Here is a 72,089-nt window from a genome sequence, read left to right on the forward strand (position 1 = left end):
CATAGGTAAAAAAGGTAGTTGGATGTTAATATGGTAGCTAAAATTGAAAGCTTGTATTAAAAGTTGGCGTACGATTAAATTATAAATTCTGTAAAATTATCAATTAAAATAACTTGTAAATGTAAAGGATAAAATGAATATGTTTATATCCTATTTGTATATAAATTAAATTTTTTGATAGAATTTATTTAAGAATATTTTTAATTAATTTTAAACTCTTATAATCTTTTAGCTGAAGATAACTTATTTTCATTATAGTCATTTTACTTTCAATTGTCATATTTTTCATGTTTAATCTTATACTACGTCTTATAATATCTTTGTTCAAAATTAACACGAAAATGACATATGAACACAAGATATTTAAAATAAAGTAAACACAAAGTTAAAATACACAATGTAATATAAAAGTAATAAAATTCAATCATCTATCACTATTAATATATCGAAGTATAATCCTAAAAGAGTGAAATAATTACTGTATATAACATAATAGTTAAAATTAATTATATAACCTTTTTTAACCGTTATATTAGAACTATCACGCAAAAGAATGATTAATATTGCTAAAGACCTTGATTTGAAATATAGATTTTTTGATAAATGACACAATTAGCTACTGCTTATACCGATAATTGTTGGTAAATAAATTATATAACGATATAAAAGTATCTAAATAATAATAAAAATAATAATAAACTTGCTTTCTATTCATGTAAATATGTCTTATTTAATAAAATGTTAAAACTAATAAATGTTTATCTTACATAGGAAAAGGAAAAATAAAATAAAATAATTTTAGAAGTAGAAGGGAAAAAAATACGTCTTATCTAGAGATAGATATTGTACCGATTGGAGTCAAACGAGTCGCATCACTTGACATCAGTGATCGACTGGCCGGATTGATTGGTTACATTAAATATCAAATAAGTAGATATGCGAAAATTAAGTAACATCTTATAAATCCAAATAATACCCCCTATAAATCTGGTAACCATAGGATAAATCAGCTAATATTGTTTTGTTCTATTGAATATATACGCTAGATACGACCTAAAAGCGAGATAGTACACTATTAACACTATAAATAAGTATTGTTACACAAGAGTAAGAGACATTTTTATCAATTTATCGTCAGATAACCTTTTACAGATTTTCTCTTTACCAAGTATTAAAGAGCATACAAGAAGAGAAGGGACGAGCGAACAAACATCAAGGACTGAACACAAAAAGAAAAACAAAGAAGAAAGGACTGAGAATTTCAGAGACAATTATTTTCATCGGTACTATATACTATATAGACTCTATAAGTCTATACAAGTACAAGTACAAACGAAACTTAATATATATTTTTTAATAAAATCTAAATAAATATTTAAAATTATACCTATAGTTAAACCTATAGTAGAATTTCAAAATACATCACAAACTATTAAAACCCAAACTTGTTTACCAAACACAAACTTTTCGGGTAATTACAAAGTTACCTAAAATGGCATGATAAATACAGTATTTGAAGGAATTAAAATATTGTATAACACTGAAAGTATAATATATTGTAAATTTTAGGTTTATTTTATTTACTCAAGCATGTATAATTTTGAAGGTTAATCATATGTTTTTTTTTCAATGATCACAATTTTATAATTTTAAACACCATATATTTTAATGATATCGATTAAGTGTTTAGACGTTGAAAACGTGTAACTTTAAATACTCACATTCCAATGGCGTCAATTAATTTATAAATATTAGAAATGTGTAATCTTACAAGTTTCTTAACTACCATTGACTTATAAACATGTTTAAAGAGTAAAATCCCACAATATAAGGTATATGTTAAGTGTGTAGACTTTGTAAAGGGAATAATACACAAATACATTTATTTAATATATAGCTATGATTTTTTTTCTATTTCTTATTTTATAAAATTATATATCCAAAAAATTTATAAAAAAAATATTAATAAAGATGGTGGCCAAATATCTGAAATTTCACTGTAGAATCGTGTTCGTGTGGGAAACCACAGAGAACCTTCGTACGCCACCATATGTTCCTATCGTACATTTGTTTTTTTTTTATTTGGTCCACTTTTGTCATTCAATCTTCGTGGTGTTATTACAATCATTATAATTTTTTATTTTTTTTAATTAAGTCATTTTTGTAGAATATTTTTACTATTATTTTAAAAGTTTAAATTTTATTCAATTTATAGGAATCTGTCGTTTTTAATAACATTTCTTTCGACCACAAATTTTGTTTTATTTACATTTTTATGTCGTTGTTATTAGTACAATATTTGGGTTCAGAAATTGATTATAGGGAATGTGTTGTGATCACATAGAGTCATAGGATTGATTAATTAAATGAGTAGAAATAATATGATTTATAAAATGTATATTTTTTATAAAAAAATATAAAATAAAATGTACATATAAAATATAAAAAGAATATTCAAAAAAAAAAAATTGGATTGACAAAGATTCATTTTATTTCTACATATTTTCATCCATAATGAAAAATTATAATTTACATGTTATTTATAATAGAGATTTTTTTAGACAATATTTGTTTGAAGAAATGTTGTTTATCGTGTGCTCGTACAATGGTGACAAGAGTGATCATAATCACCACCTTCTTATCATGTAGCGATGGTATATTTGAGAAACAATTTTTCTCTCGTTGAACATATTCTTTTAAAGTTTTAACCTACTTCTTAATCATATTTTGCAACTGCAATCTGTTAGGAGGTATATCAACATTGTGCTTATATTATTTTAGAAATACACCTATTGGATGTCTTCGAGAGAAAATGCATGTAGGTTCAAGGTGCATGTACCAATTCAAAGCCATGTTGGTTGGCTATCTTGAAAGAATTACATCAACAACTTCTCATCATAAGCATGGTAAATCATTTTTCTGCAATACATAGTCAAATGGCTTTTTGGACAAGTGATCTCCTTGTACTTTTCAAATTACGACATCTTAAACTTTTGAGGTATCACCATATTCGGGACCAAGCATAATTATGCAACATCGCCAAAAGCATAAAAATGGGGCAAATGTTTAGTTTGAGATCCTTCTCCTGTAATAAAATGTAGAGCTTTCATTTGATCATTTATTTGATGGCCTATGAAGGTAGGCCTTGAACACATTCCCATTACAACAGAAGTAGAGGACATGTGGTTTGCAGACTTGTAAACGCATACTGACATCTGAAGTGGTTCATGAGTGCTTGCTTGAGGAATGGTAACTTTCACATGAGTTGTAGTAAACGAAGAAATCATGCTTAAGGTAGTCCTTACTTGCTGGAGTGTATCCACAAGGGAGACCATTTTGAGGGAAGGATTGTGTCTAGATTGGGTCCCTTGTTGTTGTAAGGGATGGGATATATATACAATGGGGACTACCATATTCCTTTGATTGTTAACATTTTATACTCTCGTTGGATTAGGGTAACAACTTGAAGGGTAGTGAGGAGATCCCTCTTCATTCATAGTAGCAGGTTTTCCATGTTTTTTTTTTATCATATTCAGAGCTTCCATAATCATAGTTATACGCTCTTTCATATAATTATATCAACTTTTAGAGCCTTGTGAGATTACTCTAAATTCTCCATCTTTCTCACTATGCCATAAGTCTTGTATGGGTGTTGTAAAACAAGTTTTTTTGTTTGTCTTTGAGTCATTATTATTTTATCACCAACTATTAAATGTAAATGACATGAGTATGCAAGAAAAATGAGAAAATATGATATTTTTATATTTAAATTGGAATCATATATGCGTAGCTTACGAGATTTCAATAATCTACTTTTATTTAAAACATGCATGAATGAGGTTAACAAATTCCAAAAGAAAGATGATACAAAACAAAACTACAATGATTATCAACACTATAGAAAATAGATGCATGTTAATGTATAAAAGTAACCATGATTTTTTTATGAAATGCTTGCTATATCATGCCATATGCATTTAGATATATAAAAGGTACGACAAACAAACAAACATGATTTCTTTGTGTCCTAAAAGGTGTAGAGAATCGTCGTGAATGGTTGTATGGATATTTATATGAAAACTTTCAAGGGTGTATCTAAATATCTCACATGTCCCTAGAGTTGAATTCTCCTTTTGAACATATTCTACAATGATAGGCAACCTAACATATGTGATATGTTATCAGGAAGCAAATTTCACATGAGATTTTTACAATAGCCAAGTAAGTCTAAGACTTAACATGACAATCATTAAACCTCCATTCTAAGGTACACACAAGTCTGAGTATAAGACCTTAATCTCAAATGCATGAAATATAATAACAAGTGTTCATGGAGGACTATCTGGACATATTCATATTGACGCTCTAACAAGTGTCATGGCTAGAAGATCGGGAAAAAAAAGAGCTTAAAAGACTTTCTTGTTGTGAAGAATTAATTATTGATTATTCTTTCAATTTCTCAAGTCTTGTGAAAATTGTACAAAATAATGTAGGCTTTATTTTGGGCCCATTTTTCTTGGGCCATGTTTTGGGCTTAGTATAATCGGGTGGGAATAAGAGTGGAAAGTCTAACTAGGGTTTCAATTAGGCCTCCTTGAGCCCAATGCAACCCTAGGTCGTTTAGGGTTTTGGAGAGCTTATGAAGAGGGATTGGACAACACCTACATACATGGCAAATGAATGTCCGAGTGCACTCACTCATGGAAGATGTGCCTATACATGTGGCAACACCTCAATGGAGAGTTTTTCTAGCCAATGCCAAGACGCCACTTGTAATAATGGGAATGAAGATTATTTTCTCTACTTAGAGGAGGACACTTGTCAAGCTATAACTAGAGAGTTTTTAGGTTAACTTTCTGAATTTGATTCCTTTTGACACTATAAATACAAATGTTAGTCCTCTTATAAATTAACTTATAATTTACTAAAGAAATGTTGTCTAAGTTTGTGCACACTTGTTTTATTTGTTCATTCTTTCACTACAAGAAAATCGTGAAATAAAAACCAATTTTAGAGACAAAAAATAATTAGTTGTTATAGTGACTAAATTAGAGACCATTTTAGGGACTAAATAAATGTTTGGTTTCTAAATTAGTTTCTATTATTGTTAAATGGTTTCTAAATTGGTATCTAATTAGTAACCAAGGTTTTTGCTACCAAATTTAGAAACTAAATAATTAGATATCAATTTAGAAACTAATAATATAAATTAATTTAGAAACCAATCTTTTTTTTTAGTTTCTAAAATTGTCTCTAATTTAATTATTATTGCAACTAATTATTTTGGTCTCTAAAAATTGATTTATATTTGATAATTTTCTTGTAGTGTTTGTTAGCATTAGTTTTGGGTCTAACTTATAATCATATTTAGGAGTTTGTCTCACCTCTTATAATTCTCTAACTCACCAACCAAAATTTGTACTCTTCATCAATTGAACCCACCAAATACCTCCACCAAACCACAACATACAACAAAATACAAAAAAAAAATTATGTGCATTCAATCTAGAACTACATCATAATGTGTGAAGATAACATAACTCAAGACTACTCAAACCCACAACCAGAAAATTTTCTAGACAAATATAGTAATAATTCTCTACTCTAGGTTTCAATAATTAAAAAATATAATCAATTATAATATTAAAACGAACAAATATAAAAATACATTATAAAAAGGAAAACATAAATACATAAAAAAAAATCACACATATTTTATATACTTAATTAATTATGTTTGAATCTCGATCTCAACGAGAAGATGGAATTTTGTTTAGAAAAAAAAAAATCATCACCATAATTTATTTTAAAAAATAAAAAACCAAAAAAATTGATGTCAACATCATATTTGGATTCCGAAATCAACTTTTTATCTTATCCTGTTGTTCTGATTTTCTGCATTTTTTAGTAATTTTGTGCCATCCACTTTTTTGTTGATTTTTGTACTTATTCTTTTTGCTCTTTTTTTTTTATCTTTCTTTTTAGTTATAACTTTCAGATTAAAAACCTTACTGGATTGGCCTTGAATCTTTTTTTCATTTTAATCTTTAATTTTTGTTCTAAAATATAAAAATTAAAAACAAAGTAAATGATAAAAAAAAAAGTCTAAAGTGTACGTTTTTAAACATTTGATTTTTTTATAAAAGGAAACTAGAATTTTATTTTTACAGTATTGTAATATTAAAAAAATAAATTTAAAGAATTACATTTTTTAATGATTTTTCAAAAAAAAATTATCATATTTTTTTCAAATTTGGTTAATCATATTTTTATTAATTAAGTAAAATCCCTTTTAAAAAAATACTTTTTTCAAACAAAATTGAGTGTTGACATAATAAATTTAAAAAAGATGAATGATTAAACAAAATTATATAAGCAGAATTTTTAAATTCAATTTTCCTTTTGAATTTCAAAGTTCAAATAATATCTAAAAGTAATCCTAAACTTCACACAAAGAAGTTATTTGATCCAATCAACTGTGTTGAGATATTTTATATGGTGGAAGGATAAAAGGGTGACGTGTGTTGTGATTTTTAATATTGAACCAACGTTGAAGATGAGGTTTGCTTGAACAACATCAGATAGGTATAATTAATTTAGTTTTCTGTATTTTTTCTTGGTATTAATATTAAATTATAAGGTAGCACTGAAAAAATAGAGAATTTATCTGGTTGGTATCTAATTTAAAATAGTTAAAATTTTTGTCACGTCATTATTTATTATTTAATAATAGTTTTTCATAAATTAAATTTTAAAGAATTAACAAGAGATGGAAAGTGACAGTATTCTTAATCTGTAAGGAATCTGGTAGTGTTGGCAAAACAAGGCATGTGATTACAACTTTTTTTTCAACTGATGAACCTAACACAACTGAAATAATAAACATGCAGAAGCTACAAGGCAAAGAATATCTCAAATACAAATAACTCAATTGTCTTAGTTAACGTTAGTTGATAACGTGGCGTCTTTATCGTCAATAGTTAACACCTAGAATAAGATGCAAGGTATAAATGTTTGCCCATTAAATGGAAACATCACATCCATTGTGTGAAATTAAATTATGAAGTCGTTATTCCCTAAGAACAAATTATAAATATCTTATTAAACTCATTCTCTTTAACTGTATTATTGTAATATTTTTTAACATTTATATATATATATATATAAAGAAAATATAAGTATAATTTTTTTTCTAAATCTATTATGTTGAGATTGTCTCTTTTTATAACATCATTTGTTCGATGATAATAACAAACAAACATCATATATAATAATATAATGAAAGATAAATAAATTTTAATATTTAGAAATATTTAAAAATAAGTTTTTTCAAAGTTTAAAAAATAATTTTTCGGTTAATATTCATCTAAAAAATTTAAGTACATGTTTCAATTCACTCAATCACATTATACTTGCTCAATTAAAGATACTAGATAAAACTTAACAATCAACAAGAATTAACTTGTTCAATAACAAAAATTCTCGAGTTTTCAATTAAATAAATTTTGTTCCGCCAGATTTGAGTTGTTTAACGACGAAATCATTAAGTTCTTATTTAAATACCACGTCCAATGAATACAACTCTCTTAACAACCAAGTTATAGGGTATTAATTAAATGAATTTCGTTTAACTGGTTCAAATCAAGTTTAAACTCTCAATTTCACTATTCTAATAAAAAATCTAATCCTATAATTAGAAAATTGTAATCAATGATCCGAACATACCTTTTATAATTATGGACTAACGATTCATCTTTATAATAAACGGATTACATGCAAACCTCATCCCCAACAAGCATATAAGATTTCTCAAAATTAACTTAATAAATAAGAAACACATGAAATTACTTTAAAATAATTTTTAATCAAACGTACTTACTCTGTTCAATTTTCCACCGATATTCTTAAGACGTGTTATCTACAAAAGGATAAACAAATATTTCAGAAATTTAAAAAGAAAAATAATAAAAATAAAATATTTTTGAAAGATGATGATTTTTTTAAAATAAATTTTAAATAATTAAATTTTTCTAGTTATAAATATTTAGTCTTATTATATCACTTTTACTTTCATACAATTACTTACATCCTTACAATTATAACTAAAAAAATTATTTTTCAACTTAAATATATCTTCAACAAATTTTTTACGCCTCTTTAATAGCTTTCGAAGGTGAAAGAGAACGGAAAATTATTTTTTTTTCAAACACTTTTTTGAACAATATTAATAGAAAAAAGGTAAATAAAAAACTTATAAACATGATTTTTTTAATATGTTTGTATAATATTTAACAAATAAAAGAGACTTTTTTTTGTGCAACTCTGTTGCGAGTTTTATTATTGAAAAAAAAAAAACATTTAACGAACCTTTTTATAATGTGGAATGCGTAAAATTCGTAACAAGGGACTTTTTTTTATAAAAGATATTTGTTATTAGGAAACGAAAGAAAAATTATTTTATGCAGCATTATTTAATTACTGTGTAAATAGAATTATTTGATTTGAATTATATTGTTTGAAGGTGTTTTTGATTAATCATTAAAAGTGACAATGCGACCCTGTTCTGTCTCACTCTACATTAGGCCACCCAAAAAGGTTAGAAGTCACACATGTACAAAAAAATTGCCAAATTTTTTCAACGATGTTATTAACAACTTTTTTTTTATCCCAAATTTAATTCTATAAAAAAACACAAAGATATATTACAACTAATGTTAAATATTTTAAATAAAAACTTAAAATTAATATTTTATTTATTTATTACAAGTAAACAAGAAAGTATATTATACAAGATATACGGATACAACATTACAAGAAAATCATGAAATATAAATCAATTTGAAACTAAAATAATTAGTTGCAATAGTAACTAAATTATAGACTATTATTGGAAATTAATCAAATTTTTGGTTTCTAAATTAATTTATATTATTTTTAAATAGTTTCTAAATTGGTATTTAATTATTAACCAATGTTTTTGCTACCAAATTTAGAAACTAAATAATTGGTAGTTTAAACTTTGGTTGCTAATTGGATAACAATTTAGAAAATATTTAATAATAATATAAATTAATTTAGAAACCAATTTTTTTTAAATGGTCTTTAATTTAGTTACTATTGCAACTAATTATTTTGGTCTCTAAAAATGGATTTTTATTTCATAATTTTCTTGTAGTGCGATATTATTAAAAAATGATAAATAAATATATTTAACATACAAATAATTGTACACTAAAAAAAATATAGCTTAAAATATTTCATAGTATATATATAAATACAAATTTTAATTTATAAAAATAAGTACATATCTCATATTACAAGATAATTTTATAAAATTAAATTAAAATTATTTTTTAAATATTAAGACTAATAAAATACCATATTTTTTAATAATGAGTAACTTTAATACTGAGACTGATGAATATCATATTAAAAAATATTTTTTATTGTATATTTTAAAATATTGACAAAGATTTCATCCTATTATATAAATACAATATGATAATTCTATTTAGAGTAGAACCATAAAACTAGTTATTTGGAAATAGTTATATTTAAATGTCACGATGAGTGCCAAATATCCAAATATTTTTTATGAGAAAGAGAACAAATTATTCAAGGCAAAAAGAATGATGAATTAAGAAATTTGAGTTGAGTATTTCCAAACTCAAAAGTCAAGTTGTTTGCTAAAATTAGAAAAAATTACCTACAAAAGATTTCTCAAATAAGTAAAAACTTTATAAATTTTTTTTAAAAAATATATTAAATATTAAATAATAAGTAAATACTTCGTGTAGCATTATTTTTTTTATTTGTAGTGTTTTATCTTTAACGATTAATTTAAAGATAAAATAAGATAAAAAAAACTAATATTTTTTATCATTTTATAAAATATTACTATATTATTAGTGATAAGTTATAAAAAGAGTTATATAGATAACTGATAAATTAATATTTGAAAAACATCTAAGAAGATAAATAAAACTTTAAATTTTAACTTTTTACTTCTTTTAAAATAATTTGTATTAAACATAAAAAAATGTTTTACGATAACAACTTATATAAATTAATAATATTTAAAATAATATTTTGTAATAAAAATTGAAAATTAAAAAACCTTTTTTAATCTATAAAACTATAAACTTTTTTGAAGATTGAAAGCAAAAAAGAATCTTTTTGTGGGTCCTGTTCTTATTACCACACAAAAGTTAGAAAGAAAATTGATTCTTGTTGATGATGCGTATGGAACAGTATCTTGTTTATAACGTTTTGCTTGCGATGCTGTAATTCCCCAAACACACAGAAATAAAAGCAATACTTTAAATAGCATATTATTTATTCACTCTATTTATGGTATTTTAAATAATACACACGAAAAACAAGTTAAATAAATTTTATAAAATAATTATAACATTTTCAACTTTAGTTTTTGTTAAGTTTGTGATTATTCTAGTTATTATGCGTGTATTTTGACTATTCTATTTTAACATTTTAAAAAAATAAATTATTTATAGAGAGGTTTTGACTGATTTTTTTTAACCAAAAAAATCATCCTCACGCAAGAAGCTTAATAAAATTCAGAATTTGAAAACGAAAGATGATTAAAAATATAAAAGTGTAAGATAAGTGCCAAAATTAAAAAGAGAAAAAAATTAGATGACGGATAAATTTATTTATTTTTAATTTCGGACGAAAATTCTTTGCAATTTAAAATTACTCCATTAAAAAATGGACTCTCAAATAATCCAAATTTATCATATCTTTTGTGAAATTAATTGATTTACTTTTACAGCATAATTTAAGTAGTTCTGGTTATATATTTACCATTCAATTGTCATTATTTTGCTATTTTTCTTTCAAAATTTCACTGCATATTTTGATATTATATTTTTAAATTTTTATACATTGATAATAAGACAACATTATTTTTCAAAATATATATTTAATATATTGATAAAATGTATACAAATTAAAATTTATAATGGTAAAGTATACGATAACTTTATATTATAAAATTTGTAAGACTGTGATAATTAAATTGTGAACTGTATAATTATAATATTTGAATTTTAATATAAATATCTTGAATTAATTAAATTGAGATGACAAAAGATAATGTTTTTAATTTGAACAACTTGTTTTGTAAGTAATGTGAGGTAGATATTTTGAGGTCAATGAAGAGGCACAAACATATTTAAAAACACGCGCCAGCGCATCGCGTGAATCGCGAGATGCAATATTATAGATTAATATAGTTCAAGTGTGAACTCACGAACTTGTGGAGTTATATGTACTTTTTGTTTTAGTCATAAACCTTTACCCTTCATAAATTTATTATATTTTTACTAAATTGTGTTAAAAAATGTTGAATAGTTGTTTTTTATTATAAGAATATATTAGCTTTTACTAATATTCTTATACACTAATTTTTATAAAATAATTTACAATTTTTTAAATAAAACTAAATACAAGTTAGTATATTTAATATTTTTTACTCTTGTTAAAATAATTATACTTTTATCTTTACATTTTAATAATTAACGGGGAGTTGGGTGGCAGAGTGACTAATAATGACTCACTTTCAAAATAAATATGTAAAATAATTAAAAAAAATATGGGGAATAGAGACATAAATTAAATTATTATTTTCTTGTAATTAAATTAAAATGCGTAAAGATGTCTATTAACATTACAAATAAAATATATTTTTTTTTCACGGAACTATAGGTTCAAAATATTTGATAAAGTATTTTTTTTCTATCACGTTCCATCCTTTGACATGATGATCATATTATACGTAAAATCCCACTTTAAGATATGATGATAAAAGCCTATTAAAAAATGGTAAAGATATTTTTTTACTTATCATGCTGTGGTCCACTCTATCGTAATGTCACATCAATATATATTTATCAGAAGCCTCAAGACAAGTGTGCGTTTTTTAATGTAAAAAATTAAATTTAATAATGTTTTAACTTTTAATAGTTATAAAATTATTTATATATAAAGAAAATATAGATATAATTCTACAAATTGTTATTGTTATCAGTATATAAAAGTAATTTTATTGACTCGTAAGAATGTACATATTGTATCAAGTACAAGAGTAATTAACACTAGTATGAAATTTCATTACATGACATCAAATTATATAGTTTTTCATCTTCTAGATTGAGATTCCATTCTTTTTATGTGACCAAACATATTCTTACTTGCAACATAATGCATTATAACAGGTCAAATAATTGGTAAATATGTGGTAAGTTAACAATGCAAAATTAACAACTATAAAAAATGTTATTATTATGCAATTATATATATTTACATCATTTTAATTTAATGTATATTTTCAAAATACATGTCATTATGCTGTACTTAAAGACTATCTTTACCAATTAACATTTGATTAGATAGAGTTTAGCTTCGTGCTATTTCTTTTGAATATAAAAACTGAGAGAGTTTCAATCTATTTGTTTTATAAATAACTTAAAGAAGTAGAAATATTATTATTTCTTAAAAATAAACTACAAAACTATTTTATTTATACATTTCAAGGAGCAGTGAAATAATAATATGATATCTTTGTATTATATTAAATATATTTTTCATACTTTAGCATGAAGATGAATCGCGATAATGTATATCTTAATTTCTTATACTCAGTTTACAAAATAATTTTATACTATTTCGTATTAATATTTATAATAAATAGAGATAATAATTAAAAATATAAATTTATTTGTCAGCTTAATTACGATAGACTTTTTAGGTGAAAAAGTAGTTGATTAGAAAAATAATAAATTTTTGAAATAAATATTAATAATAATATGAACAAATAATCATTCACACTTTAGCAGTAAGTTTTGTTTTACTAATTTAAAGGATACAAAAAGAGCACAATTTAAACACGAGTAAAAAAGTAGGTATAGATTTATAAAACTAGAAACATATTTTGTTCAGTAGACAATGAGTGTGAACGTTGGTGTTGTGCGCGTGGGACAAGTCACCCAATTCTATGCCCTTATTGTTTCAATTGGGTATCCCCATATATCTACCTCCTTGTATTTTCAATATTCCCATAACCAAACACTTTCTCCACGTGAAATTATTAAAATCTTAATCTATGTTTTTAATATTATTAAATTCTACTGGTTGGGATCGAAGTCCAATGTCTGATAAACTGATCGATACTATCATATTTTTGAAAAGATTAATGAGATTAATTAAAAATTAAATATTAGATAATTTTTAATTATAATTCATATTCTTAATCCGAATTATTAATAAAATAATTATATAAATAGATACATATTACAAGAATTAAGTACTTCATTATTCTATACTATATACAAATTATTATTCCATAAAAGTGTTGAATATCGATACCTCATTTATATGCAAAGAATTCATTAAAAAAGGAAAAGATTGGAAAGATAATCGTTATCTTAATTTTAAATCCATGTAAAAATATTATTTATTATTTAAAAGTCAGCAATTTAGTACTTTAAAGGTTAAAATGGTCATTTAGTCTAATTACTTATCAATAATTACCCGTTCAGCTCCACGCCCTTGGCGATATTATTCGCTACCTAATCTTCGTGAATTATTATTTTATTTTAAATAAATAATTTTTTATCCAATTATTATCCAACCCCTCTCACCTCTTTTTTTTCTTTATAAGGTCAAGTTCCCTGCACCTTTTCTCCACTCTCAACACCTTTCTTTCTCTTCTTCAACAAACATGGCTTCTTCTACTTCCGCCAACATGGCGATTATGCTGTTGTTCGCGCTCTTCGCGCTTTCTTCAGCCTTGGACATGTCCATTATCTCCTACGACAACGCTCACCAGGACAAGGCCACGTGGCGCACCGACGAGGAGGTCAACTCCTTGTACGAGGAGTGGCTCGTCAAGCACGGCAAACTGTACAACGCGCTCGGGGAGAAGGATAAGAGGTTTCAGATCTTCAAAGACAACCTGCGATTCATCGACCAGCAAAACGCCGAGAACCGAACCTACAAGTTGGGACTGAACCGGTTTGCGGATCTGACCAACGAGGAGTACAGGGCTAGGTACTTGGGAACGAAGATCGACCCGAACCGGAGGTTGGGAAGGACCCCGAGCAACCGTTACGCGCCACGTGTCGGGGAAACACTACCCGATTCCGTTGATTGGAGGAAGGAAGGTGCTGTTGTCCCAGTCAAAGACCAAGCAAGTTGCGGTAAGAACTGTGCCACTCTCTACTGTCACTTATCTCTTAGGTTTTTTTTTTCCAATTAAAAACAATAAAATAAAGTTAAATTCGTTACTTTTTTTTTTTAATTTATCGTCGTCGATCCATATTTAATCTATATTTTTACAATTATTTTTTTAATTGTTTTGTTTGGTAGATTAATGGGTACCAAATTGTATCTTAGTCAATGCTTTGAGGTTTTTTTCTCCTGTCACGCTTTTTCCTTAATCCACTCGATCCTGGATCCTTCATCGAATGTGATTTACTATATTTTTTTTTATGAAAAAAATCAATTTGAATCAAGTAGCGCAGGGGTTTGTTCTCTGTTGACTTTGAGTTGGAATTCTGATATTGAGAAGAATACATCTGAGTCCAAAATAATTTTTTGTGTGTCAATGATTGTTAGTGATTTTGGATGTGTGTATACGATTTATTGTTTAATCGTCTACCTGTTTGTAGAAATGTTTACGGTGACAAAAAATAACAGCTCCTATTTCTTTACATTGGAAAAGGATAACAGTTACGATTTTTCAGCTTTCTCTTTAACTAATAATTATTGATATTTTTGTGTGGTCATCTTTGATTGACTGCTTTGCTGTTGCTTGAACATCCACCTGATCTACTGATTAATATCTGGAATAAAAATATCTAAAGATTAAATTAAATTTTTTTTACCTTTAAAACATCAATTCATGGTTTTAATGGAGACCCACCTACCCTACCCTTTGTCCCCAGTATTACATACTTTGGACCGCATTACAAAAGTAGCATGATGGCCCGTGACATCTGATAACAACTTGATGTGATAAAATTGTTTGTGCCAATGCACCTTACGCAGATTTGTCAGGACCCATGAATACTTAACCTACCAATCACTAATATAGTTCTTTGTCTTTGTGTACCATTCCATTTTTTTACCTTTTGATGTCAAAGGATAGTGAATTATAACAGACTAAGGAGCAGGCTAGTGCTTCAGTTTTTGTAGTTGTATTCTGATAAATGAGTTTCTTGTAGTGATCTTTGTCTTGACAACTTATAATTTATTTTTAAACATCTTTTAATGTAGGGAGCTGTTGGGCATTCTCGGCAATTGGTGCAGTGGAAGGAATTAATAAGATAGTGACCGGCGATCTGATTTCATTATCAGAACAAGAATTGGTGGATTGCGATACAGGATATAACATGGGATGCAATGGAGGTCTTATGGACTATGCATTTGAGTTCATCATAAAAAATGGAGGCATTGATTCCGAGGAGGATTATCCTTACAAGGGTGTTGATGGTAGATGTGATGAGTATAGGGTAAGTAATTTGGTCTTGATTTTTTATGAAAATAAACGCTTTTAAAATTTAGTTACCAATCAAATTCTTGTGTTCATTTGTTTTGTTTTTTTTTTTGTTAATATACAGAAAAATGCTAAAGTTGTTTCTATTGATGGTTACGAAGATGTTAATACCTATGATGAGTTAGCACTGAAAAAGGCTGTTGCAAATCAGCCCGTGAGCGTAGCTGTTGAAGGAGGAGGCAGGGAATTTCAATTATATTCATCTGTAAGTTTCTAAATTGATTCTGTTAATCACTTAGAAAAGGAAGGTGTGTGTCTATTGCATAGAAGTAGAATGGGAATATCCAAAGTTATAACACCACCAAACCATATTTGTCTAATAATAAACATTCATGGTTGATTTCTTATATAAAATTCTCTAGGGTATTTCATCTTCAAAGCCTGAGTCTAGGGCACATGATTGTGATTGTGCAACAGTAAATTATGTTTTGAATGTTTTAATTCAAAATCAAGTTTGGAACTACAAGCCATTTTTGATAAAAACGAAAGTTTCTTAACATAATACTCTTTCTCCCTATCCAATTTTATCCAAAATTAGTTTTGTAATATTAATTTATGGTTCCAACCAAAATGCCTTATTAGTATTTTTTTCATTTATTGTCATTGTTACTTGATACAAATACTAGATGTTCATCAATCATGTATCTTTTGTCAGGGTGTCTTCACTGGAAGATGTGGAACAGCTCTAGATCATGGTGTTGTGGCTGTTGGATATGGTACAGACAATGGTCATGATTTTTGGATTGTGAGGAATTCATGGGGTGCTGATTGGGGAGAGGAAGGGTACATCAGATTGGAAAGAAATCTGGGTAACAGCAGATCAGGAAAGTGTGGAATTGCGATCGAGCCATCTTATCCCATTAAGACTGGTCAAAACCCACCCAATCCTGGACCATCACCCCCTTCACCCGTGAAGCCACCAAATGTTTGTGACAATTACTACAGCTGTTCAGATTCTGCCACTTGCTGCTGCATTTTCGAGTTTGGAAAAACCTGTTTTGAGTGGGGTTGCTGTCCTCTTGAAGGTGCTACCTGCTGTGATGACCACTACAGTTGCTGCCCCCATGACTATCCCATCTGCAACACTTATGCTGGAACTTGTCTCAGGGTATGATTAAGACCATCTAATGTTTTCTTACATGCTTGTATTTTGAACTGAGTTTTCAGGTTGAACTAACCATTTGCATTTACTACTCAATCATTTGTACTAGGAGAAAAAATTGAAACAAACTTTTCCATAAACTAATTATAGTTTTTGAAAAGTTTTTTTTTTTTTTTCATTTTTTCTTAATTTTTCCTACCATGCATACATAAGAAAAAGCTTTTGCCCACATGTTCTTGCACTCTTGAGGTTTCTTTCTTCAGATTGCATTAACTGAGTATGGTTTCTTGAGACTGCACCATTTGAGTTTTTTTTGGATTGCATCTGATCTTCTTTTTTAACATTTGTTACAACTTTAATACAATCTAAGATAAATTTGATGAAACCTGAAGGAATGCGTTGTTGTAATTTACTCATTATTGTATCATGTACTTATCATCTGAATTTTTTGTGAATGACAGAGCAAGAACAACCCATTTGGAGTGAAGGCATTGAGGCGTACTCCAGCCAAACCCCATGGGGCCTTTGCAGGCAACAAGGTCAGCAATGCTTAAGCTGTTAAGGGGAATGCATACGTGCATAAGTAAAGGGAAGAAGAGGACTGAAACACCAACTATTACACTTCTCCTTTTACTTTCACATAATATTGCACGTAGCATGCAAATCTGTATCATTTTATTGTGATACAGAAACAGATTTATCCTCACCAAATTTCAGTCAAACATTGGCTGTGTACATAGGGCTATATTATTTATGCTCTTGTATTTGTATTCAAACTCCAAATGGCGAACACATTTGATTGCTGTCAGTTTCCAAGTTCTGTAGATTATGTTACAATGAAGTTATTTCCGCATTATGGAATACACTGGACCCATGTATGTGCATGCTTTTGTTGCATTTTGCTTAGGTTAGTTGCTTATGGTGTGAGAGGATATTGGTTGATAGAAATCATGCCCCTTTTGAATATCTGAACTAAAGCGATGAAGTTATTACTAAGAGGCAAAACTATCATCCAACCAACAACTTAGTCGCTGTGTGTTAAGACCACATCAACAAGGTCTTTTCACTAGAAAGGTGAGATGTAACGTACAAATGAAAATATAATCATCTGTCACGAATACCAGATTATTAAACTACCAAGTTACAATATCTCATTAATCAACAAAATTATGATTTTTATTAAACTTTGACCACATCAAACAACTTGGTGTTCTAAACAGTGTTGCTAAGACACTTTTATTTATGTAGGACCACCTTTTGTTGTGTTGTTCCATTCTAGGGTGGTGGAATATTCCTATCCAAGTTCATAGCTATTATGGAAAAGAAGTTGAATCTTTCCTCTTGCAATCCATTCACTCTTGTTACTTTGTAGCTTAACTCCCTTTGAATGTTGAACATTAACTTGAGATCTTCAGCTATCTGAAAAAGAAGAAAAACCATTGAATTATAAATGGTTAATTGGAATGTTGAACAAAATTGTAGAATCAATATACTGAGGGAGATAGAAATCAGAAAGAGCAAGACCTTGTTAAATGAATCAAGTTTAGCTTCCTCCTTCAACAGCTGCGCTCACGGACTAATTTGCAACGAACTTTTTCAGTGCTAACTCATCATAAGCATTAAAATGTTGTAACCATCAATAAAAACAATTTCAAATTTTTTTTACATGTTAGCAAAATAACTCAACAAAACAAATGAACATAACAAATTTTGGTGATAGTGGAAAGTGTGAAATTGCAATTAAGCCATCTTATCCTGTTAAGAATGGTCCAAACCCACCCAATTCTAGACCATTATTATTATAATGCGACACTTATATAATAAATCGTAATAGTATTCTTTAGTCTACATTTCTATATATAAGATAATGATTTGGACTTAAAACATTGTGATTATTAACATTATAGTATATATTTAAATGATTCATTCTTAGGAATGATTTTTGTTGATGGTACAAACAATTTTATCTTCACAAAGTAGGATAATTGTGAAAATATTTTTTTTTATAGTTTTATCGTAGTAAATAATATCAAGTATTCATAAACTAATAACTTTATTTTAAGTGTGCTAATTTAAAAAAATATAAGATCATTAAGTGAAAAAAATAGTTTTTATTAAGCTATGAGATCATTAAAACTTAAAATATATTTATTATATAATAAATCATTTTTTAATATATATATATAAGGAATTATAGATTATACTAAATATGTGCAAGCTAACCCAACCTATTTTTAACATGAAAAATCAAAATCAATCTAACTCTTCTATTTTTGTCAAGTGCGAATTATTACTTAATATTTTGTTCAATATCATAAATAAAATTGTCACATAATATTAAGAGCAATATAAAAATACAGATATAATATAAAAACTCATTTTATTGAAAACAGTTTTTGTTAAGATGTACAAAGTATTAAAAAAAACTAATGGGATTTTAAGATAGTTCAAACAAAGATAAAAGAAAATAAAAACGAAAAAAATAAAAACACCGAGCAACAGAAAGCGCGTAATACACTTCTTCTTGGCAGACACTTGATCGAACCTGAAAATTCAGAAAGTGTGGTTTGAGTTTACAATTGATTCACATAAAGAGAATTGGTAGGTGAAAGAAGCGTTTTCTTCAGATCTTGCAGGTGGAGAGCGATGAAGTATCTAGGGATTGATTTTAGCTGCGCCGTGGAATCGCTCCGCCACGGCCACTTCCCGGAGAAGAATTGCTTGCTTCCTCTCATTTCCAAACTCCTTGGCTACGCCATCGTCGCCGCCTCCACAACCGTCAAACTCCCCCAGGCACTAATCGTTAACCGTTTCATTGTTTGTTTCTTCGATTCACATGTTCCGTATTTTGCTACTAAATTCTACTGCTCCGTTAGTGTCAGGGTTAGGGTTTTGTTCGGTAAATGTTTCTCTAAGCATGTTTAACCTCTTTTAGCTTATTAGTAATTTAACGAGGATTCTCAATTCGGAAGCACCGTGTTCCTGATGCTATTATCGTGTTAATGTTCAGATTCTGAAAATTCTGAAGCATAAGAGTGTGAGAGGCCTTAGCATGATTTCCTTTGAGCTCGAAGTAATCGGATACACCATCGCGTTGGCTTACTGTCTCTACAAAGGCATGGCATTCTCAGCTTACGGAGAGTTGCTGTTTCTTTTGATCCAAGGTGTGCTAACAGTTTTTGCTTAATTTTTGGTCTCTGTACATTCTTTGTGCAGAACTTATGTGTCATGTGAAATTGCCTTGTGTGAATTGCGCGAGATTATGGTGTGTTTAGGTTTAGAGAGTAACAATCTTATGCAATGGTGTTTTAGAGTTTGACATGAAAACAAGCGACGGATAAATGTATGAGGAGTGCTAGCTAGTAACACACACTTCACCAATGGTTGAAAATTACAAAATCAGAAGATAAATTCATTAAATTAGGAAACCCATTAAAATTTGTGATTTTTAATATATTTCAGTTCGAAGTATTCAAAATAGTGTTTTGTTAGCTTTTCTTTTAATATAGTTAATAACCTATCAGATTGTGTGTTATTTAGCTTTTGTGTTCTTCATCATACCTCCAATCAATGATTATTTTATATCATGCTCTTTTGACTGGTCATGAGATCAGGCTGGATTTGTTGGCGTTTGTACTCAATTTTGGCCTATAAACTAGATTATATTGGTGATATATTCACATTTCTGAGTTTTTTCTTAAATCCAATTTCCAACATACGGACTGAATTGTGATATTGTTTATTAATTATAACTATTATCTTGGCAGGTTAAAGTAAAATAACTGATTTCCATAGCCTACTACACCATTGCGTTTGCTTTGTCAAACGTATTTCTTTTAGACCCTATTCCAGCTTGGCATCATTTGATACTAATAAATTAGCATTTTCACAAGTTTCTCTATTTGAGTCTAACAGGGCCCGGGATAAATAAAACCATCATGTTAGTTTCAAAAATATGTTATTTACCCTTATTTTGAGATGCAGGGCCAGTAGGAAAGAAAATAATTAGTAGCTGGTTTATGGTTGTATCCCTAGATATTTTATTTTAGTGTCAAGGATTACATTTTGAGAATTGGCTTTTTACTAGTTGTCATTAGGAAGTTATATTTTTATAATTGTAATTAGGAATTCCTAATAGATGTAGGCTGGAAGATCACATAATGTGAAAGGCTTTGGTTTGTACTATAAATCTAAAGTTGCCTTTGTCTGAATATCTTTTTCTTAAATATTAAATACAAAATCATTTTGAACCTTTTCTTTCTTGGTTTGGTACACCACAAGAGCCAGTCCATTGATTACATTTGAATCTTTCTTAAGCTTTCTTTATTGCTTTGTGGAACCCTATCTAGACTTTTTTGTCCTACATCATTTTGTTAGTGATTCTGACTAATTTTACTCACTAATAATATTGTGTTCTGAAATTAGTACTTGCACAGGTATCATAGACTTATATCATGCAAGTTGTACTGATCTATCTATTGTTGGTATAGCTATGTTGTTCTTCAATTTTCTTGAAGTTATCTAACTGCTTCTTCCTCTATTTTTTTGAAACAGCTATAATACTGGTTGCCATAATCTACTATTATTCTCGACCTTTGAATACATTTACATGGATCCGGGCATTGCTGTATCCTACTTGCTTGCTGAAGAACTAGGTTTTTATTCTTGTGTTATGTAATACAATTGGATATTCTTGATCATGTCCTTGATGCATTGGTTTTCAGATATTGTGCTGTAGCACCAACTATCTTAGCTGGTCAAATTGATCCTTTCCTCTTTGAAGCTCTGTATGTGAGTGACAACTTTATGTTTGTTAAAATAGTTTTTAATTATGTTGTTGTACAACTTTTATAAAGCTGCTTTCGGGTGTACCTAGCTTAAGGTTAAGAGTCATAGGCTGAAGCCTTTATCTTTCATATATGCTTGTACTCATCGTATTCATATACATACATACCTACATATATTCATATACATATACATATATTCAAATACATATAAATCTCAGTTGCAAAAGCTTGACTTTCAACTATGTGTTGTCCAATGTTCTAGAGATACTTAGATCCTTCAATACATGTTCTTTTTGGAAAAGGCTCAAGATATCTTTTCTAATGACATTCATCATCTCTTTGATGCAACCCAAAGAGTAGTCTCCCTCAAACCGACCAACCTATGGTCTCACATGTAGCAAAAGTTTGGGTTGCAGTAGAAGAAATGACCAGATTTTGAGAAGTGTACATTCAAATTTTGACCATATATGTGATCAAATTGTAGTAGGTGATCCAATTCCTTTTGGACAGCCTAGTTATTAGACTTCTTCGTGTGCCTACCTTGGTGAAAGATGAAAATTCAGCCAAAGTTATCAAAACTTTAGTAATGGTATTAGTAACTGTGTCTTGAATGAAGTATTCTTGAAGCTTTAATTGTTGGCTGAATATAGACAAAGTGTTATTTATTTATTTCTGTTGAACATTTTAGCATTTATTTTATATTCTGCTGGTTACAAGGTTCTCATCACTTAATATTTCTGGAATTGAGATGTGGATATGATCTTTTCCAGGCATCCCAGCATGCAATTTTTCTCTTTGCCAGGATCCCACAGATATGGCAAAACTTTTCTGTAAGTTGAAACATATTGCCTGTTCTATGTTCCTACTATATTGGACAAAAATTCCTAGTTGTCATCAAAGTTATGGACTTATTTTTTTAAATACTTGCACTCAATACAATATTTGATTTTCCAGTCAGAATGTCTGCTTATTTCCTCTTTAGTAATGAATAAATGGGTTCTTTCACTCTATACTTCATGATGGTGTACTAGACACTAATTACATGAAAGAAAATTTGTTTCTGTGTATATCCTATAATTGCCATTGTTTTTAAGAGAACTAGTAGCTTTTGCTGCCTGCCTGTGTGTAAGGAGAGGCAAGGATGCTTTGCACTCTGTTGATTCAGTAGGCTGAATTTTTTTTCACATTATGCTTCTACAATCCTTAAAGTTGTTTCTTTTTTTGTCTACAATTGTTCGTTTGATTATGTTGACTCTGTTTCACCAGCCTTATTCTTCATTGGTAACTTACTATGTTTGAGCAGAATAAAAGTACTGGGGAACTCAGCTTCTTAACTTCTTTTATGAACTTTGCTGGTTCAAATGGTAAGCCATTATGACTTTAATAAAGTTTTGGTTAAAGTTGTCGTTTGTTTGCAGACTAATATATTAGTTTTATTTGTTGCAGTTAGAGTATTCACAACTATCCAAGAAAATGCACCATACAGTGGTAGGTTTCTTCTTACTTTGTTTTCATCTTCATGACTTTTGTTGTTGCCGTCATTGTCTTTGAATGTCAACTTAGTTTTTTGGTGCTAAAAATTGTGTTTATTTGTTTTATTTTTTAGAATCTAAGAGCTTGTTCTATACAAATCTTAAAATAAGAAAAAATAAAAAAGGTGTCATGTTTTTAATTAGTTGTAAGAAGTTGAAAAATAGAAAATGCTTTCTCAGGCCTAATAATCCCTTAGGATTTAGATTTAGGACCTGTTCTATTTCTGATTTTAGAAATATTTGTTTTAGAAACCAGAACATGTTTGGATTTTGTAGGATGTCTGTCTCGAATTTTGACAATAGCAATGATTTCAAAGTAGCAATCTTGTAATCAACCAAATTTATTTAGTAGCAACCTCAATATTTACTATAAAACATCCTCTTCAATATAGCTTCATTGAAAATTTAACAAGGATCACCAGCTAATGTGTATTTCTGTCTGCACTTCTGCTGAAAAATATCATTAACAGATAGAATAGCTATATTTCCCTTTGCCTCATTTTCTACCTTAATCTCTGGCATTGCTCTCATAAACTGAATAGCCATCATCCCATTATTGGCTTCATAAATAGCATGAAAATCAGAGTTTTTCCTTTTATATTGGTTTCCACGGCTTCTGAGATGTTAACATTCTTTAACTTCTCCTAGCTGTAATTTTGTGATTTTGTATTTGGAGTTTATAGTATATGTTAAAAGTCGGAGTTAAGCCAAAGGCTAATTGGCACGGGGAAGAACAGTTTTTATTTTCGTGCTTTGATATTTTTTGGGGTAGCGGTTGTAGTTTTCACGGTTTGATGTTTTGGCTATAGAGAAAGATGGTATATGTTATTAAGTGGTCTACATTAAAACAAGTATTTAAACATTGTTTTTTTTTTAAATTAGTTCAAAAACATCTCCCATGAGTGTATTTTCCCCCTTATCTGAAACTGTTAATTTTGCTTTTGAAAATCAGCGATAAAAGCAACTAAACTACTGTTTGTAGCTAAAGACTACATTGAATGGAGTTCTAGGATTTGAATCTTCTTTTTCTTAGAAATATGACACTTATTTTCAGAGAAACACTTACAATTATGTTAAGTTTTATGGTTCTTTGTAAGCAACACGATACGTTAATTTTCCTAAGGATGATGGCACGTCATAATTGATAATACTATATTATATGAAGACATATAGTTCACAGGTCTCTTGGATGTCTAGTGAATATGAAGAGTAGAGCTCTCGAGATCTCGAGCACTCTATAGACTTGCTTTTCTTAAGCCTTAAGGAGAGGTAGATTCAGATTCCATGTTCTAAATCTTGTATGTACTTGTGTAAATATTTTCTTTGTGATGTAAAGTCCTAATACTACAAAGACAATGGTGACTTTTCAAGAGTTTCCTTTTTAAATAAGTTTTTAATATTGAAGCCCCGTATGAATTGTTTCCCATTATTTTGTATATGAAATCGAACATATCTTTCTTTTAGAAATCATGTCTTCCATCTCCTTGACTTGATACTAACAAAACTCTATGTCCATTTCCAAGTCATTGACTTTTTTTGTCTGTATAGCAGTGTTCCCAATTTCAAATGTCTGTCTGTACTATTTCTATTATTGTGACTTTTTCCTACTTTTTTTGAAGTTCTCTTGGGCTATGCAATTGGTTGCGCAACAAATTTTGCCATCCTAAGTCAGATAGTATTATACCAAAAACCCCAGGTTGAAAAGGAGAAGAAGACGAAATAATAGAACCGTATCGAGTTATGTATATCTCTTCATCATGGGCAACGGCAGGTGCCACTGCGTCGTATCCACCCGTATAATTTTGTCGCACTCTTCAATCTACTCATCAAACGTCTTATTTCAAATTTCTACTGCTGATAGGTGGACCATGTTAAGGTAAACATTAGTTCCAAAAGTAACAGCTGATTATTATATCTTATTTTGAATCCTGAGACAGTGTAGCTTAATTATTTTATTGTTATTTATCAAACTAAAGTTTAAAGGATACCAGGTTCTTTTTAAGAAACTTAGTATGATTTGTTAGAGTGAGTTCTACTTTTCTTTAGTCATAAAATCTTAAGAATGTCGTCATGATTGTTCTCGGTTCTGCTTTTTTTTAAATGATAAAATGTTCGGTGAAACATAACCGTCGATGGTTTTTCACCAAGGTTTTAGTGTGCGACATTAATTTGCCTGGAGATTTCATATAGTTTCCATTTCCCCGTATTTGAAAGGTATATGAATTCGGGTGAAGTACCTTCAAATTAAAACTGCCTGGGCCAAATCGCCTTGAGAATTAGCATTTACTGGGCTGTCACAAGTGGTGCGTTAGCACACAAAATATTTAATTTTCTTTGCAGAAATTTCTCTATTCCAAGCCAATCTATCTGGAAGTTGATGCAGAGTAACTTCTCCTCATTTAAGCTTTTTCCCTTTATTATGCGTCAATTTTGTGATTGAAACGTTTAATACGCACTTTAAGAGCATATCCGATTGAATTCTGTTTATATCAAAAAACTTTTTTTTAAGCGATTCTTATTAGTATTTTCCAAAGATGTTCATAACGCTACCTTTTGGAACTCAAAAGTTCTGTGATTCACTTCTTGTTTATCAATTCTTTTTTGCTAGTCTAATTATTAAGCATTTTTAATTAGTAGTGATGTCTTCGGTGTAGTCTTCCACATCTTATAATGGGAGGTTTGTTTGTGTTGATTTATAATAATACGTATTTTTTTAATAAATTAGGCAGATTTTTTTTTTCTTTTATGTTTGTTTTATATGCTTATTTTAAAAAGTAATTTAAAGCTTATTTTAAGATGTAAATCAGGTTATTTGTTTTAAATTGAAATTAGTGTTTCTAAAATGAGTCGGACTAAAACAATTTATTTTAGCATATAGGATTGCTTAGTAAAAGGAATAGAAAATTATTTATTTTATGAATAGACTGTACTAATACATAAAAATAATTATAAATGTTTATTTTTTTAGAAAGAAGAGTAAATAATAGGTTCAATACCACAACATATTTCGCTTTAGTATAATAAAAGAATTATAATTTTAATATAATAGATTTAATTTTATTTAAATTTTATTAATAATTAATACAATTAAGCATGTATTTGATTTTTAATAATTAATTTTGTAGGAACCAATAAAGATTTTATATTTACGAAGCAAAAGGTAAAATCTGAAATGCTTCTTTTAAGAATAATTGCATAATAATATTAATTTTTCTTAATCAAATATACATGACAATGACTTAAGATCATGTTATTATATGAGAAAGTAATAATATATAAATGAATTTGATAACATCATGATACGAATACAAGCAACTTAGCAATTTGCACGAAAAAAATATTTGAAATTTGGAGTGTGAATGGAATAAACTGAAGAAAGACAACGCTTTACCATAATCTAAAAACAATTCAACCTAATAGTTACGGAATATTATTTATACCAATAACATCCACCCATTTAGAATGAAAGGATTTTCACTAATAAAGAAAGCGATTGGCCTCTCAATAATGCCTATAAAAAAATAAGAATCAACGTGTCGAATGGTTTTGATTTTCTTCAATTTTACGAGCCATAAACTTTAATATCGTTTTAACGAGTCAGAGATTAAATGCTTGAAAATAGAAAATGGGAATTGACATTATTGGAGCACAGCATCAAGTTTATCTGGTGCTGTCGTGCTCCAGTTAAGAACAAAAGCTATGATTCAAGACTATTCATATCACTTTCCTTTTCTTTTTTTCACTGAAACTAATTGCATCAATATTTCCGAACCATTATTTTGACCACACCAAATGCCAAGTCAATTCACAATCTCTGAGTTTTGTGAGTAGGCTTAATCGCAACTGGTAATGGCTTTCACGACGCGCTTCTGAAAAATGGACCACTTTTACTTTTCTCCCATCGTCGCTATCGTGTTCTGGCCTTCAAAGAATTCCTTGTTCAAGAGTGACATCAAAACAAACTTCATACACGTGTGTGCTTTTATACTTTAAAGAATCGCAACTAAGAGTAAACCTTTCTCTCACTTTCATGTAATAGGTAAATCTAGGTACCTGTTTACATCATAACACAAATAGGGTGTATTGGCACAGACACATGCATGAATCACATTCTGCAGAAGAATTTATGAATTGAAAAGAATGTTCAAGTTTGAATTAAAGTCAGAAAAATTGAAGAGCAATTTTATTCCAACAGCATCTTTCCTTTTCAATTTATGCATTGGAATGCTCAATTTTACATTGAGAATAACAAAAACATTTCTATAACTTTAACAAAAACGCTTGTATTTTGTTGGCAGCAAAAAAAATAGTCCATGGCCATATCAAGGTAAGAAAATATGATCAAGCAGTTCACTGCAAGAACATACTGAAGTACCTATTTTGCCACAGAAGAATGGCAACAAAATGCACAAGATAAATATGGGTGAAATAAATCAACATATTCTCCACATAACATGGCAGTTTAATGAAATCAAAGAAACTCTTGAAACATAAATAAAGCCTGCAAGGCATAGAGCCCAATAGACCTTTTTGTTTACCCTTACTATGTGCGAAATCAGGCCCCCCTGGAGAATTTTAATCTCAAATACCATTGATTTTATTATGAAGTGGTATGAACAATTCGCAGTAAAAGCTCATAAGACGCGGTTGATTTGCCTTTGTCTTCCCAAGTGACAAATGGTTACAAATAAAATGTCAACTGCTTGCTGCCAAAGAAATCAAATCATCTCAAACTCATACAGAAGTCTTGGATATATCGATAAGACTGGATATGCTCAGTTGCAACACCAAAATGCCAAACAAATGTCATAAACAAAAATGAAAACATCTAAACACAAGAGATCATTTTCTACATGCGAGCTTCCATTGCGTAATCATCCAAGACATGCAGAGAAAATGAAGCATATCTTCTGCTATCCACTGTCAAAAATCTGACACAATACAATAGTTTACAACATAGAAACACCAATCATGATCAGTTAACCACATAGAAGCCAGTCCAACTCCTCCAGGAAACTGCACTTGCTAACATGCGACAATTTTTTCCAATTTAAAATTAAATCCAGGAATCTAGGTTGAGTTGACACACTACTGTGGTATGCTAGGACGTATGAATATGAATCAGACAAAATTTAAAAGAGAAATACTGTTCAAAAGATTCAAACTAGCAAACAAAGTGACAGGTTTTTATAATTCTAGTTTTTTAATAGGTATAGCATTACCTAGTGTGTATGTATAAATGATATGGATCTTATGATATGCCCAGATGAGGATGAGGACACGCAACAGAGTTTACCAGACAAAGTATGATTGGAGAGAGAAAGTGAGACCATCACTTCAACCGTGAAGCTTCAATTGCAAAAGCCAATAAACATCACACGGCATAAATTTCAAATTTAAGTCCAGGACACATAACAATGAAATGATACAGCACAAAATAATGAAAATGGTCAAAGGCTAAGGTTTGCTTTGGCCTGACCCTAACCATGCCGTGCACTAGTGCTGCCACCCGACCATCTCCTCAAAGTGCTAGCCACTAAGCTCCTCCCAGATAAAAGTCCTAACCTCGACTTGAACGAACTAGAGCGGGCGGTGCTGGCCGATGCTGCTGATGCCACCGCCGCCGCCGCAGCGATTTGGGCAGGCATTTGAGGGAACTCTAAACCATTTTCCTGTGCCCCTCCATCACTAGCACTAGCACTAGCTTCCTGAAGTTCGGCCTCACCAGTATCTAAATTAACAGCAATTGATCCCCTAGTCCTCCTCAACCAATCCCCGCCCTCAGGGGTAACCCCCTTACACTTCTTAACCTTCACTTTCACCAAATTGGGACACCCATTCGCCAATGCCTCCATCCCTTGGTCCGAAACAGGACAACTCTTAATACACAGTTTCTTCAAAGCGACACACTTAGCAGCAATACAAGAAATTTCAGGATCACCCACCGAATCACTTCCACACAAAGCCAACCGCTCAAGATTCTGGCAATTAGATGCCAACATTTCCAAACTCGCTTTAGTAGGGTTAACCCCAATTAGCACTAATTCAAGCAAATTAGGGCAACCTTTAGCAACACCTATCAACCCCTCATCGCCAATTCTATTCGCCTTCCATCCATCAATGTGAAGCTTCCGCAAAAGCTTGCACCTGTCTGCAATGGCAACAAGTCCAATATCAGAACATTCAGGAGTCTTAACAAGATGCAAAATCTCCAAATTCGAGTAATTTGAGATTGCTTGCAATCCAATGTCGCTAATCTGAAGCCTCTCCAGGTGAACCTCAACCATTTTAGTAATTCGATCAGCCATTAGTTGAAAGAGCCGGTCCCAATCCCCGGAGCACCGGAAAAGTTTCAAGGTCTTTAGATTCTTTGCGCCGAGAATCAGCGTTCCGAAACACTGTCCGTTGTAGAGCTCCTTCAGGCAAATGGTCTTCAGCGACGCCCCCGCGACACCAGGTCCGATCGGTTCCGCCGCCGCCGCGTCAGTGATTCCGCGGAGGCGCTTCACGGAGAGCTCCTCCAGCGAGGCGCAGTTGTCGAGCACAGCGTTCATTCCTTTGGATCCAAAGGTGCACGATCCACATGAAAGTTTCTTCAATCCCTTGCAGTTCTTGGCAAACGCTTCCATTCCGGCGTCGGTTAGCTCCCTGCACGCCCGGAGCTTGAGGCGCGTGAGGTTAGGGCACCGCTGCGAGATCAGCACGAGCGAGTCGTCGCGTATGCTCACGGATCTACGGTTGCACTTCAGCGCGAGCTTCGTGACCGAGTCGAACCGAGAGAAGAGTGATGAAATCGCCGATAACAGGTCTGCTTCTGCGTTAAGCGAGAGACGGTGTCGGCTCTGTCCTTCGATCTGTAGCCACCGCTGGCAAACGAGCGAACAGCGGTTCCGATCGGCGGAGCTGAGAAACTGAAACACTGAAGCCAAACACTCGTTCGGGAGATCGGATATGTAGTCGGTGGTTCCATCGCTTACCACCTCAACGCGGCGGTTATCGCTGTCGCCTTCGCCTGTACTGCATGAATAACCGACCATCGGCAAAACCGAGGCTGTGGATCTGGTGTTGGAGATGTTGACAGAGCGGTTGCCTTGGTCCCTCTCGCGACGACAAGCAACAGCGGCAGCGGAGGACGCAGATTGGCCCATCCACGGCAGTTAGTGAAACAACAGAGAAACAAACGGTTGAGATTGAAGTCTCTCACCGTTACTATCGTGGACTCTTCCTCGGAGGAACACTGAATCACTCACTCACTCACCACTACCTAACTCTTCCACGCCCCTAATCTTCTTCTCCGTTGGAATGACTTTTTGGGTTCTGAGTTCAGTGGCGGAATTGAAATCAATATTCATTTCACCTTTTTTTTTTCTGCGCTCTGTTTGGTGTCACCCGATAAAGTGAACATTTTTTTTAAAACGGTACTACCGCGACCAGTCATATACAATTCAATACCCTGCGGACAACCTCACCGGGTTACCCTGGGCTCTCGCACTCGCTTTTGCCACACGTGCGAATCAATCACATTAAGCGAGCGTGTTTGCAGGCGCTGCCGCTGGCTTTCTGCTCTTGGCTTCTTTCTTCCACGTGACGATGGAGACTTATACTTATAAATCTTTCTAATACAAAATAATTTTTTAATGTCATTTATTATCATTATTTAGTACCAACTATATACAAGGATCGTAAAATATATATATATATATATATATATATATTTAATAATTTAATTGTTCTAAAATTGAGTTGAAATCAATACAATAATTATAATCTTTCATTTTTTTTCTTAACGATCTGGGTATTTTCATATTTATCTTTAAAGTTCGGATGATATTTGTAAAAGATACTTCAAAGCTCAAGTGAGAATTTGATGTTCAATACTTGGTGGTATTAGTAATGAATTATGACGTACTTGATTTTTAAAATTTATGTCTATTTATATGATTATCATGGATCATTTGTTATTGGAATGAAATATGAATTTTAATCGAGATTAAGAGTGTATTACATTGTGTGTTTGATCATTGGTTAGTCTCGTTAATTCTTTGTTTAGACGTAATGATTTTAGTTGTATCAATCGATGTTGATCTCCAAGTGTCGTGGGACCCGATATCAATAATACTAAAATTATTTTTTGAGAAGATTTGAAATAGTTTGTTTTAGTTTTAATTGAATTTAATACTATTTTTAAATAGAAAGTGGTAGAGTAAAAGTCAATGGGCAATGAAGTTTGAACAGATCGTTAAATTAAGGGAAAAGATTCGAAGATTCTAATTTGAAGTTTCAAATACAAACACGATTTTGGTCTTTGCATAGGCTTAGTAGACCATGGACCAAGACTGCTCAATAGGCTGACTTTGGAAAATGATTTGGTTTTATAACTAACTTTTAAAATAATTCGATATTATTTTAGGCATTAATTTTTCATTTTAAATTTATTAAAACTTGAGAATTAAGTGTTTTCAAAACTAAAATAAAATCAAGATATACTGTTTCACTCATTTTTAAAAAACAATTTCTTTGAAAATATAAATTTATTTGATAAATATTCCAAAGATAATCAAGTACAAACAAATTTTAAAAATTTATAGACTTATTCTAAAAATCATAAACAAACCGATCTCAGATTTTATTTTACATCCTTCTCAATTCTCTGTCAACAATTCTGACTAGTTATTTTTAATCAAAAGAATAAAAAAATCATTGAAAAAAAATATAAGACGTAACAAACATGTATATACATACTCATAGGTGTATAATTACGTTCAATAAATATAATAACACTTAAGAGATTCGCATATGAAAGAATAAATTTGACTAATGGGTGTACCGGTAGGCTTCGGACGAACACACATGGCCGACCGACCGAGTGGATAATAAATGTAAGGGCACTTATGTGATAAGTTAAGGTGGTTAAGATACATCTCCGAAGAATAAGGAATACGCGTTTAAAGAAGATATGTTACCTGGGTATTCCGGAGCACGACTGGTAAGACCTATCCATAACCACCCTGAGTCCAGGAGATAGAAAGCCCATTAGACAACCCTATAAATACTGTGCTCAAGCTAGAGAAAGGTACGTTTTCATTCACTTGCTAAATCACACTTGGAATTTCATACTTACTTGAGCGTCGGAGTGCCTTCGCAGGTACCCTCCCCCGCCCGACCGAAGGAGCAATCAAGAAGGAACGACCGACCGAAGGAGAAGAAGATCGACACGTCAGCAATTATACTACGTCAACCGACCGTGCCTGGGTTGGATCTATGGCTGTGAAGTCGTCGTCAGTGAAAGTGATCGGAGGTATGTGTGGACGCCTCCTTGTGGTAGCATGAGCGGACTAAATGTCCCGGAGATGTTTCTTTCGAGCGGAATTTGAGCATCCGCCACGGGCAAAGCCTCTGGCTATATAATTTACTTCGTAGTTAGGTTCGCCCAAGTTAACGGGTCCAGCGATCATGTTTATGACTTCGCGGACTCGTTGGCGAGGGCGGGCGTTCCGGTCGGGACTTGTGCTGCGGGCGCGTGTACGCCGAACGGGGCTTACTCTGCGTTTCCGCGAAGCCTGGCTATGGTCAATTCGGCGTTTGTAATCATTACGGTATGACCGGTCGACACCACGGGATGGACGGTCGGTATTCCGTGGTGGGGATCTTGAATTCCTTGTCCTCTTGACGAACTGCCGCAAATGGCCAGCCTGGATGAGCTCTTCGATTTTTTCTTTCAACGCCTGACATCCTTCGGTCGTATGGCCGAAGTTTCGATGGTATTGACAATGTTTAGCGGTATCTGCATTCGGTGGCGTTTGGTATTGCTTCAATATCGGGATTAAGTCCGTTTGTAGTGCTTCATCCAGGGCTCGTCCCCTCGGCACAGTTAAGGGGGTGTAACTGTTAAACCTGGGGATTCGGCCTCCTCTATTCCGGTCAGACCTTGGAGTGGTCCGGACGGTTCGTTCAGTCTCGACTTCTCTTTCTTTATTCGGGGTTTGGTCTTTGAGGACTCCGGATCTGACGGCTTTGAACCGTTGGTGGTAATCAATGTGTTCCTCGATTTGCATGAACTTGGTTGCTCGAGTTCGAAGATCTTCCATGTCTTGAGGCGGCTTCTTGATGAGACTTTCAGTAAAACGGCTTGGCCGGATGGCCGAGACCAAATGGTGCAATGCAACTTCCTGCTTGAGCCCTCGGATATTCATACATGCCTTGTTGAATCTATCTAAAAAGGTTCTGAGAGATTCACCTTTCTCTTGTTGTACCGCTAGGAGAGACATGGAGGACAAGTGATGCGGTCGGCTGGTGGCATATTGAGTGAAGAATTTCACGGCTAGGATGTCAAAGTCATCAATGGAGTTCGGAGGCAGCTCTGTAAACCAGGTAAGAGGTTCTCCCTGGAGGGACGTAGGGAATACTTTACACCACACATTATTATCTGTGGTATACAAAGTCATTTGTGTTTTATAAACATTTAAATGCTCGTCCGGGTCCGTTGAGCCGTCATAGAGTTTAATAGCGAGGCCTCTCCATTTGTCAGGAAGTGGTGTGGTGATGATTTCGTCTGTAAAAGGATGACCATTTTTACTTGACTTTCTTTCGACTGTTTCAGCTCGGGAAGCAGGATTGGTATCGGCCGGTGTAGGTATGCGAGAGGCGGTTCGGTCGGCCATATGGGATTTTATTCACCTCGAGCCTGGGGAGCAAGTGTACCGGTGAAGGAGCAATCAAGAAGGAACGACCGACCGAAGGAGAAGAAGATCGACACGTCAGCAATTATACTACGTCAACCGACCGTGCCTGGGCCCCACCTCTCCACTCAGGTACAATGGGTATTTAAGTATCTAATAATTCCATATTTCCATAAATTTAACTACTAGATATTTAAATATATTTGCACTTCGTATGTTCCTTTAATTGAGGAATAATGTTGAATAAATAATTCTCTATACAAATTTAATTGGTGTTGAGTTTTGTAGTATTAACGTCACAACAAATTCAAAGTACTCTAATAAATATAAAAGCACAATAAAATATAAAGTCACACATGTTAAAAAAAATTCCATAAGTGTCAAAGGTCTTTTTGAATCCTAAGGTGTCTCATTAGCCCTTATTCACTTTCTAAAATTTCACAATGGAACATTTAGGCACACAAAATCTTTTCTCTTTAAATAAATAATCATTGTTCCTAAAATACCAATTGGTGCTAAAATTTGTGCAAGCATGAAAATTTTCACAAATTTATAATCATTTGGATTCATTTCTTTTAAAAATTCAAGACCAAACAATTTTGTATCAAGAGTATAAATTAACACATGTCTTATAGACAAAGCATCACTCACAATATTTCCTTTCCTTTTTTTACACTTTATGACATACAAAAATTGTTTTGGCATGTATTTTATTTAATTTTCATTTGTCTTTTGAGTAATTTGAAAACTCAAGATCACTATGAATAAAATATTCTTTAGATAAAAGATAGTTTTGCAAGTTTGTAATGCTCTCACTAAATCCCTATCATAAGTGGGATAGTTTAGGGTCACTAGATTTAACTTCTCATTAAAATAAGCAATTTGATTATATTCTTGCATCAAAATAGCCCCTATGTATCGACATTAGATGCATCACATTCAATTTCAAAAGGCTTTGCAAACTTTGGTAATGCAAGATTGGGGCATTAGACAATTCATGCTTAAGGATAGCAAAAAGTTTTTTCTTATTTTTCCTCCTATTTAAACCTAACATGTTTTTTAATAATCTCATTCCGCCAAAGTGTAAAAATTCTTTGAAAATCTTTTATAAAAATTAGTTAAGGCATACAAGCTCCTAACCTTACTCAAAATTTCAGTGGTAGGTCATTTTTGGATAACCTTCGATTTTTCTTAATCTACTTGAACCCATTTTTGCACTTACCACAAAACCCAAAACTGCATTTTGTTAAGTAAAAAATGTGCATTTCTCAATATTAACATACAACTTTTCCTTTCTAAACACGTTCAAAACAACACAAAAATGTTCCACATGCAATTATAGACCAGTGTTATGGATCAAGATGTCATCAAAATACACCGCAATAATTTTGTCTGGAAATTCTCTCAAAATATGGTTCATTAACATCATAAAAGTGTTTGGAGTATTAGTTAATCCAAATGACATCACAAGTCACTCATATAATCCATATTTTTTTTAAAGACACTTTTCTATTCATCCTCCTTCCTAATCCTAATTTGATGGTAACCACTTCTTAAATAAAAACTTGATGGTGACGTTATTGTTTTATAATACGTGTAGATCCTCAAAGAACCATTCTAAATATTGTTTGTGTCAATAACTATCTAGAATAGTGTACAATCTTTGTATATGTTGTAAGACATAAGTTTTATTTATAGTGAACAATCCTACGGTCTTTTAGATCATTTTCTTCGTAAACCTGTGTTTTAGCTTGAAGTGACTAGGTCTAAAGAATACTCAAGTTTAGTCAAGAGTAGTGCGTTCTAAACAATACTCAATGGTTTAACAAGGATTAATTACATTCCAAATTATACTTAAAATTTATATAAGAGTGGTTGTATGTTCAAATAATACTCGAATTGTCTTAACTAAGAGTGACCAATGTCCAAATAATATTCATGTATATTCGCAATGTGTATACTTAGTGAAACTATTTTTTAATTTTAAAAAATTATATTATTAATATAAATATGTGAATAATAAAATTATTCCTACTAATATTTTATAAAAGAATTACGTGTACAGTGTAAACAATAATAATTGATTTTTATAACATAATATTTCTTATTGGGGTTGATGAGCTTGTGTGCAAGTTTTTGGTACATGTTCTTTGCACAGACACACGAACCCTCCAAATTCCAAAACTAAGGAACAAAACTCACGCACCAACTGACACCAACAGTAATGACCGCTAGGCATTTTCTGCTTCGCCGACTTCGGCTCTGTAGCTTCCAAGGCCTCACGGTGGCGCCGCCTCAGAGCCACCTTCTGTGGTGCAGTACCACCTCATCGCCGGCAGAAGCTACCGATAACGCATCAGGCGGGACCCACACCCGCGGCTCCGACGTCGAGGTGGATGATCCTGAATGGATGGACAAAGAAGAGAAGATTGTGAGAGACATTGAACCGATCGTTAAGCTAACTAGACATATTCTCTTCTCACCAAGGTATTTTGAGATTCAGTCAGTTCACTAGGGTTAAGATTACGAGTTTCGGATGTTGTGTGTGAACCGAGAAACGACGTCGTTTATGTATTTGCAGGTACAAGAATGGGGAGCTATTGACTATGGAGGATGAAAGAGCCATAGCAGAGAACGTTCTTATTCATCATCCAGATTATGAAGATAAAATCGGGAGTGGTTTGGGTGCCATTATGGTAAGTGGAGTGAATAATATGCATGATTAATTTGATGTATATGTTCTTATTCTTTCGTGATAATGTTATTTGAAGTGAATTACACGATTATTTTAATGTTTAGTATGTATTTATGTATGGTACCAGTTGGTTGCTTTACCTAGGCATGTTTATATCAATTTGTGACTTCTGATTGAATTTCTCCTAAATTACGTGAACTCTAACCAGCAACTGCTTGTAAAAAGGTTTTAGTAAAATGTCCTCATCCGGAATGTCAATGTTTTTTAACTCTTCCTGGCTACCATTTGTGACAACAGAGTTTCAAGTTTATGCCTCTAATGCTGACGGTAACTAACTAAATACTCAAATTTAGTTGCAAGTTTTTCTTTAGCAGAGTCTACATCTCCAAGATCTTCCAAAACTTTTTATTCATAGTCACTTCACGGCTGCTAACTTTGAAGATTTATCCTCCTTTTCAATTCTTTATTCATCTATAACTTCCGTCACTTCCTTTACCCCTAGAGTTTGATGACGTGGAAGGAGCTGCCACCTTCAATCTCTTGCTTCTTAGTGTATCTTAAACGCTCACCAGTCCTTATTACATTGGCAAGAAAGAACACCCCAAGTATCATCATGAAAAACCGACTTATCTTCAGCAGCTTCTCTCAACCATATTTCAACTATCAAAATGTTTTTTTGAGAGCTTGGTTAATTTAATAATAACTGATTCTTGCAACTTTTGTTGCTCAAGTGTGAAGCCTCCTTCTCTTAGTGCGTGTGTTTTTGTAATGTGTTCTAGATTTCAATGAGTTAATAAGGTTACTTTAACAATCATTGTATGGAACTATAAAATTAGTCATTTAACATTCTAAATGATATAAAAAATGTCTCTGTACTTTACTTTATTTCCGTTGAAACCTTTTTGAATAGCTGCCCTGTTCCTATCAATTGCTTCATATATGTTGCATATTCCTGGTCTTTTAATTATCAACAAGCATAAGAATATGCGCAAGGACTCCATGGGCTTAAGGAAAGTACACCGTTTCAAAAGGTTGACTTAAGTATAGTGTCAATTATCCTTTTATACCCTTACTGTCATTTGCTCGTGTAGACTTGAAACACTCATTCGAAGTAGACATCTATCTACAGTTTCTCCAATGCCATTATGTGGTGTCAAATCAAGGTTAGCACTGGTAGTTTTACTACTGCACAAAATACTGAAGCAGAAGTGCTCTATGGAGCTGTTCCCTGTGGCTGAGTGGATGGTATCATGACTTGTGGTGACCCATAAGAAGTTAAGTCTTCAGAACTCTAAACACACAAAAGAAAAGAAAATAAAAAAATGAGCAACGAAACAGAACAGAGACCTGTCCTGCAACTAAGATGATGAGTGAGTACTACACCAAAATGAAAGTCAAGGCTACAGCTCAAAGGACATGCAAGACTAAGAACTCAGGAAATGAAAACTGAAAATGCCTTGCAGAACATGAAACACATTTGTGTGCTGTACAGAGCAATTGGGTGAAGAGCTTAGCTGGAAAATGCCTCGCTTGGCTGGAACTCTACTAGAGAGCAGTGGTTTGAAGGGCTTTCAAAAGAAATATTGCCACCTGGTATTGGAAATCGCCAGGTGATATGGTAGAAAGCTCCAGATTGGTATAATGTTTCAAAATGACCCCCTTTTCTTTATTAACAGTTTGTAATTCTGCACCAGTATGATCAGTCAACCCCAATTTCATATATTACTGTTCACTTCTACCAAACAGGCTAGTAGAGACACCAGTCTAGTTCTTAAAATACATCTCATGGTTTCAAAATACCCTTACCCATTCCCTACTAGGAAAATCCCCTCCTCAAGTACATCGACTAAACCTTCAACTAACCTATTCTCTATATTGATTTCACATGAAAATCATTATCTTATATTGCTGTCCGACTCAGTTTTTTTATTGCTTGTGAAGTCAATCTCTTGAAAATATGGAGCTGCTTTAAAATTATAATTAAGCCATTCGTTTGATTTTGTTCAACTGGCTTTTGCTAACTCCAAAGTTTCTAACGTGTTCAGTGTTGTGTTGTCCATGAAAACAGATTGGAAGATCCAAGAAACAGTTAGTAATTTTTAGTCTTGATTAATCAACAAAGATTTTCTGTAAAATCCATGACTGTTAAGTCTCTTAATGTAAAACAATTTAATAACCTATGTCAAAGGGATGTTCTCTTGCTTGCTCCTTGACGCATGGCCTCAAACTACAAATATGCAGAATGCTATTTGTTTCATTTTTGTTTTTTTATGTGTTGATAGGATAGGAGGGCTATGCTTGTAGTTTGAGTTAATACTATATACTTTTAAGTTTATGCGGTAAGGTAAATCTTCAAAATGACGTTCAAATTAATTTGCGTAAAACTTGTTATGTTCAATTGTGACATTAATTTCCCTGTAGGTTTCAAACCAGGGAAATCAAATATCTGTGGTCAGATGTAATCAACTTGATGCTCTTTTTGAGGATGTGGCATTGTGACACCTCATTTTTCTGTAACCAAAGTCAACGAAAAGATCTACAATCATAAACGATTGCTTTGTTATAAATGACAGTTACACCAGCCTCAAACTGACAGGATACTTGATCTAATCAAGTAGATGACTGTAGCAAATAAAACCTGGAAGAAGATATGAAACACGTGAGTGATTGTAGAGGAGTTTGGGTGTAATTAAGCTAAAATGTTAACCCTTAGAAATTGATTATCTTCTACTCGTACAGAGGAATTGGAGTGCATTGGTTCACCAATTCCCACTCTTGCATCCTGAAACAGTAGTAGCTACATTGCCTTTGATGCATTTTAAAGTAACACTTAATTTCTATTGCCATCTAGATTATCTGCAATCTGACAAAATGTACTAGAATATTATGCAGCTGAGAACATTAGGTGTACATAAGTATTGCGCTGGAAGCTTATGAATCTTTAGTTAGCTCAACTAAATTTATACACGTTTGATCTCCAATGCCTTTGTTGGTTTGTGAATACAATTTATCGATTCAGATGAAATCTGTGCTGATTGGTACAATGACATGAGAATAACGTAAACACCCTTGCTTTGACGATACTCAAAAGTTTGTCTCCCAAGTCCCAACTACCAAGGAATATAGGACCTCCGAAAATAGATTGCATTTTACCCTTCGTTGCTTGACTTCGGATATAGATATTTGACAGGGTAATACTTGAAAGAAATCCAGTCGGATGATTTTTTTAGAGTAAATTAAATGACACCATTTCACACCCTATTAAGATTTTTTTAAAATTACACTTACACTTAATTTTTTCATCATTACAATGGTCTCCCTTACTGAGGCTTACCATGACATGTAAGTAATGATTTTAACGTAAAGGGGTGCTTGTGTAATGTGAAAATGGGTGACAATGTATGTTTTTAAAACAAAAGAGGTTTGTGTAGAACTTTAAAAAGACTGAGGTCTCGATGTAATTTGAGAAAACCTCAATGAGTGCTATTTTAATTGTAAGCTTGTGTTTCAAAAGCATTTAATTTTAATTGTAAGTTTGTGCGTTTCAAAAGCATTTAATTGTAATTGTAAGCTTCTGTGTTTCAAATGCATATCCTATTAAACTGAGATTAACATGATTGGTACCGGAACTATTAAACTTCGCCTGCTATTATTTATTTACTAGGTATATTCTTTCTCAAAGTTGGCAGTAAGTGCAACCTGTGTTACTTTATTTTCTTGTAGGTTGATCAACATCCTCTATATCTATTTCCAAGGTGCCTTTTTGTGGTAAGAACTGATGGTAGCTGGATCGACTTCTCCTATCGGGTGTGCCTTGAGGAATACATTAAAAATAAGTACCAAATAAGTGCTGAAAGGTTTGTTAATAAAAGGTTTCTTAAAGATCTTACTAAACGATGGGGTGTTTGAAATGGATGTATTGGAACTTACAATTTGTGAAGTAAATGGTAGAAGATGACAATTGACCGGGACGTGTAGCTTATTTCTCAAGGGAGCGTAGAAAATTATTGAAGGTAGCTTGCAGAACACTTTTCTTTGTAGAAGTTCATGATTAGGTAACTCGCAGACAGTAACGAATGATGTTTTGTGGATTGGTTGCCTTTAATACAGTTACAATTTTATTAGGATTCAGCCTCGTCTTACATAATCTTTTAAAAGGGGGTTATCAGTACACTCTCTAACTACTATTTCTAACATTCTTTATTATTGGTAAAAAATAGTTAAAAAGTACTAAATCAGGTGATTCATTAACTAATAAGTGCGATTACCATAATTATGAATTTCAGTCAATTTTAATAATAGCCAGTATTGTGTTAGAGGTGTTGTTAGGATTTATCTTTTAAATGTTTCTCTGCATTTGCATGGAATGTTGAGCTGCTGAGATTTGGAGGATATTTTCACCATGAACGTGGCCTCAATCCTCTGGCAATTAATGGAACTACGCAGGAGGTAAAGAATAGAGCTACCACATCAACTCACATTTGAATTGTTACCACGTCACATTCTGCAAATGTACACTCTGATTTCACCACACACACTCCTATATTATATGAGGCATGGGATGTGAGACTAGACCTTTTTGTTGACTACGGACACAACACAAGTTTACAAAATTTTCGGAAGATGAGTTGGAATTGGGAAGCCTACAATTGTACTGATTCGTGATTGTGTCCAGCTATATTGTTCACGGGTTATTTTGGGAGTGGTTGATGACAGAAAAAATGAAAGTCAAAAGGGTCGAACTCAGCTGGGGCCTCGAGCAGGTTGTCCAACTAGGTTCAGTGTTACATTGCACAAGTCAAAATTGGGGAAAAAAATTCTAGTTTGGTTTTTAGATATTTAGTTGCATGTGTTTCTAAATCCAAAGACAGAGGTGCCTTTCTTTCCATATATTGGTTTGATGATTGCTGATAAATCTAACAATTTGCCATCATCACATCATCATCATTCTCTAGTGTCAAAGTGTGAGACGTTAATCACCCATTTCCTTTTGTTTGATCTGATGTTTTTCTTATCTACAGGATGTAGAGGTAGAAAAGTGTCGTCTGAAAAAACAGCTGATTCTTTATTTCTTATTTGGAATGGCTATTCTTTTTATTTTCTGTCAATGACACTACATCCTTATTGGCTCCATTTTTCTTTTTCGATGGTCCAACTATTGGAACTATTGGTTCTTCGGCACCATAAGTTTCTAAGATTTCTTTGCATATCTAACTGTACCCTAGCCTGTTCTATAACATACACACAAATTTCTGTCTCCAAATACCAGGAGCGTGTTTGTTTGATTTAGAAATTTTTGGGAACGAGGTTGATTAAAAATAGGGGACCGCAGAATGGTAGACACTTTTTGGGTTGATTTTGGTCACAAATTTGTGGCTCTTGAATAATTTCCTATCTTGTGTTAGCTGAGTTTCAGTTCAGAATCTAACAATTTACACCAACCAACAAAATCTAGATGCTGAGGAACATTTAATTACCCCAACATCAGAGCCAATTTTTTTGAAATGACCTTGTCTTTCATTCTGTAGCTTTGGCGCAATATTTTGTGTTTAAATAAATGATTATGTATCAGAAGTTATAGTTTTTTTACGTATAAAAAAATCGCAATGTAGTACATTCTCCCCCTTATTTTTCCCAATGTCGCCATTGAATTCTGGTCGAGATACAACTCGGATTCACACCATTTTTTTCTTTTTCATCTTTTACAGGTGTGTTAATAACAGAATTAGCTATAAAAATATTAACTTAACTAATTAATAAATATTTTAATAATTACCATTCATATTTATTAAATTATAAATATTTAATTAATAACTTCTTAACAATTTAAAAAATTAAAAGCAATTGAAGTAATTTATAAATTACTATTAAAATAAATATTAGTTTTTTTCGAATGTTTTTAATAAATTTAAATATTTTTTCTAAATAATTGTAAGCATACGAGAATGAGTAATGATTTTACGTATTTTTTTTAGTAAATGTGTAAAATTATGTAGTTCAAGAACCCACTTTCATTAGTTAACAGTAAAAAGAAATGTCGAATTAAAATAATCTTTTTGATAACAGTGTAGAATATTAACTTTTGATCACGAATAATATTATTTACAGTGAAGGTATTATTAAATAATTAAAATAGTATATTAATATATATTTTTAGACGTGGTATATCAGTGTAATGTACTGTGTTTTCCACAATTATCCTTGCTTGTTTTCATAGATCTGTGAGTGTTTTGATTTTTTTTTTAATTAATAGACAAACAATATTTTTGAATAATTGCAATCTGGATCGCTAATTTTGTTTGAACGAGTGGAATTTGGGTCAGTAATTTGGTATGGCACGAAGTACAAGAGCCTACAGAACTGCAGCATTTTAGCAAATCAATTCAATCTCCATCGTTCATTTTTTACAACACCTCTGCAGGATTCATAATCATGAACACTGCTTTTTACAAAATCAGAGGAATGTGGATGGTTCATTTTTTGGTGCAATCTGATTTGTTCATTTCACACAACACTTGGTAAGGAATCCTGACACATCAACAATGCTTTTTGCAACATCGATGAAATCTGAATCGTTAGATTTTTTAGTATAACCTAACTCCTTCATTTTTCACAGTACCACAAACAACAATGTGTATTTTGACCAGTCATTTTCTAATGCCTTTAAATAACTGCCAATAATTTAAAAATGACCTCTAATGGTAGTTAGTTTCAAAAAACTTTACCTATTGTAAATGGTGATAGAGTGATGAAGCATGCTGAGAACTTTCATTTTCTTTACCTTAACTTTATCTCTGAAAAGGAAAACGAATTCCATAGGTTTCTTCATTCAAACACTGAATCCAATTGGGCAAGTGTGTTTGAATCTGTTGTTATAGAAAGAAATTGTGAAGATGAAGGGTGAAAAGTGGTGAAAAGAAGTGACAAGAAAAGTGAGAAGAGAGAGCAATGTTTAGAAAGGTCAACCCTTGGCTATGATTAAATTTTACTATATGTTGTTTTATGATTACGCCCAAAACATTATCATTAACCTCCGAATATGTTTTGTGGGGCCTCTTTCGATCGATGTGGACCAATATTCCACAACTCATCTTTTCATCATCACATTTCTTTGAATCATGGTTTGGTAAGGAGGAAGAAGAAAAAATATAAATTTTTTTATTTATTGTTTTAATTATATAAAACTTAAAATATTTTGTTATTGTTAAAATAAATTCAATCAATCTAATATAATTTCACATTGTTTAATAATTAAAGTAAAAAGTAGTTTATATTTTTTTTTCTAATCGGTTGAGACGTATTTTAAAAATAAAATTATGACGAAATATTTTGGTAGATAAGTAGTTATGTATATGTCTTCTTTATTTAATTTATTTTGGTATTTTTTAAAAATAAAATTGCGATGAGGTTCCAAGTTTTATCTTAATGAAATTAAATCAAAATAAAAATTATTTTTATTTTCATTGTTAGTATGATTAGCATAGTTGTGTTGATGGTGGATTCTTCCTTTTGTCTTTGCAATTCCACACTTTCCTTTTTTTTTTGGGTAGAAGTAGCCACACACTTACGTCAACCATAAAGATACAAAAAAAAGTGTTCTTAAATTCAATGTTTATTTATATATAATTTTCCACACACTAGTTAAGGAATTATTTTTCGTGAATTGAAGGATAAAGATAACAACATTATTAATGATTAAAGAATTTCGACAATGCAAATGCAACAAAACTGATATTTTGGGCCGTATGATGATTGGTTAAGCAACTTTAAGATGAAATAATATTATTAAGAGTTTGATCTCAGACTTCTCTGTAGTTATTTTTTTTTAAAATTAAATAAAATTAATTGTAAAGTAAAATTAATTTATATTCATATTAGGAGTTACATTTTAAAAATTATATAAAGAACTTTTTTATATACGACTTAATTTAATTTTTAAAGAATTTTTTTATTATGGTGTTTGTTAGTAGGTGCTATTTATTTATTTTTATAAAAACATTGATATCTTAGGTTAACACATCAAACAACAACAATGTAGATGCTATTTATTAATCGTACAATTTATTTGTTTTAGTTTTAATTAGGATCTGATGAGAAGTGTCAGAAGTGTTGCAAGGTTATATTAGTTAAGAACATGGTTTGAGTAAAGGAGTGAGAAAGTAAAACTCTAATGCTTAAATGTTTTAATAATTCTAGTATCAGAAATCTGTCACATGGGCCCAATGAAAAAGTGAATGAAAGTGTGAAGTTATGGCTACAGAGAACAATTTTGATCAATCAATAATTTTTAGTTTGCTAGTCATGATCAATAGTCGATGTTTAGGAAAAACTTTCCCTAATCCAAAGAAAGAATATTTGTGTTTAGTTAAGAACGAAGTTTGTTATGAAGCCTAATGGAGTGGAGTTTATCACACTGATTTAGGAGAAAAGGTAAAGGATACTAAAGTTAAGAATTATTTGTTTTAAATCATACATATAATGAATTAATAAAATTATCTTGATATAGTTAAGAAAATTGAGTTTGAATGAAGTAAAAATATCAAGAAACTATTAAAATTTTGAAAACACAAGTATTGAATTGAGAACTTCAAGAACTGAATGAATCAAATAATACCTCAAATGTAATAGTTGAACGAATCAAATAATATTGAATAGAAAACATAAGTATTAAGTAGAAAGATTCGAGAACTGAAGTTGAACAAATCAAATAATATAAAGAACTATTAAAATCTTGAGAACACAAGTATTAAGTAGAGAGATTAAAAAAAAAAAATTGAATGAATTAAATAATATCTCAAATATAATGAATGATTTAATAATGTATCTTTCAGACTTACTATCAAAACAATATATCATAATAAGTTGTGATTGTTTCTTCTTCTTAATTTTCACAATTTAATTCTTTTAGAAATTTTATCAATTTTTAAATTTTTTATTTCCAATGCTCTGTATTTGTTCTTGTCACCCCTCTTTCGTTCTCTGCTTCATAGTTTTGCTCTATTTTGATCACTCATCATATCTCTATTTTGGATAAGTTATTATTACCATTTTCTTAAGTATTATGGTATATGAATATGACCTTTATTAAATTACCTAGTTTTATTATTTGTCGAAGTAAAATATTATCTAGTGAAAAATAATGTTTTTATTTATTTGTGTCAACGGACATGGAGATATTATAGATATAACCTAGAAAAACTTATGTACTTCTTTTTAGATTTAATTATAATTAACAAATTTATAATTTATCAGATTAGACTATAAAAAAAAATCTAAAAAATTCCAGAAATTAACAGAAACAAAAAGTGAGTAACTTGTATTTGCAGGTGTATTATACCTGTACAAGGAACAGAGTAGCAGTGGTGTAGAATTATGATATGACTGACAAATATATTCATGCATGATGGCACTATGTTATGTTATGTCATGTCATGTCATGTATGTATGTATGAGAATGTGAGCCAGCTAATAGCTAATCCAGTGCATGGTGCATTGTGCATTGTACCCATGAAGGTGCAGCAGCAGAAAGGATTTAAGAGTCCCAATAAAGGGTTTTTCACTTTTTGAAATTCATTTTGAATTTTATTGTGAAGGAAGGAAATGATGAAGCACTTTCTGGTTCTTCACAGAGTGGGGACTTTGACCACAGTGAAGTGTGAGTTCCTCTTTTTGTCTCTACAAACTCTTACACATCTACCTGTACGGTTATACCTCCTTTTACACACTGCAAAACCAACACAAAATTCATCATTATCTTCTCATCACAACTTAAAAACACCATTGGAATTTAATTCATTTCCTCACTCACTCCTTTTCTTATACTACTATACCAAAATTCTCAAAAACATTCTACACTATTACAATGGATATGGTTGTGTTACAACAATGACATTTTACATAATACATTGCTTGGTAGGACCCATTGAAGAACTCATACCACTAATATAAAAAAGGTAGGTTAATAAATCTTCACACCATTTTTATTCGCTTCACATCTAAAAATTTGTTATATTATTTTAAAAAATAGTTGTGGAAAGATTATTTTTTATTATTAAAGTGTCAAATAAATTTTATTTTTGTATTTGTATAGAGTCTAGATAGTATCTATCATTGGCTTGACCAATTGTTTCTCAGCTCTTAGATGTTTCTTCTTCTCCTTCCTTATCGTATTTACTCTCTGGATTCGGTCGCTCCTCCTTCTCCTTCCTTTTTTATTTGTCCTCTGATATTCAATAAAAAATAAACCGGTAAAAAGTTCTCTCATGATCAAATAAATGTTTTGTATAAGAGTGACATTACCTAATTTATCACATGTTTATCAAAATTATAGCATATTTTCTGATTTATCACATTTTTTCAATAATATTAACAATTTGTTTGATCAATTATTGATATTGAGTGATGTAACTCACTCGACTTCGACCGATATACTTGTATCTCAAAATAATTTTTGACAAAATTAAAACTTACCGCTTACATTTTGATAAAAGAAAATCAAATCCTTGTAAACCCATTGAAAGATGGTTGGAAATTTTCCTTTAAACATTAGCGGAGAATGCTAAAAATAATGAAGCTGAAAAACCTATGAGAAGAAAGTAAAAGTTGAGGAGCATGTTGGAGTCTTAAAAACAAGTTGGTCCATGTTAGAAGGAGGACAACCTAAGTTAGGTGCTAAAGTGTGGTGTGTGTAGGAGCAATGAGAAAAAGTAGTTTGTTGCAACTATGGTGTTGGCTGGAAACCACGACAGAAACAGCTTAGGTTCCAAATGCACAACCACCACACTATCATATCTCATATCTATCATCCACCTTCTACTCCTTTTAAATATTTCACTATTTTCTCTTATAAGCTTCACATCTACCATAAAAACATTATATAAATAAATGTAAATTTTATTTAATAAATTTATTTTATAAAATTGACTTAAACTTAAAGTATATTTTCTAATATTTTTAATTTTAGAAAATAAATATTATTTAAAGTAATTTCAATTTCTAATCCTATTTTTCTTTCATTCCAAATGAGTTCTCATTGCATGCATTGTTAGTTATAGCAACCTCTGTTTTTCTCTCTGCATTTCTTTCTTTGTTTCCCCACCTTGCCCCCACTTTGTTTATTGGAGATTGAGCCATTACAGAGATGTAAAACATTTCAAAACAAAGAAAAATAAATAAAAAAGAGAAAGCAACTTATCATCTCAGAAAATCAACTGGACGCATGCTTCTGAATTTCCTCTCTGCTACAAACTTTTTTTTTCTTTTTTTTTATTGTTCACCAGAAAACTATTTTATTATTTCATATACCAATTCTCTTAACCTGTGTTTGGATCTGGTAAATTATCGAAAAATTGATTGTACATAAATAAAGTTAAATTATTTTTATTGGATATTTAAAAATATTTTAATTTAAAGACATTGAAAAATAATTTAATTTAAAGAAATAAGAAATAAAAATAATAACTCAATAATTTAAAATGGTGAAATAGAATTCTTTCTACCTACAGGAAGATAAAAAGAGTCTAAACAAAAAATAAAACACCACAAAATAAAATAAATACATAAGATAAAGATAATTTGATGAAAAAACTTTCAATATAGAAAAAAGAAATAAAAAACACAACAAAGAAATACATTCATTGTGATCCATAAAAGAATCTTCCATACGTGCAGAAACAATACATATAAAACATAAATCAAAGAATTACATATTAAAAAACCTCCAATATATATTTGTTTTAATGATCAAACAAAAGTTATTAAAAGTAGTTTAAACTATTAGAAGATGATAAGAGATTTTATAGTATAATATATAAATGAATGTAAATATTTTTTTAATATAATATTAAGTTAAGTTAATAGTTAAGTTAAGTTTTTTATAATATTAAGTTAAGTTTAAAATTAATTTTAATATAATATTACAGTTATTCAAAATCTATCAAAATCTATTTTAATAAATTTATTAAATTTATCAAATCATTCATAATATATAATTTAAAATAAATTTGATATTTGATCTAATCCTCTGATAAAGAATTGATGCATTGAATGTGACATGTTAAGACAGAATTTTGGAGTAGGCAAGGTTATGGTTCCATCTCTGTACTCTCTTCGTCCTTCTTCTGAGCTTCTCAGTTGCATTGCAACGTTATTATTGTTTCTAATGCCCTTCTTATAATCAGAACCTCTTTATTCTACCAAAAGAAGAACTCACTTTTTTTCTTTTTTCTTTTTTTCTCATGCAGTTTAGCTTCAAAATATAAAAATCAACACAATTTTTCTATTTTTTTCTAACAGAAAGGATATTCTACCACGTACATCAACATAAATCCAAATCTTTTTCTGAAGCCAATTTTTCGACTTCTCACTGTAAAAATCTTTCAATGTACACAAACGTAAGTACAAATTTACATCTGCTTCAAGCGATCTAAAACATGTATTTTTTAAATAAAATAAAATAATTTTCACTAATGTATTTTGTTAGAGACTATTAGGAATAATTAAGCTGTAAGTAAAAAAAATCCAAAATCAGAATATGAAAAGAAACTTTTATATGGTATAAATATTGTAAATTTGGATTATATATAAAAAATAATTAAATATGTACACTTGTACAATAATATATATTTGCGTAAACTTAAAAATAGATGAATGTATCCAAATTTGTATTTTTATTGAAATATTTACACTTGTAGATGAAAGAAAAATATTTTTACTTGTAGTAATATAAATTATTCATCATAAAAGATAATGACATAATTTAGCTAAAATATAATTGTAAAAAGGGCAAAAGTTATACCCATTGATATAGTTTTTCAATAAATTTAAAGTTTCATCTTTGTAAAATGTTATACATTTTCTCAAGTACAAATTACTAAATTTGATGGTAAAATAGAAGAGAACAATGGATAAGTAGTGGGTGCCCAATTCTTCTCCTATCAAAAGCCAACATATCAACAAAATAAAAATAAAAATAAAAATTTGATTAACTTGATAATTTAAAACGGGAAAAATAATTATAAATACATTGTTTCAACGGTAGAATATAATAAAACAAATTATTGAACATTGACTTTTAAGGTGAATATGGTAGTATCAGTTGAGAGAAAACTGATTCAAGATTCAATTCCTGGTCATCTCACTTTGATAATAAAATAAATTATAGTGAAAAAAAGGATTGTGAAATAAATTTCTAAATAATTAAAAATAGAATTGGTTGATCGAAATTGAAATGTTATAAAGCATTAGAAGATTGAGGCATTCCAATCTTTTGTAATTTTGTATTTCTGGTCTATGAAGTTTGTGTTTTTGTGTGGTGCCAATGTTTAATAGTTTATGGTCACATTAACTATTCTAAAATAAGTGAAGTCGTAACATATACTATTCTAAACTTAATAGATTATTCTAAACTCTATGAGTTAACTATTCTAAACTTAATAGATTGATAATGTCAACATTTTCCATTAATTGTGCATGATGATTAAACTTAATATAAGAGAGTAACTTTTTGTTGGAAAGAAGAATTTGAAGCAAAAGAAATTAAAAAAAAAGAAGAACTTCTCCAAAAGAAAGCCCATCATCAATAAATAACAAGGTCCTTTAGTTTATGGTCACTGTCTCTCTCTCTATCACTCCTTTTTCCTTCTCTTCTTTTCTCTTCTCTCAAACAGAGAAGCCTCTACAATGAACCAAGATCTTCACCACTACACCACCTCTTCTTAGAACAACCATGTCTCACCATTACCCAAAACTCCTTCTAGACACCCTACACTGCTTAGAAGACCACATTCACTGGGAGGAAGAAAAACAGAGAGAAGAAGATGATGATTACATCAGCACCACACCAGAACCAAACTTCTCCGATGTGGTACTCTTCGAACAAGACCTCTTCTGGGACACCCACGAGCTATCTTCTCTTCTCGCCAAAGAAAACCTTAACAACCCTTCCATCTCTCTCCTAAACAACCCTTCTTTGGCTTCTTCACGCGGAGAAGCTGTGGAGTGGATTCTCAAAGTGAATCTCCACTATTCCTTTTCTACCCTCACAGCACTTCTCGCAGTGAACTACCTCGACAGGTTCCTCTTCACCTTCAGATTCCAGAACGACAAACCATGGCTCACGCAACTCGTTGCAGTCGCGTGTCTCTCTCTTGCAGCCAAAGTTGAAGAGACTCATGTGCCCCTTTTCGTCGACCTTCAAGTACGTCTATTCATCTCATCCATATACATTGTTTTGTTGCTGTTTCTCATCAGTGTGGGATCTCCAATATTAGATTTTGATCAATGATTCTAACTCGTTAGTTTCTTCTCTCAGGTGGGGGGCAGTAAACACCTGTTCGAAGCGAAAACGGTTAAGAGAATGGAAATCTTGGTCCTTTCCACGCTTGGATGGAAGATGAACCCAGTAACACCTCTCTCGTTTCTCGATTACATCACCAGAAAACTTGGCTTAAAGGGTCATCTGGGCTTGGAGTTTCTCAGAAGGTGTGAGACCGTTCTTCTCTCTGTTTTTGCAGGTAACTAACCAACCACCAACCACCAACCAGATCTTATGCCGTCTTTCTTCCTTTGTTTCATTGTCTGATTCACATTCTCAATCTTGTTTGCTGTTATTGATGTTTAATGTTGCAGACTCAAGATTCATGAGTTATCTTCCTTCTGTGCTGGCAACGGCCACGATGATGCGCGTGGTGAGTGTTGTGGAGCCTGGTTTGGGTGAGGAATACCAAGATCAGGTCCTGGGTATTCTCGGAATCGACAAGGTTGTTGGCGTTGTCTTAAACCAATGTTTTGTTCTGATTATCAATAATGGAAAACGGGACTTTTCTACACTTTCCACGGCTAAATACTCAGAACACACAACAACATTTCCACCTGCATAACCCATTTATAGTGGACCCTACAAAATTTATTTAACAACCCTCTTAATCTCATGAATTTGAATTAACTTTGCAGCATTAAATAGCAGTGTTGTTAACCAAAAATGGGGTTGGTGTGTTGCAGGAAAAGGTGAAAGAATGCTACAGGGTGATAATGGAGGTTGTGACAGGGAAGAACGAAGAAGGTAAACGAGGGAATTTGAAGAAACGGAAGTTTGAGTGCATTCAGTGTAGCCGAAACGACGTGATGGAAGGGTCGTTTAGCTGTGATAGTTCGTGTGATTCATTGAAGAAAAGTAGGAGCCAAGAACAGCTTCTATTGAAGCATTCAAACTCAGATTTTCTCACCATTCCTCGCTAGCTACCTACCTATTTATTACTCTCTTCCTTCAATTTCATCGTTTTTCTCTTCTGTCAAACCAAAAACATTATAGTCATATATTCTATTCTCATGTTATCATTATTTTTTGTCTCTTTTTACTCACCACTAATAAATTTATTTATCCTTCATCCACACAGTTATTTTATTTTACAATGATAATATATAATTATTTTACATTTTTAACTCTTTTCCCATGGATACAACAACAACAAAAAGTACACACTGTCCAAAATAATAATTCAAAAGGAAGATTTCTACTGGGTTATTTTAATAATGTTTTTTTTTTAAAATTATTGTCTTATTTAAGTGTTTTAACAACAAACGTTAAACAATAATATAATTAATAAGCATTTTGAAGTTAGATTACCTATAAAGACACTTCTTAATATTTTTTTTATATGTTTTTAATTTTTCTATGTTGTAACGGTCATTAATTATTAAAATATAAAAGTTTTAACTTATATATCTATATATAAATAAATTACTAATTAGAACAATCTAATGAAATATATTAATATTATTAACATGTGCTTATGATACTGATTAAAAAATTGATCAGAGGGCATAAATTAGGTCTGACAATTACTTTTGTTAAATAGCAAAATAAGGAAGAAGGAAAAAGCTTATTTAGTGGGCCCCACATCAAATTAAATTATGATTAAAATACAACATATATATAAAAAAAGACTTAAACACGAGTGTGACCACCACACCCCAAGAAGCAATTGCCATTTTTAAAAAAATATTTATCGTCTTAAAAGAAAAATATTAACAAGTACTTCTTGGGATATTGGTTTCAAAATTTAAATAACAAATAGCTTAGGAAAAGGAACTTATTTCTAGTACTATAGATATAAAATTTATTATTTAATATGTATTGTTTAAATAGTTGAAAATATTTTATATTATATATTAAATATATCTTAATTTGTGAATTCTGAAGTATCGCATCACATGAAATCTTCCTCCTTTATTCAAATCTCATTCTCTCGTTTCAAAATCTGCACTTGTCCATTTTAGTTGAATTAAAAACATTTTTTTTACTGGTCGAAAATATATAAAAGAAAATTAATCCCTCTTGCATTGTACATGATAATTAAACTTACACTGTGATTAGTTATCAATTTGTAAGGACCGAGAAAAATATTCTTAGAATAAAAATGATACAATTAAAATGGCACCTGAATATTTTATTATTAAAGTGAAAAGGTTATATAAATAGAAATTTAGTTATTCAAGTTTCATTTTAAAAAGAACTATCATCTCTCTAAAAACTCCTTTTTCCTTTTCTCTGCCTTCTCTCTAAAATCTCGACCTCCTCGCTCATCTGTTTGACGATCGGAGTCCACCATTGGACACCTGACAACGAGATCTACAATATTGACCGATCAGAATCTTTCATAGAGTATATGTTCATTTTTGTTCCTTTTTTCCTTTCCTCTCCATTCTCTCTTAGATTTTGACATCCTCTTCGTCAGTTTGATGATTAGAGTCTGCCATTGGACTCCTGGCAGCGAACTCTACAAGATTGACCGATCAAAATCTTAGATAGAGTAAGTTCATTCTTGACTCTTTTTCCTTTGAGTTAGTTTTGATCTGGTTGGGTTGCCTTTTAATTTAAGTTTGCTTGTGAGGTTTTTATCTTCAGAATTAGTCTCTGTTAGCTCAGGGTCCTAGTGATGTAGTTAGATTTGTGATCAGGACTCTGTGGTGCAGGTTAGGGTATCCTTAAGCTTTTGGTGGGTTTGGAGCTCTTAGTGAGCATCTGCTAAAGTCCAGGTAAGGGAAGCTAGTTTAAAATATTCAATAGAACCCTAGGTTAGAAGATTTGAATGTGAGTGTGATGTGATCACCAATTCCAAATTTTGTTGCAAGATTTCTTGTTTTGAGTAAATTGTAGTTTGATTGAAATTGAAAGTGTTGTGATTGAGAATTGGTTGTAGAATTAGAAATCATATATATGTATAGATGGAGATAATAACTCAATGATTCAATGAGAGTGATTGTATCATGTTGAACAGGAACTACCAATGTAATGTGTAGATTTATAATTTATGAATCGAATGAGATGTTGATTTATAATCTGATAGATACATTAAGTTATGCAGAATTTTTCTGCATATTTCGCCGAAGCTAGCAAGTTCTAGCTCAAGCTAGAAAATTATGGGTGCTCTCTGGAGGATTTTAGCTCAAGCTAGCGAATTCTAGATCAAGCTAAAATTCTGGGTGCTCTCTGGAGGATTTTAGCCCAAGCTAGCGAATTTTAGTTCAAGCTAAAATTCTGGGTGCTCTCTGGTGGATTTTAGCTCAAGCTAGCGAATTCTAGCTCAAGCTAAAGTCTAAAAAAAATAAAATAATAATAAATAAATAAAAATAAAATATATTAAACTAATTTTTATTTGCTTTTAAAGGATTGATTTATTTATTTATATATAGTTTTTCTTATAAAGTGTGTAAACTTTTATTTCATGTATAGTTAATTGAAAATCTCTTTAATTAGACATTTATATGATTAGTCAATGAATTGTTGTGTATTTTGGAAATTTTAAACATTGGTATGATTTGATTGTTTGATGGTGGATATTTTGAGGTTCAAAATATGAATTCTAATCAAGACATAGTATTTTCAGGAAAGAAAATACCGTGTTAAGATTGTTTAGGATGTGCATTGACTAGGGATTCGTCTAGAAGGAGATATCCTGACTCTCCTGAGATAATGAAATCATATAGATGAAGTTATTCAGGTGGTGAGAGTCGAAGGAGGTTCATATGAATGGGTAAGTTGTTTGAAAGATAATTAACTTGACCTGTTATATGAATTAACCCTGTCATACTAGGAGAGAGATGATATTGAGATTAATTATGCGCATAACTGTGTGGATTTCACAGTGATGTAGTATGACAGGTGTAGATCTCTGAGTCTAAGTCAACGCACGAGTCTTCCGGAAGTAGAGTCAAGTGTCTATGTGTTATGAGTCAGTAGAAGTCTGACATGAGAAAGATGAATATTGAAATTGTTGATAGACACTTGATGGTTATGTGAAATGCATGAAAAATGATGAATTTATGTGGATCTTTAAACTCATATTTGTGTTATAAGTTTCAAAAATACCTAGCTTACCCTTTGTTTTGTTTTGTGGTTGTTTTTCTTTGATTTGTGATGATTGTATATTTTACACGGGAGCAAATGATGTTACAGGTGATAAAGTTTCTCGGTGAGAAGATGTATAATGGAAAATGTTTATTTTTTCTTTTGAAATTTTGTTTTAAAATTTATGTAAATGTTTCAAGTCTTATGAAGAGAGAGATAATTTGAAACATTATAATAATGAAATTTTAGATATATTTGTATTATGTTTATATATTTATTTTAATATTTCATACAGATTATGGTTATAGATATGAAAAATATAGGGATGTTACAATTTGTACCTTAATCCCACTTAAATTTGTTTGTCTATTCTTTAAAGCAGTGAGAATTATTTATTTACTTTTTATTTTCTTTTCTTATGTAGAAAAAATTAAATAGATATTAATTTTTCATTGATTATTTAATTACAGTTATGTCATCGCTCTCAATTATTTATCAAATTTACTGGTAATTAATCTTCTCGAAAGCCTAACAAATTTTTATTTCAATAATCAAAATATTGGTTACTCATTATATTAAATAGATGAACTATTATCTAGCATAATATATTTTCCATTCCAATATTTTTTTATTGTTTTAATTACTAATTTGCATGGAAAAACTTGACTGACCCTAGTCTTTCTATCACTATTTTTTTAATTCATAAGATTTGAAAGCAATATATTAAGAGATTCAAATCTGGTTAATATTAGTTAGAAAATAAAAATTATATTTTGTAAAATTTAATTTGTAACTTAGTTGAAAACTTATGAGCTACACTGAAATTTATAAAGTTTAATTATTCACTCACTTACTCCTGTAGTCATAGAAATTTTATCTTTCAATTTCTATATTGAAGAAATCATTTATTTTATTCCCTACCGATACCATATAAATCCTTTTCAATTTATATAGATACTATTTTTAATCTATTTTAGCTTTTACTGTTCAATTTTATAGAATTTTTAAAAATATTAATATACATAGATACAAAAAATTAAGTGAACTATTTTTAAGCTTTTTAATGATAAAAAGTCAGTTTTAATCTTAAATTAATTTCATTTACCCTTTTATAACACTAGAGTTGGAGTTTCGAATGAAGAAATTCAAAACATATTCATCTCCCAAACACATCTACAATAAAAAAAAAGTTAACTAATAACAATAAAAGATTAAATAATAAAAAATTAAATTGATTCCATATAATAATAATATTACTACCTCAATTTCAATTAACACACGAGAATCAAGACTAAAGGTAGACTCATAGAACTTGTGGCTTAGCTCATTTGTTTTAAATGTGTTGAGTTGTGTTAGTGTGTTTTCTTTAAAAAAGTTTATCGAACTAGTTCATAACACTCACAGGTTTAATCCACATGAACTGGGTTCTTTGTGGGAGAAAGTGAATTTCAATCCGAAGTAAAATTTACATTTTTTTTAGTCTAACTTAACTCAAATTTATAAAAGAATGAATTGGATAATGAAGTTTGACTCATTTTCAACTTTGTATAAAAAGTAAAGGATATTGTTTAACACAAAATAGTTAATTGATTTTTATAATGATCAATATTGATTTCTGTAATGACCATAATATATGATACTATATGAGTGTAATAACTTTCGCACAAAAAAATTGGCTTAATAAATTCTTGATATAATAAATAAGTAAATGGTTAAAAAAAAAATTTCATCTATTTTTACTTAAAATTAGTTTTTTCTATAATTTAAACTTTAGACTTCTTAAGTATTTGTAATAATAAAACTATTAGAATAAGTCGTTTTCGGTATGAATTAAGATATGTTAAAAAAATTTATGTTGAAAGATTTATTTTAATAGTTTTCTTACTACAAATATTCATGAGTCTAAAGTTTAAATTAGAAATAAAAATCAATTTTACATTAAAATATATCGACGAAAAATATATTTATAACTGATAAATAAATAAGAATGAAATAGTTTCATATGCATCTCGAAAAAAGAAAAGAAAAAAAAAACTTCTTAAAAAAAACAAAACGATGAATTTGTTTTCTCAAAAAAGTTTGAATAGTGCGCATCTTTTTTGGAATTAAAGAGCTTTCTTTTGCGCATAAAGATTTGAAAAACTCCTCCAAAACAAAAAAGGATTAGTTTTGATTTTGTAGAAAAATATTCCGAAACTTGTTATGAATTTTGCTTTAGGTGGAAGGGGAAGGTGTTCCTAACATGGTAGTGTTTAAGAGGTAGAGAATGAAGAAAGGGTGCAAGAGTGGAATTTTCAACAGAAAAAGTAAAAAAGTCAAAAGCAAGTCAAAGTGTGGTATGGATAATTGGTGAAAGAAGAACACAAAAAATAGGTTGAATTGAATCTATAACCTTCTTCTCCCTTTTGACCCCTTTAGATCAAAAGTAATAAAGATGGAGAATGGAATCACACTCATGCTACATTAATTGAACCCAATGTTAAGCACTAGATGAGGATACGATGATACTTGGATTGGATTGTTAAACTAGCTTGTATTATTTGTTTTGATTGTAAGTTTTCTCATTATTGTGAATATATATATATATATATATATATATATATATATATATATATACTAAAATAGATATGTTATTATCATTCTACTGATATTATCTACGAATTTTTTCGTATATAAAAATGAAATAGTTTGACCATGTTTACTTTGAAACTTGAAGTTTTATCATTGTTTCTTTAAAAAGACATATTGGAAGATTAAGAGATAGAAGATGTATTTAAATTATTTTTGACTTTAACTTCTAAGTGATGTGAGACTATTGGACGTATCGGAACAAGTTTACTGGTCGATGACTAATAGAAGGAGGATTCGTCTTTGAAACCTTATTTATCCCCACAAAAGGAACTAATGTTTCAACTTCAAGTCTATTGAGATGACATCACTAAAATCAATAATTAAACATTGTCTACTTTAAAATTCAGAATTTTATCACTAAAAGAATATCTCAAAAAGATTATTTAAATTACCTTAACCTTACCTCTTAAGTTTTTTATATTGGACGTACCGAAAAGATATATAAAATTCTTAATTATTCATTTGTACAAATTTATTTACTTTCTCACTTTTCTATCGAGGACAACTTTTGTAATTTTATCCTAATTTGTCTTAAAAATGTAAGGGAGAATTTAAAAATTATATTAATGATTTTCTGACAGCATAGCTGGAATGGTGGGTATGTTATTGGGTTGGGAGTGACATAGTAAGAAATCCTGCAACAGTTTTTATATTTATTCATATGATATGATATGATACATATAATAGAAATAAGGGAACAACTTATCACACATTAATTTGGGAATCAATATTGCACTCCCACATGTGCTCCATTATGGGGTCTCGACCCACACTCATTTTTTTTTATTACGTCTATGATAAATATAAAATTTATAATATATAAATGATTTTTATAATTTTTTTTAATATAACATAAAATTATTTTAAATTATTAATTATTTTTGAAAAAATAAAGATAGAAGAAGAGTATTAATAGATGGAATAGATAGACTCTATAACACCCTAATATTATTTCAAAAATAGATTTTAAATAATAGTAAAGAAATTTTATACATTAAAACTAAATATTATTTTTTAGTTTATTATAAAAATTTAGTTTTTAGTAAAAAAATTTATTTGTATTCATTTCACAATAAAAAAAATATGTTAACGTATAATTATTTTGATATTCAGGTTCTAAAAATTTGAGAAGAATAGATAATTTTAAATCTATCAAAGTTTTTATTTGGGAAGTATAATAAATTTTATTTGAGTTTTAGTTCTTTCCTTATTTATTTCTTTAATAGATTGGTAAAGAGGAGATATCTTGGGTGTATGGTTGATTGTTTCAAAGCTTATTTAAATTCGTTGAATTGTTGTAAAGGGACTATTAGATAAAAACTTGTTTCAATTGAGATAAACGGAGTTAATATTATAATTTGTATTGTAATAGTTATTTTGTTGAATATATTTTATAGAACTTGAAATGTGTGAATTAAATGATGAGTTTGATAGTAATGTGTGAATCAAATGATGAGTTTGTGATTTATTTTTGTAGTATGTATAGTAATATCATTGATGTTGAGTCACGAAAGTATGGAATAATTGTATATGTGGATTTCTCTTTGAAAACTTTTTTTTTATTTTATTTTATTTTATTTAGGGTGTTATCGAGTCGTATATCACTTGAGTGACATGTTGTCGGTTAGATGAGACCTTAGCAATATGTAGTCATTACACTTATCGCCTTAGGTCGTTTAAGCAACATGATGTTTGACATGAATGCTTAATTACTAGTTGGACATTGAAGTGTTTGAAGAAATTGGAGGAGATTCTAAAACTTGTTGTGTTATGTCCTGTTGTTGGATTGAAGCTTACCATTAGACCAAAAGTTATAGTTGATAGTAAGAGGTGCACCTTTTTCTACTTATAAGTGTAGCAATCAAAGCGTCATGATTTGATTATAGCATAACCCGCTTGACCCCACTTGACCTCCAACCCGATACAATTGATGTCAACTCCAACAATCTCCCCCTCAACAATTTTTCCATTAGGAATCAAGCTCATGACCTTAGCTCTTGTACAAATTTTAAGATCAAGTGTTTACCACTACGCCAAAAGTTATAACTAATAATTAGGCACACATTGTGATTCAATTGTGACTTGACTCACCTGACCTTCACTAGGGGACAATTAATACTACTTGCAACACCCAACAAGTGGTTGTCATTGAAGCTTTGGCGTGAACGCTAAAGAAATACATTGTTGCTAAAAGTGAAGAGGACCTCAATTTGGTGTTGCTCTTAGGTTGCATTTCGCTCATGTGGTGAGAGTATCGTTTAGGTGAAATGGATGATATCTTGTTTATGTTAAAAAGGTCACTCAAGCACGGTGTGTTATAATTTTATAATCTATTATATGCTTTTATATTATATTGTTGACAAGATGTATAAAAGGTGTAATTAATTATGTATATTAATTAAGATATATGATTAATGATGAGATGCATGGGATAATGTATGCACAATATAAATGTAAGTATGTGTGTCCTTTTGAGATTGTCCTTCATGGATGGTGAGTGCTACTTGGATTGACTTGTATGCATGTATATGTGTTGATATATATGTATATAAGGTTTTGACTCTAGATGGGTGGCCCTAGATGATTTGTTTGCATGAACATTTATAGTTGTTGCATGGATAGCTCGAGTGATATCATATCTTGGGTGATAGTACAAAACATGACAATCATATTATCAAAGGTATCTTGACTTCATTGATGATCTAATCATGTGGACAAAACTTTAGGTGATGAGAAGCTGAAGGAGGCTACCATTGGGCTTGATATCAGTATACATTTGACTTGGTAATATGTAGACATTTAGCTTGATAGTAGATGTTTTGTGCCACCTTATATTGGAATGTAGGTCAACTAAGGTTTGGGAGTTCTAGTGTATGTCAAGTATTAACCTTTGGTGAGACTGATTTATTTAAGAGGATGTCTTGTATTTAGTTGTGACATGATATGTGACTAATTGTAAGTTCATTAGTATTCGTATACTTGATAATGATAATTACATGGTGATTTATATAATGATATGTTTTATTTCATGTTAACTCATTGATACATGTTTGCTTGTGTTATATATGATAATAATAATAGTGATATATGAATAAATTTTGTTGTAAATGATAACAAAAATAGACCAACATCTTAATGACATGATAGTTATATAAGTAAATAGAAGCTTTGTTTTTTATATATTTCTTTTGAAGATTCTTATAAATGTTATATATTATAAGCATAAGAATATTAGTATAGAGTAGTATCTTATATAATTATGTGATTGAGATGAATCCAAATAGTATATATAGGTAGTTAGGATTTGCCTTCAAATATAGGTTGTTAGCCTTTTCCTTTAAAAGAATGTCTACAACATCAAACTCAAACTTCTTTTTTTAACTAATACCAAGTCTAGTTTTTATCAAAACTAGTTAAATATAACCTATTGCAAATACTATTAGTTAAAGAATTTTAAAAGTATTATTGGTTAAATTTATTACAAACTATAAATAAGAAACTGATTAAATGTGAAATATTCAATCAACCCATGTGTGGTGTTGATGATGCCGGTGATGGAAATTGTTTTGGCAAGAGTTACATTTATGAAAAAAATGGTACCCTTAATATACTCTTCAGATTACAGAATGATGAACAATTTGTTTTATATTTCATTAATTTTAACTTCTTTTTTTCAATTTAATTATCACCACAAGTACTAATTTCTACAATCCAACAACTTTTCTTGAATTTTTAAATAGGTAACACAAAATCCCATTTCTTTATACTTTTTTTAAAAAAAATGTATTTTTTAAATTACAACTATTTAGTTATTATTAAGAAATGAATTGTAAGTCTAACTCAACCTTATAAAATTAGTTTGTAAGGTAAAGTTTGCATTAACTTATATACTATGAATTGTTGTTATCTCTAGTTGATGTGAAATCTCTAACACACCCCTCACACTGATATTTATGGGTAGTTCGATAGCGAGTGACATGATAAGTTCAACAAACTTTTACTAGGATAAATTCTAAATGACTCTGATACCTTATTAAATAGTGAACTTTAAGTTCAACTCAATCTCATAAAACTAATTTATAATATGATCTTTGTACTCACTTATATACTATGAATTATCATTATCCTCTAGTTGAGATATTGAACAATTATAGAATAAATGAAATATAAAAAAATTATGGAAATATACACTTCACAAAATATGTTTTTAAAAGTACTAAATAAAAAACATTTAAATTCTTCCTTGAATACTGAGAGACTCCCATAAATAGCCACAGTACACTAAATCATAGCCAAATTCAATTTTTTGATATTATATAAATAAGTACTTGAATAATGTATTGAGTTGTATTTTAAGGTTTGACGATTTCACATTCCAATGAAGACAAATGAATGTTTGGAAAGAGGAAGTTCATATAAATGGGTAGGTGTTGGTGCAGTGTTTTGATTGAAACATTGAACACTCATTGCACATTTTAGGTAACCAAAGCTAAACGTAGGTTTAACTATTTTTTACATTGAAAAATGCTACATTGTCTTTTACTTTCTTCTGTCTCTCATCTTATCATAATCAAATTCTTGCTAAAAGACCATGTGACATGTGTAGACTATGAAATGCATGGTGGAATTGGAAAATGATATTTACAAATTTTTTTAAAATATATAACTAATTAATCTTCCATAATAATAATAATAATAATATTTGGACCATTTATTTGTTTCTATCGATATTGGGTATAAAGAGGTGATTTGGTAGTGGGACTATTACTGCATGGCTTCTTCTTCCTGCACCCCACAATTTTCTAAATTTCGAAATTGGTCTTGACCTTTTATTTGAAAAAGGGCATTGTGGTTACCAGAAATAAAGATCTGGGAGTGTGTTATGGATTCATCAATCCGGAACTGGATCATTTTTTGTTCGGAGGAAGGGGTGTTTCGGAAGCAACTTTTTCATAAATTATTGACTTCCGATTGTTGAATCTGAAAGCCTAATTCTGTTACGGATGGTGGATCCAGGATGCTTTTTTTTTAATTATAGATTTCTGAATCCGGAATGCATATTTCTGTTACGAATTGGTGGATTTGGAATGTTTTTTTTTTAAATGGATTTTTGAATATAAAATGCATATTTTGAATTACGAATTGGTGGATCCGAAATTCTACCGGAAGTGCCAATCTGAAATTTTTCCAGATTCCATAATCCATAATGCAAAAAGATAAATACAGTTCAAGTGCATTTTTTTAAAAAATAATAGGGACAGTTTGATCTTTGCATAACATTGTGGGATGCAGAAAGAAAAATGTAGGGGTGCAGGAAGAAACTGCCTTACTGCATAGGGTTTGGCCCTCTTTATATACGAGTTGCCAAAACGGCCCAACTCTCACGGCCTTCTTAATAGCTATAAGCAAACCAGATAAGGCAGTTTCTTCCTGCACCCCTACAGTTTTCTTCCTGCACTCCCACAATTTTTTAATTCCGAAACTGACCCCCAAAATTTCGGGATCTGGGAGTGTGCTACGGATTCATCAATCTGGAAGTGAATCATGTTGCATTCCAGATGAGGGGTGCTCCAAAAGCAAAGTTTTCATAAATTATTCATTTCTTGATTGCTGAATCGGAAGCCTAATTTCTATTATGGATTGGTGGATCCGGAATGATTTTTTTAATTATGGATTTCTAAATCCGGAATGCATATTTTGAATTATGGATTGGCGGATCCGGAATATTTTTTTCAATTATGGATGTTTTGCATTTTTTTATTTTTGATTAACGCTATCATTCATATACTACCAGAAGCATCAATCCGGGAGATTACCAGATGCACCAATTCGAAAGTTTATCGGAAGCGCTAATCCGTAAATTTACCGGATTTCATAATCCGGAATACAAAAAAAAAAATGTACGCTTTATATAGGGATATTTTATCTTTGCGCAACTTTGTGGGGTGCAGGAAGAAACTGCCACCAGATAAACATACATTGGACTTTTGCTTTCTGCACCCAATCGATTCCAACCTGTACTGTATAATTGATGTGAATAACAAAATTGTCCTCTTTAGTTTTTAAATAGGGATGGGGTGCAGCCAGAATGTATTCTAGATTTGGTATTCCAGAATACAATTTTGTATTTGGATGTCTTAAACACTTTTCTGGATTAGGCTTTTTGGAATAGCTTAACTTTTTTTAAATATGTTTCGAATTTTTGTTTTTAAGAATTCATTTTTTTAAATATATTTCTAGATTTTGTTTTTCTGAAATCACTTTTTCAAAATGTATTACGTATATTATGGATTTGTATTTTCAGAGTGAGATTTTTTTTTTTCCAATTCTATTTCAAAATTTCATTTTCAAAATGTTAAAATTTATTTCAAATTTTCTTTTTTCAATTCCAGAATAAAGGGCAATTCTGAAATTTTCAAATTAATAGGGTGCTGGTTAGAATTAATTGGGAGCAGAAAGCAAGAGCCCATACACAGATAGAGACGAATAAATTACCTCCTGCTTTCTTTCTTTAATTTATTTAAATAAAAATTATGCATTAGTTGAAAAGTCACTTAATACATAATAATTTATATAATATGATATTATATTTATATTATTATTATTATTTATCTTAAAATGTATATTATGTTAATAAGTTAAATTCACTTGCTTTTACAGGTTTATCAGGTCATAATATGGCCCATAACTATTCAATAACCCACAATTAACTCCTTGTTCCGATTAGACATGCATTCCTTTTTAAAATTTAAAAAATCAAATAAAAGAAATATCATTTTAATTATTTAAATTTAATATTTGAGGATTAAAACATATTTTTAAAATTTTAAGTTAGGAGTTTTCAGATACAACACTAACTATTTTACTTTTTCTTATAATTATTCTCTTTATCTTTTGTATTTTACGCATGGTTTATGAGATACATTAATTTCACGTACTTTTTATAATCATGTTATTAGTGTAAAATATCCAAAGTTGACTACACTTATCAAATAACTTGATTCACTTCCTTTAAAAAATGTTTTTCTCCCAACTACATTAATTTTGTCTACCAAATTCGAATATAAGACCCAATTAAAGGATTCAAATTCAGTTTTATGCGAATCAAATGTTGGTGACTTGTATGTAAAACTCGGAAAAATAAATTACAATTTGGTTAGTTTCTTTAGTTAAAATAATGTTTGTTATATTATTATTTTTCATGTAGAAAAACATTTATTTTTGAATATTTTAGTGTTAATCAATGATAGACATTTTTTAACCTGTAAAAGAGATAGTTTGACAATGGTTGTTTTTGGAAATTTAGTTGGATAGTTTCTTAGATATTTTAGAACTTTAAGTTTTAGGTGGTTTGGTATTGAGTTAAACTAATATTGTTTGCGTTAATACTTGGAACTTAATGATTTCAATTCTAATTTAGTCAAAATTGACCTAATTATTCTATTAAAAAAATTAATGAATCTTGGTTAATTAAAAACAAATTGAAAATTTAAGTAGATAGGTATATATAGGTTTGCAAAAATCTGGTTGCTCCTTAAGTATTTTACTGCACTATTGAGCAAAAGTGTATTTAATAGTTTATCCTTTCATAAATGTAACGGAGGAACCTATTGAATTAAAATTTTAAAGGAAAATAATAAAATTTGGGGATATTTAAGGGCTTTTCTTTTACAAATTATGAACAAGTATGTTGGTATTCAAAACTATACAAGTTTTGATGAATTATTTCTAGAAGATTTTTCTTTCACGATACTTTGTTTTAGTAAAATGTATAAATAACACACTCAATAAAAAGTCTCACCTGAATTTTGAGATTTTTCCATACTTTTTTTCAATTTTTTTATTAGTTTCCATTAATATAATCTTTTTTTTTATCGAAGGTGATATAGATATTCGTGTGAAATATTTAACAAATTTTTAAAAAATGTTGTTATGGTGAATTTTTAATTAAAATAATAAATAAACCTTCATTTCAATGTTATTAAATAATAAAATTTATAATTTTGAATTTATGTTTAATAATGAGTAAAGACACTGATGATCTTTTCGGATTAAGGGATGTACCGTAGTTAAGGAATTTGAAATGAGGGTGACATCTGTGTTTAGATCAAGTCATGTGCAACTAAAAAAAGTGCAGATTTGTAGAGACTATCTGCACAAATTAGTTTCAATTATTGTTAAATAGTTTCTAAATTGGTATCTAATTAGCTACCAAATTTAGAATTTAAATAATTTATAGTGAAAACTTTGACACTTAATTAGATACCAATTAAAAAAATTATTTAACAACAATATAAACTAATTTAGAAACCAACAATTTTTTTAATTTATAAAATGGTTTCTAATTTAATCATTATAGTAACTAATTATTTTTTATCTTTAAAAATAATTTTTATTTAATGATTTTTTTTTTAGTGTTCTCTTTTTTTTCTTTCCTTCTTGTATGTGTGTCAAAATCAATTTTACATCCTTTCATGCAATCATGTGTTTTTCCATTCTTTTTTAGGTGGTGAGAGTTGTTGCTCCTTTGCTTTTGGTTTATTGGATTTTAATATCTGCACTTCATATTTCCAGTAAGTTACAATAATTTGGTTAAAAATTGTGTGTCTGATCTTGGTTGCAGATACAATATGTTTATATTTTTTATTCGCTATATGATTTTAGTTATATTTTATGGTTATATGATTTTGATTATATTTTATTTTCCTATGTTTAATATTTAAAAAAATAATTGTTGTAATTTTTATATATTAATATTTTTTGTTTGTATAGTTATTAATATATTTCTTTTATAATTGTAAAATTTGTAATCTTATAATTTAACGGCTCAACATTAACACTATTATATTATTGTGATCAACCAAATTCAAATAAATAAAAGTTGGTTGTTTCTATGAATGATAATAGCAATCCAACACTTGCATCTATTTGAATCTAACCCTAAATCATTTTCAAGGGTGTGCCTAACCAACCAACCACGAGGTATCATCGTGGAATCAGAATCTCAAAGCCCCTAGGATTCCTCGATAGAATAGCATAACACATGGTGTGCTACAACCATTCTAAGAATCATTTCACTTTTTCTATGTCTAACAATGAATCCTTGTTTCTTCCACATCACAACTTCATCACACTCTGATTCCGTTTGTAAGTAATCTTAGTTTTTTAATAATTTATTTTTGTACGTAATAGTATATACGGAACAAGATTCAACTATTTTGAAACAAGTCACGGGTGGGTGCAATTGCTCATTATTACGTACGTCTTAATAGGACCATTCGTTGCTTAAATCCAATGCAATATCAGATTTTCCAGATAACTTATAAAATACAATCCACCAGTTTTCTAATATTCTGTCCATTTTTTAGATTGCATTTAGTAACATCTTTCACTAAATAAATAGTATTTTGTGCCCATTGTCATTTCAATAAATATTAACATGTTTGAGATGCTGTTTCAAAATCTTAACGTGTAACTTAGTAATATATCAAAACAATTTTTAAAGTCAAAACTATGAACAAGAGCAACATTTCTTGATAGCTAATTTGGTTTATGTATTGACATCTTGTTGTTTTTAAAGAAGTTAAGATTAGCAGATATATGTGTAGAATATGTCTATGTTTAAACATGTTATCTGAAAACCTCATTTCTTTAGTATAAGGAATTGTATAAATAAGTTGGAGTATCCTAGTACTTCTATTTATTAAATCTTTATTACTAATTAAAAAATAAATAAAAATGAACAAGAGCAACATATGTTTGACTTAGATTTCTTGTCATCGTTATTGTATCTGAAATATATATATATATATATATATATATTTAATTTAGTGATTTTGTTATACTTTTATTCTAATGAAAATATTTATAAACTAAGTTTGTTTGATTTTTAAACGATATAAAACGTTGTTTATCACATATTGAAACGTATTTTACAAAGATAGATTCAGAATTTAAACTCTTGACATGGATATTATATGAAATCTTACCATTTTATCATGTCAGATATCTTCATTTCCATTAACAAACTTCAATCAAATATAATTTCCAATTTGATTAGTGGTTTTCCTCTAGCAAAAAATATGTTTGCATTTAGATTTTTCTTAATAAAAAATGATTCCATTAAAAAAAAAAAATCATGCTTGCCTAATTTTTTTTTCTGGAGATCGATTAAAGGTAAGTATATTTCATAATAAATAGGTGGGTGCAAATCTCATACTTTTAAGTCGATTTTACAATGTTGAATTAAACTTAAATTTACTTCTTAATATGACATCAGAATGATCTCCATATGCTATCTATCGGATCAATGTCAGACCGCTATTAAATTGTTACCATATCACTCATAAATGTATAATTTCACGTACGAATCAAGAGTATGAATGCGTGAGAAGGTGTGTTGGGTTGAGTATAAATAAAATAATATAGTTTAAAGGGTAGGTTTTAAAGGGATATATAAGGTAAATTGAAAAAGGGCTAAGTTTTGTATAAAGTGATGAAAAGAAGTGGGTGGGTGTGGACAAGGGAGAGGGACAGAGGGAAAGACAGAGAACACATGATGCGAATCCTTTGAAACGCATGAAAACAAATGTTGTGTTTGGAGTGGTGAGAGAGAAAGGTAGGTGAAGTATCTTCCAAGATTCTTACCCTTCCCACTTTTGTAGGTGTTTGTGTGACCAAGATGCTACTTCTGCCACTCCACATGCATGCCGTTGCTTTCAAAGCCCACACACCATTGTTCTCCTTCCATTTCCTTTTCTATTTTCTTAAAACCCTATTTCTCAAAATAGCCTCTTTTTAAACTTCACAAACCAATTACTTTTATAATAACTCAATCAAAAACTAAAACTTATGTAGAAATACATCAACTATAAACACTTCTTTTTCTATACTGAGGAAAAACAATTTTTCTGGTTTCATGACTTTTTCGTCTCATGGTCATGTTACCATTACTATACATAATGCTTTTCTCATTTCACCATCCACAACGTTAAAAGTGGCTAATTCCAAATTAACTTTAATGGTTCATTTGATAGTAAGAAATCAAATAGAGAGAAAGTAAGAGATGCAATAAAACAAAATTATGAGTGAAAAAATTATTTGATTATAAATAAATTAAAAAGTATTTATTTTCACAGTAAATTACTATTTAATGACTAATCAATTTTTTACATGTCTTATATATATATATATATATTTGTTTGCAAACGAGCTTTGTCAAATCTCGTGGGATTTGAAGTAGAACTCCGTATAAGAATTTTGGTGAATGTTCTTCACCTTGTGTCATAATTTTACAGAGTCGATATTTGTTTATTGTGGGCTGAGCTTGTGTTATATGTTACACACCATTGAATTAATTATAATATTTATGTTAATGATGAGTCAATATAAAATACTTTTACATTTTAGTTTATCTGAAAATTTATTTATTATGTAAAAAATTAATTTATCAATTTTTTTACTACAAGTACTTAATAAATTTAAAATTTAGATTAAAAACAAAAACCAAACATAAAAATAGAGTGATAAAAAATATATTTAATTCATTTTTGTTTTATCTGTTTTTCGTTTCCTTTATAAGGAAACTTGTTAAATTCTATCATGATGTAACATACACAATTTGTTTTTTATTCAATCTTCTTCCTTTCACGCTTTGGATTCATTCTTTTTTTTTCTTTTATCCTTTACAATAAACATTTGGTTCTTTGTTTGATATAATTATGCGAGTCCAACAAATTCGTTTACCAAGTTTGACAAATAGTGTACTATCTTGAGATGGTATTAGAGTTCTTCTTTGAACACTCCATTTTCTGTTAATTCTTTCTTCTTCTTTTTTTTGGTTTCTTTTTATAATGAGGGAAGAAATTTCACAATATTTTTTTTCTTTACACAGATATCTTTATCTCAATGAGAATCTTGGTACTCTTATTGATGATGTTATATTAACTTGAAAATGATATCTCTGAAATTAATAACATCTTCTTCTCTTCCTGATTGATTCTTTAATACTACATAACCTCAACATTCTCACCACTCATTTAGTGGATATCATATCTTGGTCAAAGAAATAATCAAAAGTTTCAAAAACTTTTTGTAAAGCAGAATAAGGTTCAACTATTTGAAGGAGAGGGAAGTATTTGGATTGCAGTTATTAGAGAGATTTGGAGACATAGGAATAAGTACATATTTAAAGGAGAAGTGATTGATCATCTATAGATTTTTTCCTCTAAACTAAAAGGTTTGGTCTTGGTTAACCTCCAGTTGTGATTATACTTGTTTTTCTTATTCTGATTGGTGTCTTGATCCGAGAACTTGCTTGTTTATTATCAAGAACAATTGTTAGTTTGAGTAGGTGCTATTGTGGTGTTTCTTATAGTAGCTTTTTAGTGAGTTTTGATGTATTCCTTTTATTTAGAATTGTATAAGGGTTCAATTATCTCTAAAGTGATTCTTATTTATTTATTTATTGTTTCTTACTAATAAAAAAATCAGAATACAAGACTTTTACTTCTACAACCTATGAATTCTAATGGCTTACCTACCTCATGCAAGACATTCAAATTCATCACATTGACAAATCTGCAATAAATTTTTCCACAAACACACCAAATACATAAAGATCCATTGCCACATTTGTTGGAGAAAGGTTCATCAAGGTATTATGAAGCTTCTATTCTACCTATAAACACGGGTCTTCAACAAGCTCACATCCTAGTTAACCAAAACTCTTCCTTCTACCTTTCAGAATATATGTTCAATTCAAAATTCTGCAGAAAGATAATCTTTATTTTTCTCTCTTAGCTAGCGTTAGCTGTGCCTAAGTACAATTTTTGTTTTGTATGTTTTTCTTTTTCCTTTGTAAACACGCGTGTTAAACACAACTTGCGTTTGTTTCAATCTTTTTCTTCTTTTCACCGTGGTCTCATTTTTGTTTCTTTTCTCCTTCACAATAAACATTCAATTCTTTGCCTGGTACAATTCTGCAAGTGCAGTGAACACATTTACCAAGTTTGGAACATAATGTAGTATCTTAAGTCACTGCATGACACAGCTTTGAAAATTAACACACACAGTTGAATTTTTAGCAACATTTTCTTGAGCTCAATCAACTGCATATACATTCAAAGTGGTGAAAGGCAATTTAATCAACAGAAAACACTTCATATAAATGAATATGAATTTTTTTCAACTCCGAAAATAAAGTAAAATTGTTGGTCTAATATTTAACTAATAATGCATTTAATTGCTGGTAATGATAAATGATGGGACTGGTCCAGCAGAAATACACGAAAAACCAAAAGAAGTTGTATAATGAGACATTAATAATTGTTGTTACTGACGTGTCATGGTCCTCACTTATTGGCTATTCGACTTACCCAAAAGCTAGGGAAGTGAGTCTCTTCAAGTACGAATACCACTATCACTGTTTCTTTCCTATAATTTTATTATTATTATTATTTGTTCACGTGCTTTTCTTAATAACCATGAAACATACTCATAGTGGGAAACCCCTGCTCTTAGTAATAGTGAGAAATTTCATAAATTTTACAAGAGAGTAAATTATAATTTCAGGATAGTTAAGTCCAAAGTTTATACGAGATTTTAGATTAAATCCTTAATAATCACGCTAAAAAATGATTAAATAAAAATTAATTTTAAAAGAAAACTAATTAATATATTAATTAAACTATATATTATTTTAGAAACAACAAAAATATTAGTAACTAAAGTTGATTTTGTTATTATAAATAGATTCTAAAATAATATTTAATTAGTTACCAATTTTATTAATAATTAATTAAACACTAATTTAAAAATTATTTATCAATATTTTAAATATTAATAATTTTTAAAATTTTTAAAATCATATCTAATTTAATTAATATAACATTAATTGTTTTTTATTTTTAAAAATATTTTCTATTTAATAACTTTATTCCATCCTCGATTTCTTCCCTTTAATTATGATATCACTGTTTATCTAGTTAACTAGGGTTGTATATTTGTTCAGCATGCGTGACTCCTAAATATTCGTACGTGTCCTTCTTCATAATTGGGACATTAATTTAGGTTGTCTATAGTAGTTTCTTGAACTTTGGAGACATATTATAAATTATTTTTTTCATGATAGGTTTAAACATGTCAAACACAGATAAATCAGTGTTTAGTTTAAGAGATAAAGAAATTGATCCTCTCGTGAGTCTGTTAACACAAATACTGTTGAAGTTATCCGATAACTATAATAAAAAAGTAATAAATTAATTAGTTAATTAAATTATTTTTAATAAATAAATACTTACAGACAATATAACATAAAAATAGTATTTTAATACATTAAAACTAATTTATATATAAATTAATTAATGTATGAATGTTTTCTCATTTAAAATTTTATAAAATTATAGTTTTAATTTATAAAAAAATTACTTTCAAGTCATACAATAAAAATATTAAATAAAAAGTGTATTTATCACCATAATATTAAAAGAATGTTAAAGTGTTTGGATTTTATGTATTTTTTAATGAGATTTTATTCTCATCAATGTTTTAAATGATGAATGACTATATATGTAATAATAAATAGTATTTATGTGACTAATCCAAATGTTAACGGTCCACTTAGGTGATACCACTTGATTAACATATAAATATTTAATATTCATTCTCTAGGAAGTACATGATATATTATCCCATACTTTTAATTTTTTTTTTTAAGAATTTATCATATTTTTGTATT

At 30.1% G+C, this 72,089-nt stretch overlaps 6 protein-coding genes across 7 annotated transcripts; 4 read left to right on the plus strand and 2 right to left on the minus strand.

The window, feature by feature from the left end:
- The first annotated feature begins 13,569 nt into the window (after positions 1-13,569).
- LOC137816524 (cysteine proteinase mucunain-like) lies at positions 13,570-17,542 on the plus strand. Its single transcript, XM_068619699.1, has 5 exons — positions 13,570-14,219; positions 15,298-15,533; positions 15,642-15,782; positions 16,233-16,685; positions 17,141-17,542. The coding sequence occupies exons 1-5, from the start codon at positions 13,742-13,744 to the stop codon at positions 17,231-17,233; spliced, it is 1,401 nt and encodes a 466-aa protein (XP_068475800.1). The 5' UTR covers positions 13,570-13,741; the 3' UTR covers positions 17,234-17,542.
- Positions 17,543-19,118: 1,576 nt separating this feature from the next.
- LOC137816525 (mannose-P-dolichol utilization defect 1 protein homolog 2-like) lies at positions 19,119-25,004 on the plus strand. The gene is given in 9 exon segments (XM_068619700.1): positions 19,119-19,472; positions 19,690-19,843; positions 21,234-21,306; positions 21,404-21,470; positions 22,237-22,296; positions 22,770-22,830; positions 22,913-22,954; positions 24,618-24,625; positions 24,627-25,004. Coding segments are annotated over 9 exon segments (651 nt in total). The 5' UTR covers positions 19,119-19,325; the 3' UTR covers positions 24,666-25,004.
- A 3,321-nt stretch (positions 25,005-28,325) lies between these two features.
- On the minus strand, positions 28,326-30,575 carry LOC137816526 (F-box protein At1g47056-like). The gene has a single exon (XM_068619701.1). The coding sequence runs from the start codon at positions 30,144-30,146 to the stop codon at positions 28,479-28,481; it is 1,668 nt and encodes a 555-aa protein (XP_068475802.1). The 5' UTR covers positions 30,147-30,575; the 3' UTR covers positions 28,326-28,478.
- A 1,758-nt stretch (positions 30,576-32,333) lies between these two features.
- Positions 32,334-33,659, minus strand: LOC137815341 (uncharacterized). The gene has a single exon (XM_068618486.1). It carries the CDS (start codon positions 33,657-33,659, stop codon positions 32,334-32,336), a length of 1,326 nt encoding a protein of 441 aa, XP_068474587.1.
- Positions 33,660-35,753: 2,094 nt separating this feature from the next.
- LOC137816527 (protein DCL homolog, chloroplastic-like) lies at positions 35,754-40,503 on the plus strand. 2 transcript variants are annotated; one of them, XM_068619702.1, is made up of 3 exons: positions 35,754-36,164; positions 36,259-36,373; positions 40,096-40,503. In XM_068619702.1, exons 1-3 carry the CDS (start codon positions 35,902-35,904, stop codon positions 40,279-40,281), a joined length of 564 nt encoding a protein of 187 aa, XP_068475803.1. In that variant the 5' UTR covers positions 35,754-35,901; the 3' UTR covers positions 40,282-40,503. The 2 variants fall into 2 exon arrangements, with proteins under 2 accessions (XP_068475803.1, XP_068475805.1); XM_068619704.1 differs by lacking the exon at positions 40,096-40,503 and adding an exon at positions 38,794-39,416 and having other exon boundaries at positions 35,786-36,164.
- Positions 40,504-49,919: 9,416 nt separating this feature from the next.
- Positions 49,920-51,711, plus strand: LOC137816523 (cyclin-D3-1-like). Its single transcript, XM_068619698.1, has 4 exons — positions 49,920-50,569; positions 50,684-50,885; positions 51,001-51,131; positions 51,373-51,711. The coding sequence occupies exons 1-4, from the start codon at positions 50,099-50,101 to the stop codon at positions 51,607-51,609; spliced, it is 1,041 nt and encodes a 346-aa protein (XP_068475799.1). The 5' UTR covers positions 49,920-50,098; the 3' UTR covers positions 51,610-51,711.
- Positions 51,712-72,089: the final 20,378 nt, after the last annotated feature.

The sequence above is a fragment of the Phaseolus vulgaris genome, chromosome 1 (genome assembly GCF_000499845.2).
Source record: "Phaseolus vulgaris cultivar G19833 chromosome 1, P. vulgaris v2.0, whole genome shotgun sequence".
Lineage (NCBI taxonomy): Eukaryota > Viridiplantae > Streptophyta > Magnoliopsida > Fabales > Fabaceae > Phaseolus > Phaseolus vulgaris.

Coding starts and splice junctions, on each gene's coding strand:
- LOC137816524 (XM_068619699.1), top strand. CDS start 13,742: ATGGCTTCTTCTACTTCCGCCAACATGGCGATTATGCTGTTGTTCGCG. Junction 14,220..15,297: donor CAAAGACCAAGCAAGTTGCG/GTAAGAACTGTG, acceptor CTTTTAATGTAG/GGAGCTGTTGGGCATTCTCG. Junction 16,686..17,140: donor ATGCTGGAACTTGTCTCAGG/GTATGATTAAGA, acceptor TGTGAATGACAG/AGCAAGAACAACCCATTTGG.
- LOC137816526 (XM_068619701.1), bottom strand. CDS start 30,146: ATGGGCCAATCTGCGTCCTCCGCTGCCGCTGTTGCTTGTCGTCGCGAG.
- LOC137815341 (XM_068618486.1), bottom strand. CDS start 33,659: ATGGCCGACCGAACCGCCTCTCGCATACCTACACCGGCCGATACCAAT.
- LOC137816527 (XM_068619702.1), top strand. CDS start 35,902: ATGACCGCTAGGCATTTTCTGCTTCGCCGACTTCGGCTCTGTAGCTTC. Junction 36,165..36,258: donor CATATTCTCTTCTCACCAAG/GTATTTTGAGAT, acceptor ATGTATTTGCAG/GTACAAGAATGGGGAGCTAT. Junction 36,374..40,095: donor GTGGTTTGGGTGCCATTATG/GTAAGTGGAGTG, acceptor ATTTTCTTGTAG/GTTGATCAACATCCTCTATA.
- LOC137816523 (XM_068619698.1), top strand. CDS start 50,099: ATGTCTCACCATTACCCAAAACTCCTTCTAGACACCCTACACTGCTTA. Junction 50,886..51,000: donor TCTTCTCTCTGTTTTTGCAG/GTAACTAACCAA, acceptor TTAATGTTGCAG/ACTCAAGATTCATGAGTTAT. Junction 51,132..51,372: donor GTATTCTCGGAATCGACAAG/GTTGTTGGCGTT, acceptor GGTGTGTTGCAG/GAAAAGGTGAAAGAATGCTA.